The sequence below is a fragment of the Cetorhinus maximus genome, chromosome 8 (assembly GCF_964194155.1).
Source record: "Cetorhinus maximus chromosome 8, sCetMax3.hap1.1, whole genome shotgun sequence".
Taxonomy (NCBI): Eukaryota; Metazoa; Chordata; class Chondrichthyes; order Lamniformes; family Cetorhinidae; genus Cetorhinus; species Cetorhinus maximus.
In genome coordinates, this window is record NC_135886.1 from 14,845,523 (window position 1) to 14,917,611 (window position 72,089).

The following is a 72,089-nucleotide window of genomic DNA, read 5'->3' on the forward strand; positions in this document are numbered from 1 at the left end:
CTGGACTGCGCAGCTCAAGGGAATTCCAGCTGTCAAGTTATAAAAATAAGTGTGAATTCCCTGAAAGCCGGAATGGGAACTTCAAGCTGAATGGCTCCAATGCAACGTTTTTAAATGACAGCACAATGACAGATGGAAAGTGGTGGATGGATAGCAGTAGTGGGACTTCCCTTTGAAAGCAATGATTTGTATTTATTGAGTTGCTGTCCATACCTCAAGCTGGAGCAGACTGCCTTGTCAGTCACAGTCCAGTGACAATACCACTATGCCACTGCCTCCCTTTTACTGGACGAGTAATCCAGAGGCCCAGGGTAATGCTCTGGAGACCCGGGTTTGAATCCCCCACAGCAGGTGGTAAAATTTGAATTCAATAAAAATCTGGAATTAAAATCTTACAAAACCATTGTCAATTGTCATAAAAACCCATCTGGTTCACTAATGCCCTTTAGGGAAGGAAATCTGCCATCCTTACCTGGTCTGGCCTACATGTGACTCCAGACCCACAGCAATGTGGTTGACTCTTAAAATGCCCTCTGAACAAGGGCAATTAGGGATGGGCAATAAATGCTGGCCTAGCCAGTGACGCTCACGTCCCGTGAACAAATAAAAAAAACACAATTTCAGAAAGTAAATAAACCTGCAGGCTGGCCTTGTGTTGGATTATTATGGCCACTGTCAACAGGGAAAATGTTCCATCCAAATCCCACAAAATTTTTTCAAATGTTAAACAGTATTTAAATGTCCATACAGCATGATGGGTCACCACTCTGTTGCCCCTTCACCATCACACAGCTATCCCATCCACCCCCACTCTCCTGGTCTACCTCGTCAATATAACAATTCCTCTTGTTACAGTCTTGCCAATCAATGTTCATAGGTTATATAACAAGGCTGGGGATGTGCAGTCAAGAACAATTATGTCTTCACCCTTTGAGAGCATAGTTTGCAGCAGGGGTGACTGCATAGTAATCTGCAGTAACCTGTTTTGATTTTTGTATCTCTGGCCCCTGTTATGATCCCCAACCAAAGTTACCACTGGACAAAGCCTGATCCCAGGGTGGAACTCAGCTTGATAGATTCTAACTTTTATTTGTTTGTTTAGATACATGGAGAGTAGCTACTGAACAGAGTCACAGGAGTCAGCTGATGAACTTTTAACATAAGTATTAACCATTTATTCAACAAGAAAAGATGAACTACATTACAATAATCCTTCATACACAATTAGTACTTTACAGATATATACAGATTTGTAAGGATAGCACAAGTTACCAATTGGCTATCTTATACTCTAATGTTCACAGTAAGTACACAGCCTATATAAACCAATAGGCACCCTGTGGTCAGACACACTGCACTCTGAAAGTGACAGTGATGCCAGATGCCACCCAGATAGATGCTGTGGCTCTCTCCTTAACTGCTCCCAGACGCTTGTCATACCATGAGCCAACCAGTCTCACTGAACTCCACCAGTCACACCAGGGTTTCCAATCTCCACTCTCGAAGGACTCACTTTGGAATCTTCTCCCAAACCGATGCTTTCTCTCAGCCTTCCGCAGGGGTTCACCTCCAGGATTTCAAACTCTCCTTCTGATGTTCCTCTCCCTTGGGTCACCACATGCATTCAAGCTTTCTTCTACACACTCTCTCTCACTGACTCAGCTATCAACAGTACACCACTGCTTCACATGCCTATAGCAAAGAGTTACAGACCTTCAGCCATCTCTTTGGACTTTCTTGCCTCTTGCAAGCTGTTCTTGCTTTAAATCTACTTTCTGCAGCTTTTGTCTCTTTAAATCTGAAGCTTTGAGCCTTTCTCTCTGCCCCTCACTCTTAACTTCACTTAATAGCACTTTTTCCAGGTTCCTGTCCTTCTTTTGACTAGAAAGTCTGCTTGGGGCTTTTCCCTGTTTCTGTCTCAGTCCTTTGGCCTTGGGACCCTTTGGTTCTTTTGGGAAATCTGCTCTCACTCTGCAGTTCCCTCTCCCAGTGTCCAGACTCTCTGGAGTCCTGGCTTCAAACTGAACTCAAAAATTGATGTTTCTTTAGTTTTTCTGTGTGTCTGTGGGAGGGACCTGCCTCTCTGGAACCCTGTTGCTAGGGAACAGCACTGTCTTTTCTACTCTTGTTTGTTTAACTTAGCTGCAACAGTCGTAAACCTCTCATCAGAAATGCAGGCACCTTTTAAAGTGAAACGAAAACACAATTTGACCTTTCTAAATACACAGATACAGAAGTACAAATCAAACTTAAACATTAAAGCTAAAACGCATTCCCAACACCCACAAATACCAATATAGCTTGCTTAAACCAGCTCTATTTCCTAACACCCCTGGGTGCTGAGGCCCTCCATTACCCGGGGAGTGGGTGTGATCGGATCACTCTGATAGACTACAGACAGTAGAATCTGTAAGTTGTGTTGCTCAGTGCACCGAGCGATGCATTTATTTACATATTTTATAAACAGATGGATGTTACTGTCACCACTAAGCACTCAGTAATTTACAGCGCTCTTTAATAATTATGAGTGAATGACCCACTGTGTGCACTCAGATGCCACAGGCTACAACAGCATCATAACAATCACCAGGGGAAATAGTGAAGTGTAAATGAGCACATGCAGGCCAACTGAAGGTAATCACATAACAACTACTGTGAAACACGTTTGGACATAAATGGGGGTAATTATTTGTGTGCACCGCCCCAATTGTTTTCTGATTTAGAGCAGTTATGAATGTAAATTTAACACAGGCAGTACAGGTGCTTTTACATTGCTTTAATTCAGAGTCTGGGAAAGACACTTCTGCCATTCACACAGCTGAATCCAGGTGTCAAAGGTGTTCCAAAGAAGAATCATATTGGATTTGAAAGGTCAACTCTTTCTCTCTCCACAGATGCTGCCAGAACTGCTGAGTTTTTCCAGCACTTTCTGCTTCATCCGGGCAGCAGATTAATAGACCCAGTTTCCCAGGTCAATGAGTCAATGCCAGAATTAAGGAGCTGGATTTATTGGCGGTATAACTTTGTGACTTAAATTTAAGAATTCTTATTAATACATGGTAAAAGCAGCTAAAGTAAGACCGCAAACAAAAATGCAACTGGTTTAAGCAGCTTAACCTTTGATCAGTTAGTGGGTAGTACATAAGGACATAAGAAATAGGAGCAGGAGTAGGCCATTCAGCCCCTCAAGCCTGACTCACCATTCAATAAGATCATGGCTGATCTGCCCCAGGCCTCAACTCCTCTTTTGTGCCAGCTTCTCATAGCCCTCAACTCCCCGATATTTCAAAAATCTATCTACCTCCTCTTTAAATACTTTCAGTGATCTAGCCTCCACAACTTCCTGGCGCAGAGAATTCCAGACATTCACTACACTCTGAGAGAAGAAATTCCTTTGTATCTCAGTTTTAAATGAGTGTCCCCTTATTAACAACGTCCCCTAATTCGAGATTCCCCCACTAGTGGAAACATCTTCTTAACATCTACCCTGTCAAGCCCCCTCAGAATCTTGTACGTTTCAATAAGATCACCCCTCATTCTTCTAAACTCTAATGAATAAAGGCCTAACCTGTTTAGCCATTTTTGATAAGTCAACCCCTTCATTCCATGAATCAGCCTAGTGAATTTCTTTTAAACTGCCTCCAATGCCAGTATATCATTTCTTAAATACAGGAACCAAAACTGTACACAGTACTCCAGGTGCGGCCTCACCCACACCCTGTACAGTTGTAACAAGACTTACCTATTTTTAAACTCCAACCCCCTAGCAACACAGGCCAAAATTCCATTTGCCTTCTTAATTACTTGCTGTACCTGCATGCTAACTTTTTATGTTTCATGCACAAAAACTCCCAAACCCCTCTGTGCTGCACTTTTTTGGAGTTTCTCTCCATTTAAATAATAGTCTGCCTTTTGATTCTTCCTACCAAAGTGCATGGCCTCACACTTTCCTACATTAAACTCCATCTGCCAAGTTTTTGCCCACTCACTCAGCTAGAGTGTTGTGTGCAGTTCTGGAATCTGCATTATAGGAAGGATGTGATTGCACTAGAGAGAGTGCAGAGGAGATTTACCAGGGTGTTGCCTGGGCTGGAGAGTTTTAATTATGAGGAGAAATTGGATAGACAGGGTTATTTTCCCTGGAGCAGAGGAGATTGAGGGGGGACATGATTGAGGTGTATAAAATTATGAGGGGCATAGATAGGGTAGACAGGAAGGAACTTTTCCCCTTGGTGGAGAGATCAATAACCAGGGGGCATAGATTTAAGGTAAGGGACAGGAGGTTTAGAGGGGATGTGAGGAAGAATTTTTTCACCCAGAGGGTGGTGGGAATCTGGAACTCACTGCCTGAAAGGGCGGTAGAGGCAGAAACTCTCATAACATTTAAGAAGTATTTGGATGTGCACTTGCGATGCCAGGGCATACAAGGCTATGGGCCTAGTGCTGGAAAATGGGATTAGAATAGTTAGGTGCTTGTTTGACCGGTGCAGACTCGATGGGCTGAAGGACCTTTTTCTGTGCTGTAGACCTCCATGAGTCTATGACTGTCTATATCCCATTGCAGATTCCTTATGTCCTCATCAAGACATGCCCTCCTCCCTATTTTTGTATCATCAGCAAATTTAGATACATTAAACTCTGCCCCCTCCTCCAAGTCATTAATATAGATAGTGAATAATTGAGGCCCTGGGACCAATCCTTGTGGTATTCCACTAGTTACGTCTTTCCAACCCGAAAAAGACCCATTAATCCCTGTCTTGTGTGGCCAGATTTTTACCTTGTCGGGTGGGCCCGGGAGCGGTCGCGAAGCTGCCCGCGATTGAGCCCCGACATCGATTTCACGCTGGCTGGGCAATTAACAGCGTGAAATGCGCGCTGCAGCGCTGCTGGGATGGGGGCAGGAGGAAGGCGAGCGCAGAAGTTCGCGACTGTGCGCGAGTGCGCGCAATGAAATCTCTCTGAGGCACAGAGCTGTCTCAGGGAGCTAAAGATTTAAAAACACAGAAAAAGAAAATTTACCACTGTTAAAAACATGTCCCCTCATGCGACTCGGTCACATGAGCAGGGACATGTTAGGAATGAAATTTTAAAATTATTTAATTTTTAATTGCTGTTAGAAACCGCATCCATCTGCGGATGAGGCCTCCTAAATATCCAAAGGCCGCCTTTTAAAGTTGGACGGCAAAAAATTTCAGTCAATTATTACTTTAATGGCCTTAATAGGCCTGTTAATTGTTGGAGGGGGGAGCGTGCTGCCAACTCCCGCGTGTGCCCGCCGTCCGAAATATTGCGCAAGTGCACAATGATGTCGGGATGCTCGCGTCATTTTACACTTGAGCGGCTTGGGCGCACACCCGTCCGCTCAGCGCAAATTTCTGCCCTTTGTGTTAACCAACCAACCCTCAATCTATGCTAACACATTACCCCAATACCGTGAGCTCTTATGTTGTGCAATAACCTTTTATGTGGCACCTTATCAAATGCCTTCTGGAAATCCAAACACACTACATCTACCGGTTCCCCTTTATCAACTCTGCTTGTTGTAATCGCAAAGAGCTCTAGCACATTTGTCAAACATGATTTCCCTTTCACAAAACCATGTTGACTCTGTTTGATTGTGTTAAGCTTTTCTAAATGTCCTGCTATTTCTTCCTTAATAATGGACTCGGGCATTTTCCCAACGACAGATGTTAGGCTGACTGACCTATAGTTTCCTGCTTTTTGTCTCCCTTCCTTCTTGAACAGGGGTGTCACTAGCGGTTTTCCAATCTGCTGGGACCCTCACAGAATCGAGTGAGTTCTGGAATATTTTGATCAATGCCTCCACTATCTCTGCAGCCACTTCCTTAAAAACCCTTGGATGCAGGTTATCAGGTCCTGGTGACTTGTCTGCCTTTAGTCCCATTAGTTTGTCAAATACTTTGTCCCTCGTGATAAAGACTGTTACAAGATCTTTCCTCCCATTAGTTTCTTGCTTATCTGATATCTTTGGGATGATTATAGTGTCCTCCACCATGAAGACCGAGGCAAAGTATTGGTTTAAATTATCTGCCATTTCCCTGTTCCTCATTATTAATTCTCCAAGGATCCCACACTCACTTTAGCCACTCTCTTTTTGTATACCTGTAGAAGCTCTTGCTGTTTGTTTTGATATTTCTTGCTAATTTACTTTCATAATAAATTTTCTCCCTCTTTATTAACCTTTTAGTCATCTGCTGCTGGTTCCTAAAATCCTCTGGCCTACCACTAGTTTTCGCTGCTCTGTATGCCTGAGTTTTTGATTGGATAGACTCCTTGACCACCTTTGTTAACCACAGGGGGTTCATCCTTCTCATCGAGTCCTTCCTTTTTTTTACCAGGATAAACTTTTGCTGAGCGTTATGAAATGTCTGCTTAAATGTCTGCCACTGCTCATCCACTGACCTTCCCCTTAGCCTATTTTCCCAGCTCGAGTTGCTCGCCCTCAAATTGTATTTGAGATTCTCTCACCTCTGAATTAGAATGTTGTGGGTTCCACTTCAGAGACCTGAGAAGCACATTAAGGTTATCGGTCCAGTGGAGCACAGGAGGAATGCTGCGCAGTCGGAGGCACTGGCCGGGATTTTACGGCCCCATCGCGGGTGGGACCCGCCGCAGGTGAGGTGGCGCCCCAGACTTGTGACGGGACCGGACAATCCCGGAGGCGGGCGGGGTGCGGAAAATCCCACCTACAGTCTTTCAGGTGAAACATTAAATTGAGTCTGCCCTCTCAGGTGGATGTAAAAAATCCCATGGCACTATTTGAAGAAGAGCAAGAGAGTCCCCCACCCCCCCGGCCAATATGTATCTGTCAACCAATGTCACTAAAAACTGATAATCTGGTCATTATTTCATTGCTGTTTGTGGGATCTTGCTGTGCACAGATTGGCAAAAAAAGAAAAAAAAGCCTAGGCTAATAAGGGAAAAATTCCTCTGCGACTCCCTCAGATAATTGAAACTGGTCTAGGAGATCCCATGGGCCAAGTGATATTTGTCTTTTGGAACAGTGACTACATATCAAAAGTACTTGGGTGTAAAGCACCTTTGGATGCCCCGAGCTTGTGGAAAGTGCTGAATAATTGATTTCTTCAAAAAAATGCTCCCAAGATGCCTTAAGCAGATGGATAAGGGAATAGGTAAATGGGAAAAAAAGGAATTGGATATGAACCATGAAAGGAGAATTAGAAGAAGCGAATGAAGCTTGGTCAAAAGAAAGAGTTTTGAGAAGGTTTTACTGATGGGTATGGAAATTCAGAAGCAAACAGTATTGGAGGGAGCTTTAAAGAGTAGGCTCAAGGCAACTAGATGCTCTGTCACTAATGGTGGGTGAAAAGAGCAGGTGAAACCACACAGAGGTAACTGAATGATGAGTATTTTAGATTCAATTTATTTGTGGTGAGGAGTTAGTGTAGATCAGAGAGGACAGTGATGGTGAGTACCTAGCCAATTGTGTTCATTCCACAAGAAGTAGCTGAGAGCACTAAACACAATGGTGCATAGAAACATTTTATTGGCAGTGTTGAAAACCTACGTAGAGCTAGTCACTTCCTGAGTCAAGTTTTCCAGTAAAGCTTGGACACTTGTTTCTCCACATGACAGTGTGGAAGACTACCCAGTTATGTCCTATTCATAGAAAACAGGACAAATTTAACGTACCAATTACTATACCATCAGTCTCTTCCCAGGCACCAGTAAATTGATGGAAGGAGTCACCAGAAATGCCATCAAGCAACAGTTTCTCACCAATAACATACTTGTCAATGATCAGTCCAGAATCACTTGGCTCCAGATCTCATAATAAACTTGGTCTAAACATGGGCACAAAACTAAATGCCAGGAGAGAGGTGTGAGTTATTGTCGTTGATATTGAGGCTGGAATCAACCAACTGTGACACCAAGAAACCCTAAAGGAAACTGAAGGCAATCAGGATGAAAAGGAAAATCATTCAGTGGCTCATAGTTCATAGAATAGTTACACACAGAAGGCCATTCAGCCTGTTGTGTTAGTGCTGGCTTTCTGAAGGAGCAATTCACTAAGTGCCATTCCCTCACCTTCTCCCAATAGCTCTGCACATTCTTCCTTTTCAGGTAATAACCCAATTCCCTCTTGAATGCCTCAATTGAACCTGCTTCCACCACAAGGCCAGGCTGTGCATTCCACGTCCCAACCACTCGCTGCGTGAAATAGTTTTTCCCAATGTCTCCATTGCTTCTTTTTCCAATTGCCTTAAATCTAGGGCCTCTGGTTTTTGATCCTTCCAAAAATTGGAGCAGTTTTTCCCCCATCTACTCTGTTGAGAACCCTCGTGATTTTAAACATAAGAACATAAGAACTAGGAGCAGGAGTAGGCAATTCAGCCCCTCGAGCCTGCCCCGCCCTTCAATACGATCATGGCTGATCTCATTTCAGCCTCAACTCCAATTTCCCGCCCTCTCCTCATAACCTTTCAACCCGTTGCTAATTAAAAATCTGTCTATCTCCTCCTTAAATTTATTCAGTGTCCCGGCATCCACTGCACTCTGAGGCAGTGAATTCCACAGATTCACGACCCTTTGAGAAAAGTAATTCCTCCTCATCTCTGATTTAAATCTACCACCCCTTAACTGAAAACTATGGCCTCTTGTTCAAGAATGCCCCACAAGGGGAAACATCCGCTCCACGTCTGCTTTGTCTATCCCCTTTAGCATCTTCTATACCTCAACTGGATCTCCTCTCATCCTTCTAAACTCTAGCGAGTATAGGCCTAAACTGCTCAATCTCTCCTCATAAGACAAGCTCTGCATCTCTGGAATCAATCTAGTGAACCTCCTCTGATCCGCCTCCAGTGCAACTACATCCTTCCTCAAGGGGGCCAAAACTGTGCTCCAGGTCCGGTCTCACCAATGCCTTGTACAGTTGCAACAACACTTCCTTATTTTCATACTCTATTCCTTTCGCAATAAATGCCAAAATTCCATTTGCCTTCCTTATTACCTGCTGTACCAGCATACTAGCTTTCAGCGATTCATGCACGAGGACACCCAGATCCCTCTACACTGAAGCATTCTGAAGTTTCTCTCCATTTAAATAATAAGTTGCCTTTTTATTCTTCCGGCCAAAATGGATAACCTCACACTTATCCATGTTAAACTCCATCAGCCAAATTTTGGCCCATTCACCTAACCTGTCCATATCCATTTGTAAATGTCTTATTTCTTCATTGCAACTTACTTTCCTACTTATTTTGGTGTCATCTGCAAATTTAGCTATAGTACCTTCTATCCCTGAATCCAAGTCATTAATACAGATTGTAAATTGTAAACACCTCTATCAAATCTCCTCTCAGCCTTCTCTTCTCAAAGGAAAACAGTTGCAACTTCTCCAATCCATGCAAGTAACTGAAGTTCCTGATAGCTGGAACCACTCTCGCGAAACTTTTCTGCACTCTCCCTAATGTCTTCACCTCGTTCTTAAAGGGTGATGCCCAGAACTGGACGAATGCTCCATTTGAGGCCAAACCAGTGTTTTATACCAGTTTAACATAAATTCCATATGGGTCGCCTGTCATTACAACCCGGGACATTGCTGCACAAGTTTCTTTGGATCAACCACCTTCCTTTGGCTCGTTATTGACCTTCCCTCCATCAGAAAGTAAGCAGTGGGGCTGTTTGCTGATGATTCTACAGGATTGAGTTCCATTCACAACTCCTTTGATAATTGAGGAGCCCATAACCAGTCCAGAAGATCAGGATAACATCAATAATTGGGCTGACAAGTGGCAGGTAAGATTCTTTTTTTCATTTGTTCATGGGATGCGTATGTCACTGACAATTTGTTGTCCATCACCAGTTGAGAAGGTGGTGGAGAGCTGCTTTCTTGAGCCGCTGCAGTCCATGTGGTGAAGGTACAGTGCTGTGAGGCAGGAAATTCCAGGATTTCGACCCAGCGATGATAAAGTGAAGGTGATATATTTCAAGAAGGCCCACCACACCTTTCCAAGGCAACTCACGATGGACAATCAATGCTATCTTGTTTGTATCAGCCACATCCCAAGGACAAATAGAGAAAAATACCCAACACTCTGAGCACAAGGAAAATGATGTCCAAAAATTGGAACCTAGTCAGGAAAATATTAAGAGCTCATCTCATGGTGTTATATATTGATAATCCAATGTGGTCTCCTACCCTAGTGGCCAACTTTATGATGAAGAAAAATCATGAAATTAAATCAAAATTAAAGAAAAATCATTGTGCCTTAACTCTGTTTCACTCACCACAGATACTGCCAGTCCTGCTGAGTACGTCCAGCATTTTCTGCTTTTATTGATCTTGCTGTACCGCATACACTCCAAATAAGTCTTTTAATGTTGTAGTTTTTAGGTATTTTCTGGAGCAGATTCACAGAAGTGTTATAGGGCAAATGAAGTTACTTGCAGTTCCACAATTACCGGTGTGGAGGCGCAACTGAGCTCAATGCAGAGTAACCTCCCGTTGAGCCTGAGGGCACCGCTCTTGTCGTTTTCCTCGTCAGACCAAAAAAGGCAATGAGGACACGCCTATAGAATCAATGCGCCAATCAAAGAAGAGTAGGGATACCTTGGGCGGGATTATAGTTTGATTGACAACAAGATTAGCCATTCAAGTGGAGATTATTGGATGATTGGCGTGCTGACGGCCAATCATCTATTTAATTGGTCCCATTGCAATCGTTAGTAAATCTGGTCTAAGGGATCGGAAATATTTAATATTTTAAATTAACATTAAATTAGAATCAGTACGCGCAAAGAATCGTTTTAAAAATAGATTCCATGCTTGAATTTTATGAACTTTTGCTGTTTTATTTACTTTAACCTACAATTTGAGAATTGCATTGCAATGTGGAGGTCGCTGAGGCTCGATTCTCACTCCGTGCCTATTAACCGCCGCTGTTTAAACAGGTCATTGCATTTAAAAGACACCGCGTCAACCAATCGGGGCCGCCGCCCTGGCTCAGCCAATAAGAAGCGGGGTCGCGAATTTGAATGCGGGCGAACGTTCCAGCGTCAACGGTCAAAATGAAGGGGCGGGGCCAAGAGGAACTGCCAGTCAGTGTAAATCAATCAGTGTATACTGAGGGGTCAAGTGTATATAGGTCAGTGTACACTGAGAGGTCAGTTAGTGCATGTCAGTGTAAATCAGCCAGTGTATACTGAGGGATCAGCCAGTGTAAATCAGTCAGTGTATCCTGAGGGATCAGCCAGTGTAAATCAGTGTATCCTGAGGGATCAGCCAGTGTAAATCAGTCAGTGTATAGTCAGTGCACATCAATCAGTGTCCACTGAGGGGTTAGTCAGTGCATATCAATTTGTGTACACTGAGGGGTCAGTGAATGCATGTCAGTGTAAACCAGTCAGTGTAAATCAATCAGTGTACACAGGGATCAGTCAGTGTACACTGAGGGGTCAGTCAGTGCATAGCAATCAGTGTGCCCAGGTATAGAGAAGTCAGCCACTGTATAGTGAGGGAGATGGATGTAATACTGAGAGATGTATAGAGAGAAAGGGGCAAACGAAGGTTGAAGGGTAGGGTGCAGAGAGAGAGAGAGAGAGAGAGAAACAGATCCTGCAAACCTTCGGGGTTCTGGACAGATCCCTTGGTGGTGGGGCAGTGACGCTGTGGACACAGAAAGGGGTTAGAGGTTTAGCTCTTGCTGGAAAGGTCCGGGCAGGCACGCGTGATGAATGAGGGACAGGGAGACTTGTCAAACATGCATTAATGGTCAGAGCTACAAAAACCGGCAGCAGTGTGAGTGCAGTGGGTAGTCACCCTGGAGGGGCACAGTCAGGCTTTGAGAGCAGGGGAGGGGAAAGTTAGCTGCCTGACTCCTCATTTTAACTCGGAGTCAAAATTTGGTGTTGGAGAAGTGAAATGATGTCAAAGTAAAAGGGTGTTAATTTGCAAGTGGTGGTGGTGGTGGTGGTGGGGGCGCTTGGAGATCCACCTTGTTCCCCTGGGCTGGGGACCAGAGAGAGAGAGAGAGAGGGTGAGTGTGAATCTGTTTGGTGTTTCTATTTGCCATGTACCAGTCAGAGAGAATATTACAGTAAATCAGGGTTAATCATTTGGGGGCACAAGCAAAAGCAAATCCGCTTTTATCTTTTAAAGTAAGTTTATCAAGTCATTATCAAGTTTAGGAGCAGGACTGGGAGATGTCGGCGCTGACGTTTAAGAATAAGCTGGTTGCGCTGCTGTGCTGCAAGTTCTGCGATAATGTGCTGTGTGCCCGAGGCATGAAGGCAGTCCTCCTGGCTGACACAGAAGTGGAACTTTATTCCACTGATATCCCCCCAACAAGGTAAGGATCAGATGACATTGCTCACTCTCTCTCTCTCTCTCTCTCTGCTATTGTCCTATGCCATTTGTAGTCCGTGCCATTTTAATGATTCTTCACTCCTTTACCCGGAGACTTGGTGAGAAGGTGAAACTCGCTGCCACCACATTGGAACGATTGAGGTGAATCGTGTAAGACGTGTTTTAAAGGGAAGCGGGATAAACACACGAGGCAGACAGGAATAGAGGGATATGCTGAAGGGGGTGAGGCTCCTGTAGAGGCATGGACCAGTTGGGCTGAACTGGCCTGTTTCTGTGCCGCCAATACTATGGAATGACATGTTTACAATGGCACAATCTGTATCAGCTGTGAATCAGTGGGTAGCATTCTCCCCCCCCCCCCCCCCCATTGAGTCAGAAAGTTGTGGGTTCAAATCTCACTCCAGAGGCAACAAAAATCTAGGCTGGCACTCCCAAGTGCAATGCTGAGGGGATGCTGTACTGTCAGAAGTGCTGCCTTTTGGATGAGATGTTAAATCAAGGCCTTGCCTGCCTTCTGAGGTTGTTGTAAAATATCTAATCTCACTACTTGAAGAGCAGGGAGTTCTCCTATGTGCCCTGGCCAATAATTATTCCTCAACCAATTATTTGTCCATTATCATATGGCTGTTTTGTGGGAGCTCGCAGTGTGCAAATTGACTGCCACATTGCCCACATCATAACAGTGACCACACTTCAACAGTGTTTCATTGGCTGGAAGGAGCTTTAGGACATTCTGAGCTTGCAAAAGGGCTCTACATAAATGCTTTTTTTTTCAATTTTCTGCCAACTAACTTGATCAGAGCTGATTTAGAAATTTATAGATGGTGCATCTGATAGCTTAGAGATAAATGTTCTTTTCAGTGGCAATGCTAAGTTATATAAAACAGGAAGGCTGTGCTGAGTTACCTGATATCAGTCTCAGCATTCCTAGACAGGAGAGTGAAAGCTATCTGCCAGGATTCCCCCTCCTAATTGTTATCCATCAAATTCCTGCTGGAAAGTATGCACGTGGACAGAATCTGGCTAAATGTGGGGACAGTGGCATTGTTACTGGATTGGTAATCTGGGTTCAAATCCCACCATGATAGGTGGTGCAATTAAGATTAAAATGAAAATATTCTGGAATTAAAAGTCTAATGATGACAATGAAGCTATTGCTAATTGTCGTAAAAACCCACCTGGTTCACCAATGCCCTTTAGGGAAGGAAATCTGCCACCCTTACCTGGTCTGGCCCCACAGCAATGTGGTTGACTCTTAAATGTCCTCTAAACAAGGGCAATTAGGGATGGGCAATAAATGCTGGCCTAGCCAGCGATGCCCACAACCCAAGAATGAATTTTTTTAAAAATTGTGATTCCTGCCCCTCATGTGCCAACAGCCTTAGGCTTGCGATTGTAAAGATATCTGGGCAAGTTACTAGAAAGCTGTTGCTGCCTGTGAAATGATATCCCCAAAAAAGGTCACATCTTTTAAGGAGGAATAACATTGCTTTGAAAAAAATATGTATACAAGACATTTAACCATTATGATTAAACTGGTATGACAAGCAGAACAAACGGCAATACAATACAGAGTAAGAATGAAGAAAAAGCTTGCATTCAAATAATGCTTTTCCCAATCTGGGGATGTCCCAAAGGGCTTCACAGCTATTGAAATACCTTTGGAATGGGAGCCATTGTTCTGATGTTGAGAAGTGCAGGCCCAAGGTCCCACAGACATCGATGGGATGTCAGGTTTCCAGGTAATCTCGTTTACGATGTCAGCTGAGGGACAATTATTGATCAGAAGTCCCTGTCTTCCTCCTAACTGTGTTGTGGGATCTTTTACGTGAGAGACCAGTTTAACATGTTCCCCGAAAGCCAGCACCTCTGACGGTGCAGCACTCCCTCAGTACTGCACAGGAATGTAAGCCAGGATTATGCGCTCGAGTCTCTGGAGTGGAGCTATGTCACTAAGTGGACAGAGTGCTATTTCTGAGACAAGGTTGACACTAACAAGGACCTGTGTCAGCTGTAACTCTTGTAGAGTTAAAACAATTAACTAAATTAACAATAACAAGGGAGAAATCAAGCACAGCCCCTAATTCAGGTCAGCTGTAAAACCAAGGACAAAGTTTAAAGGAAACTTACAAACATTAAACCAAAATATGATTAAAGGGGTCAACAAAACACCCCAGTCCCCGCGGTGCCCACCGGGCACGGAAGGCCTCGATGGTGCCGGCGGACACCGCGTGCTCCCTTTCCAGGGACACCCGGCCGCGAACGTAGCCACGGAAGAGGGACAAACAATCGGGCGGGACTCCCCCCTCGATCGCCCGCTGCCTGGACCTGTTAATGGCCAACTTGGCCAAGCCCAGGAGCAGGTTCACAAGGAGGTCCTCCTCCTTCCCGACCCCCTTCCGCACCGGGTGTCCGTAGATCAGGAGCGTGGGGCTGAAGTGCAAACAAAATAGTAACAAAAGGTTTTTTAAATAACTAAAAAGGGAGTGCAGCCTACAACACCCTATGTAAACATGGTCCACGGACTCCTCCCAATAAAGGCAATCCTGTAACACAATTAACCTGGTATTAGTGCAGTCAGGCCCCTTTTGTGGTTGGGTTTTCTTTTAACCTTCTTGAAAGCAAAGATAATTAATTTGGGACATTGCGACATGGGGTTAACCATGTTGCTACTGTGAATGACATTTGTCCTAGGGGTGCCCAATGACTCCTTTTATGACTCCAAAGCAAACTATTGACTAGTTTTTTAAAAGGTAGGTTATTGCCCTGCAATTTGTAACAAAATAGTGGCTCATGCCTTCAATGTTCATTCCATTTGTGAAGGAAGCCTTATAACTAAGCAGAATAAATGTATTCAGTAATTTTCTGTGAAGTTTCCCATTCACATAAAATATCAGGTCCAGTTTTCTGTTATTTTGTTGAAGAGATGGAGTCATTTTAAGTCTTTAAATCAGAACTTCCTCTACATGTTGGCATGGTCTTAGCCTTGCTTTCTTATAATTCACAACAGAGCACCATTAGCTGGGCAGTTATGAGGCCTGAGCTGCTTTGAATCCAGCTGATTACACTTTGCCTGTTCTATTTTGGTTGAGTAGCATATCTCCAATATATGGAAACTACTTGCCACATCTGTCGACTCACATTGTGGCAATTCAGATAATATTTTTCCTCCTCTGCTTTTCAACCTGAGGGATAAAGAATGAAAGGAGTTTCCACAATTTGCATTATTAATGTTGGTGTACTGTATTAAACTTTTTAAAAATAAAGTATTTGAATTAGAGTGTACAGCCTTTATGCGAGCATTATCCTTCCCAGAGGTGGCCTATACGTGTGATATTAAGGCACATCACCCTGCTGACAACATTATTTTGCACAGTTTCTGATCCTTCTGAATTTCACAACAGCATCTTCATTGGTATAGTGCTTTTAATATAATAAAATATCCAAGATGCTTCCTCCCCCACCATCTCAGGCAATGCATTCCAGATCCTGACCACTCACTGCATAAAAAAAGTTTTTCTTCATATCAGCTTTGTTGCTTTTGCTAATCACTTTAAATTGCTATACTTTGGTTCTCAACTCTTCCACCAATGTAATAAATTTTTCTCTTTTGCTAAAAAGGGAGATATGTTGCCAGAGTTTTGCATTTTGTACTTATCATGACAAACACAAGAATGCCAAATTTCAAATGATCACAACAATTTATACTACAGGAGAAAAGGGTGTTGACTGGTTGGCAAGTCGACATCAAGGTGGTACTATGGAGAAAGCAACGGGCTCCCCAAGCTCCTGGGTGATTCAAAAAAGGCGCAAAGCTTGAGTATATTCCTTTTGTTTGCACAGAATGGGTTCCTGCATATGAATATAAATTGCTTCTAGCAAGTGTAAATGAGCCATGTTATGAGCTTGATGGATTTTCTCAAATTGGTTGATGAGTTTCACTGCTGGTGCGATGCCAGGTATGTTGGCCATATGTCCCAGCAATTGGCTGATCAAATCAAACAGCATGTTCCTTCAGTTGTTTGTAATAGACAGAGTACAGAATGTACTCAACCAGCCCTCGCTTGGAAAACCCAGAAAACAACGTCGACTGTTAGGTGTGATTCCACGATTGGGTAGCACTTGCTGAACAATCTGAGTGCACTAATAACCACACTAACAACCAATTTAAGATAACCAGTCGAGGTCATAACATTGTTCATTTACACTTGCTATAAGCGACTTACATTCATATGCAAGGACCCATTCTCTGCAAACAAAAGGAATATGATCAAGCCTTGTGCCTTTTTGAATCACTCGGGAGCCTATGGTTCCCTGTTGCTTTCTCCATGACAATGCCTTGGCAAATCAGAGTTAATTTGCCAACCAATCAGCATCCTTTGCTTCTGTAATGTAAATTGTGATCATTTGAAATTTGGCTTTCTTGCCTTTGTCCTGATGAATGCAAGATGAAAATGTTCATCAAAATGTCCCACTTTTTAGCAAGATTTAAGTTCTGTGCTACCAAATGACTGTTTTCTCTATCTACTCTGTCTAGAACCCTCATGATTTTGAACTATTCTATCAAATTTCCTCTCAACCTTCTCCAAGGATTAGAGTTAAGACAGTCAGCTTCAATGTTCCCTCTAAGCTGTACGGCTGCTCAGCAGCCTGATAGTGCCTGTGCAGGCTGGGCACAAGATGTCCCCTTTAAATTACCGCCACACAAAGAAATAGAAAGGGGCTTTGTACTCAAACAAATTGCACACTCTAGGAAAAAAAATTAGAGGATACATTGCCAGCTCCTCCAATCTATCCACGTAACTGAAGTCTCTCATCCCTGGAACCACTCTGCACCCTGTCTAAATCCCTCACCTTCTTCCATAATGTATAACATCAGATTGTGGTCCTGATTCTTTGATGCCCTAATCACAACTTGCCTGTCAGCAAGGTACTGAGTATCTTTCAACCAAGAAATCCCATGTACTATTGCCAAAATGCAAATAATTTCCAATTTTCTTTCTCTTCACCGGAGTGTGCTTCAGTTGGCAATTGCAGCCCTTTGGCACCTCTCCAAATTGCTTATTCTTTGTCTGGGTAATTTGATGAGGCTACTGCTGCTGAAGCTAGTCCTATTCAGATCCAATGTCACACCAGTACAAACTATAGTAAAGGTTGCTGGATGGCAATCAGAAACAGGAACCCTGCAGACTAAGTCAAGAAGGGCACATGTACTATGGCTGAGATTACCTACAGAAAAAAAATTATAGCTGATAATGGGTGCATTACTTTGGCTCTGAGATTGGTGTTAAAACTGGTGTGACAGACTATAGACATGTTGTTGGGCCAATTATTCTGGTTGGGAACATCCCACTAACTGATGCAGATTGCAGCTGTTACTTCACGCTGACTTGTTCTAAATTACAGGGCCGTGGACTTTGTTGGAAATTGCTACTCCACAGAAAGCTGCAAATGTAAAATAAAAGACATTGCATGTTTAAGATGGTAAGTATGTTCTCAGCTGTAATTGGGAGTCATAAATGAATGGCCGTGGAAGAATGAATGTCTGGATTTTGCGGTATCTCATGACAAGAATAGCTACAGCTAGCTAGAGTAACTCTTCCAGAGGGGTGTGAGGTGGGAAGACTACCAAAGTGCTGCAGGAAGGCAGAAGGTGGCATTCCTGCTGCCAGTCCATTTTGCCAGTGGCAACAAAAGTGGCAGACCGACCGCCGGCCGGAGCCAATTGTAACCACTTAAGTGGCCAAATTAAGGGCCTTTTCCCTCTTCCACTGACACTTTACTAGCTGCTGGGGGACCCTCCACTGCATGGGGAGAATGTCTGATGAACCCCAGCAGGCTCCGGAAAGTTGGGTGAGACCTTCTTTGTGGGCGTTCTTTGGCCCACGAAAGGGCCCTTGGCATCAATGGCTACTCCCATGGCCACAGAGCCTCCTGCTTTCAGCAACCACACCCCCCCCCCCCTTTCACTTGCTGGGGCCTTGGCACCTCCCAGACCCCACTTGCCAAACTTTGAGGATGCATGTCCATTGCTGCGCCATCATCCCCCAGATACAGTCCCAGCAGTGGCCACTGCTAGTGGGCCCAATACCATCGAGGTAAAATCCAAGCCATAGGAACAAAAGTAGGTCATTCAATGGTTTAAGCCTGTTTCACCATTCAGTTAGTTCATGGCTTAACTCCATCTACTCATCTTGGTTCCTTATCCCTTAATATGCTTGCCCAACAAAAATCTAGCAATGTCCCCTAACATCTCATATTTTCTTTCATGCTCTTTAGGTGCCATCTTGACTCAGAGTGTTGGCACTCTAATCCCTGTTAGAAGTTCGAGCGTTCAAATCTCACTATAGATTTGAGCACATAATCTGGGTTAACACTTAGTGCAGTGAAGGAGTGTTGCTCTGCTGGAGGTGCCATCTTTCAAATGAGATGTTAAACAAGTTCCTGCCTGCTGCTCAGGTGCTCATAAAGAAATCTGAAGCACTATTGGAAGAAGAGCAGGAACTTCAAATGGTGTCCTAGGTAACACAGCTAGTCATTCATTTAACTATTTGTGAGAGATTGCTGGGAGCAAATTGACTGCTTATGAGTGACTATCTTCAAAGAAACATACAGGATCAGAGATTTTATAAATGGGACATAGAGGTACAACAGCAAAGAAGTAATACTAAATCTATACAAATTAGTGGACAGATGGAAGTTCGAATATTATGCCCAGTTTTGGGTGCCAAACCTCAGGAAGTAAATCAACCCTTTGGGTTGCTAGGCTGGCACCACAACTGCTCATTCTATTCAAAAGCAAAATACTGCGGATGATAGAAATCTGAAATAGAAACAGAAAATGCTGGAAATGACAGCGGACTAGGCAGCATCTGTGGAGTGAGAAACAGCGTTAACATTTCAGGCTGATGATCTTTTTTCAAAACTTCTGATGTAAGGTCACTGACCTGAAACATTAACTCTGTTTCTAGTGTTCTCTAACTTTCTCCTTTCCAAATAATTTAATGTTTGTAGTGTGGGTTGTGTGCATCTCTCACGTTGACTTCTGCTATTGATTCCATGAGTATCCGTTTTCATATGCTGGCTTCTCATTTGATAAATGTGCTACTTATAGCTTCCATAAATAATCTATGTATTTTTTAAAAAAATGCTTCTCAGTCGCATTAATAACCTACTCTGTATGCTTACCATGAATAGTGCTTTATTGACTCCAGTTTTGCTAGGGTTCTTTGATGTAATTTGCCTGAGTGTGGCATCAAGGAGCCCTAGCAAATCTGGAGTCAATGGGAATCATAGGGAAAACTCTCAACTGGTTGCAGTCATACCTAGCACAAAGAAAGATGGTTGTGGTAATCGGAGGTCAATCATTTCAGTCCTGGGACATCGCTGCAGGAGTTCCTCAGGGTAGTGTCCTAGGCCCAACCATTTTCATCAACGCTGATTCATCAATGACCTTCCCTCCATCATAAGATCAGGAGTGGGGATGTTCGCAGATGATTGCACAATGCTCAGCACCATTCGCGACTCCTCAGATACTATGACGCCACACAAGGGCCAAGCAATGATCATCTCCAACAAGAGAGAATCTAACCATTTCCCCTTGACATTCAATGGCATTACCATTGCTGAATCCTCCACTATCAACATCCTGGGAGTTACTATTGACCAGAAACTGAACTGGACTAGCCATGTAAATACTGTGGCTACAAGAACAGGTCATAGTCTGGGAATTCTGTGGTGAGTAAGTCACCCCCTGATTCCCCAAAGCCTGTCCACCATCTACAAGGATCAAATCGGGTGTGGTGAAATATTTTCCACTTGCCTGGATGAGTACAGCTCCAACAACACTCAAGAAGCTTGACACCATCCAAGACAAAGCAGCCCACTTGATTGGTACCCCATTCACCACCTTCAACATTCAGTCCCTCTACCACCGACACACAATGACAACAATGTGCACCATCTACAAGATGCACTGCAACAATTCACCAAAGCTCCTTCGACAGCACCTTCCAAACCCGCAACCTCTATCACCTAGAAGGACAAAGGCAACAGATGCTCCACCACCTGCAAGTTTCCTTCCAAGTTACACACCATCCTGACTTGGAACAATAGTGCCATTCCTTCACTGTCGCTGGGTCAAAATCCTGGAATTCCCTTTCTTAATAGCACTGTGGTGTACCCACCCCACATGAGCCGCAGCAGTTCAAGAAAGCAGGTCACCGCTACCTTCTCAAGGGCACTGAGGGTCGGGCATAAATGCTGGCATAGCCAGCAACATCTACATTCCATGAAAGAATGAATGTTAAAAATTCCAGAATTTATGTCAACTCCCTTTGAAATCAAGAATATTGAGAAGTGAACAATAAGTTCATGTTTGGATGCCATTAGTTATCTTAATTATGATAAAATAAATAAATAAAAGTCTTGTATTTATATGGTCTTTAATGCCTTGCATAGTGAATTACTTTGAAATGCAGTGATATGTAGGCAAATGTGGTGCCCATTTTGTGCAAAGCAAGATCCCACAAGACCAATGAATGATTTTTTTTGACCCCACATCCTATCCATAACCAAGACTGTTACTTCAACCCATACTTCAGCTTCATAACCAATGAAACTCATGTGTTTTTATCCCTAGACTAAATTTTTCTAATGTCCTCTACACTTCATAAACCCAACTTGACCAGAATGCAGCTGCTCACAGTCCTTTTGTAGCTGTTCTCATTGACTTATGTTAGCTCTTTCCTGCAATGCATTGAATTTAAAATTCTCATCAAGTTTCCCAATGGCCTTGCCACATACTTCCTCCAACCCTAGGTCCTTCAGTTCTCTGATTGAAAAAATGTATGCTTTCTGACTTTCCCCCTACTCTTTAACCTCTGCCCCCCCGCCCCCACCCAGCCTAAACTCCTCACCCATCCCACACATTGGTGGCAGTCTTCACCTACCTGGTCCTGTTTGAATATCCTTCCTGAACCCTTGTAGCTCTTCACTTCTTTCTCCACCTAATCCTTCTTTACCTTTCAATCTGTTTCAGGCATTGGTCCCTCATGGATTTTTCTTTCCCCTTGTATAATTTGTCTTGGGATGTTTTCTATGTTGAATATTCTGTATAGATGAAAATTGTTAGAGGTAGCTTCAGTTCTGAGAGCTTCAGTTCTGAGCTTTGGAGAGCAAATGCTACTGTCCACTTTCATCCTCTCTTCTCCTAAGGATGCTGATTCCGTACTGGGGTGAGTTGGGGGTTTGTTTCCACAGGTACTGTCTACTGTGGCACTCCATCCATTTTTCATGTGTGAGGGTTAGCAGGCTATTCAGCTATGGAAAGCAGCTCAACTCAGTCGGATCCTGTTCACAGAACAAACTAGCAGAGTATAAAAGCAAAAAACTGTGGATGCTGGAAATCAAAAACAAAAACACCTGGAAAAACTCAGCAGGTCTGACAGCATCTGCGGAGAGGAACACAGTTAACATTTCGAGTCCGTGAAGAGTTATACGGACTTGAAACGTTAACTAGCAGAGTAATTTGTTATGGAACTGAAACCTTGGCTGACTTGACACAGACTTGGGACTGAAACCTGAAACCTTCTGGTCTGTGTGGCTTAGTACAATACAAAGCTGTGCCATATCCAATTGGACTTCTAGTCCCTCAGCACCTTTGAAGCTCACTTCCCAGTTTTCCTTAGTACTGATGTGTGCATTTCAGGACTCTTGTCAAATGTTCTACTTTAACTATATAGTAAATGTATACCATGGATTGGTTCTCAATTTTCTGTCACACAAGAAGTTCATGGCTGAGTTTTGTGCAAGGGAAATGGGCAAGTTGCGGTTTGTAAAGGATTCTATTGCAACAGCTGTGAATGTTGATCAGACACAATCATCACTTTCTCTCATTTTCAGTGGTAATGCTGTTGGCTACCATGTGGTTATCCCTTGCAAACCGTGTTTGCTTTCCTGTAACAATGGCCATTTCTGGATGTTTCACAGCCAGGTGATCTATGCTGTCAACAGACTGGATTCCTCTGGTAAGCACATTATCAAGCTGAGTGTGGAAAACCGCAGTATTGTGCCTCCATTGTCCAGATAGCTAGTGTTGTATACACGCAGGGAGCTGAGAGCTCAGTTATTATTGGCGTGTGAAAGGTTATTTTGTAAATGTTGTCCTTGAAACTCAAATGCTACAGTATTACAGACGTTTAAATTTTTGCATGCTGCACTTTACTACAGGTAGTAACACCTGTTATATATGAACAAGGAGCAAGAGTAGGCCATTCAGTCCCTCGAGCCTGCTCTGCCATTTAATGAGATCATGGCTGATCTGATAGTAACTTCAAATCTACATCCCGCCTACACCCAGTAACCTATCACCCCCTTGCTTATCAAGAATCTATCCACCTCTGCCTTAAAAATATTCAAAGATTCTGCTTTTCAGGAAGAGAGTTCCAAAGACTCATAACCCTCTGTGATAAAAAATTTCACCTCATCTCTGCTTTAAATGGACGACTCCTTATTCTTAAACAGTGACCCCTAGTTCTAGATTCTCCCACAAGAGGAAACATCCTCTCCACATCCACTCTGTCAAGGTCCCTCAGGATCTTATATGTTTCAATTAAATCGCCTCTTACTCTTCTAAACTCCAGCGGATACAAGCCTAGCCTGTCCAACCGTTCCTCATAAGACAACTCGCCCATTCCAGGTATTTGTCTGGTAAACCTTCTCTGAACTGCTTTCAATGCACTTACATCCTTCCTTAAATGAGGTGACCAATACTGTACACAGTACTCCAGTTGTGTTCTCACTAGTGCCCTGTATAACTGAAGCATAACCTCCCCACTTTTGTATTCAATTCCCCTTGCAATAAATGATAACATTCTATTATCTTTCCTAATTACTTGCTGTATGTGCATACTAGCCTTTTGTGATTCATGCACTAAGACACCCAGATCCCTCTGCATATCAGAGCTCTGCAATATCTCACCATTTGGATAATAAGCTTCTCTTTTTTCCTTTCTGCCAAAATGGACTATTTCACATTTTCCCACATTATACTCCATTTGCCACATCTTTGCCCACTCGCTTAACCTATCTATATCTTTTTGTAGCCTCCTTATGTGCTCTTCACAACTTACTTTCCTACCTATCTTTGCGTCATCAGCAAATTTGGCAACCATCCCATCCATCCCTTCAAACAAGTCATTTATGTAAATTGTAAACAGTTGAGGTCCCAGCACTGATCTCTATGGCACACCACTCGTTACATCTTGCCAACCTGAAAAGACCCACTTATGTCTACTCCCTGCTTCCTGTTAGCAAGCCAATCTTCTATCCATGCCATTTTGTTATCTCCTATACCATGAGCTTTTATTTTCTGCAATAACCTTTGATGTGGAACTTTATCAAATGCCTTCTGGAAATCTAAGTACAGTACATTCACTGGTTCCCCTTTATCCACAGCACATGTTACTTCCTCAAAGAACTCCAATAAGTTGGTTAAACATGATTTCCCTTTCACAAAACCATGTTGTCTCTGCCTGATTACCTTGAACCTTTCTAAGTGCCCTGCTATAACTTCTTTAATAATAGCTTCTAACATTTTCCCTATGACACATGTTAAGCTAACCGACCTGTAGTTTCCCACTTTCTGTCTCCCTTTTTGAATAATGGAGTTACATTTGCTATCTTCCAACCTAATGGGACCTTCCCTGAATCTAAGGAGTTTTGGAAAATTAAAACCAATGCATCAACTTTCTCATTAGCCACTTCTTTTAAGACCCTCGGATGAAGTCCATCAGGACCCGGGCACCACTTGTCAGCCCGCAGCTCCAACAATTTACTCAGTACCACTTCCCTGGTGATTGTAATTTTCCTGAGTTCCTCCTGACCTTCCATTTCCTGATTTACAGCTGCCTCTGGGATGTTACTTGTATCCTCTATAGTGAAGACTGATGCAAAATACTTGTTCAATCCATCTGCCATTTCCTTGTTTTCCATTATCAATTTTCCAGACTCACTTTCTATAGGACCAACACTCACTTTGTTAATTTGTTTCTTTTTAAAATATTTATACAAACTCATTATTTGTTTTTATATTTCTGGCTAGCTTTCTCTCATACTCTCATTTTTCCCACCTTATTAATCTTTTAGTCATCCTTTGCTGTTCCTTATATTCTGTCCAGTCTTCTGGCCTTCCACCTTTCTTTGCACAATTATGTGCTTTTTCTTTAAGTTTGATACTATTTTTAACCTTTCTAGTTCACCACGGATGGTGTGTCCATCCCTTGGACTTTTTCTTACTCGTTTCTTTCTATTCTCCTAGTAATCTTGAGGAACCATCTGTTTTAAGGATTATTACTTCTAATGGTGTAACATCAGATTGCTGAAACCTACATGAATCCTCACTCACAAAATTCTGTAGGTACTTACAAAATGTGATTTTATCACACCTCAGAAATTTTTAATTCTTGTGCCAATGTATTGCATGGAGTAATGGATTCCTGGCTGTCTATAAAGAATGTTCCTCATTCCTGGCTTTCAAAGGAAGGAGCAACTAGATATGGTTAGGAGACTACTCTGGGATTCCGCTGTTATCCACCTGACCTACTGGTTACCGATCAACACTATAGAAACCAGAGGGCAGGGTATTTGACCATGAGGGGCTGGTACATGTCACAGAGACCTAAAAAAAAATTCTGATACCTGATGTTTAAAATAGTCACAATTGTTCTATGGGATTAAATATTATCATTTAACTCCAGGATTCACCCCACCATACATAACTAATTCAAGACTATTTGATATTTTCACCAGTTTTAAAATATTTTATGGGGCAGATTTACAAATTTCCTGGTGACTTAATGTACCATATGGTATGGCACTGAGCCTTACAGATCAGGGAGACCCCTTGTTCAATCTGCATTTTACTGTTGGCTACCTTGATGTAGGAGAGCTATAAGGGTACTATAATTATCCACAGCACCCCAAGCTATTCAGGAAATAAATTACATTGCTTCCCATTCCTGATTACTACCGAGTTGTCGTCACCTGTCCCTCCATTCAAGGATGACTTCTACTCAGGGTCTTGAGTTTCTGCCATAGGTCTTCATGTGACTGAAAAGGCAGATTCTCAACCCACAGATCTTTGGGCAAATGGGGCAGAATGTCCCATTAGGTAGTGGGATCCAGAGTTCAGGATTTTCTTCTTTTTATTTCCTTCTGTATCGCCACTCTGCCTCATCATTAAGATGTTAAGACACAGTGTGATCCAGCTTGATGCACAAGTTGTCACCATTCTGAACGATTGGTAGCAAGCTCCTCCCAGTCATTAATGCCAATGCTGCCGCGCTTCAAGGAGACCTTCAGAGCATCTTTGAAGCATTTTCTTTGCACTGACCTGGAACGTGGGCCATTTGAAAGTAGAGAAAACAGGATCTGGCAGGCGAGACAGTTTTTTGTTATCTGAACACAATGTCCTGCCTATTGAAGTTGGTTTTTCAGGATAAAATCAAAATACTATGAATGCGGGAAACCTGAAATAAACACAGAAAATGCTGGAAAAGCTCAGCAAGTCTGGCAGCACCTGTGAAGAGACAAACAGAGTTAACGTTTCAAATCCATATGACTCTTCTTCAGAGCCCTGGACGTAGCTTCAAGAAGGGCACTCGTGTTTGTTCGACGGTCTTCCCATTGAATCCGGAGGAAGTGGCAGAGGAATTGCTGATGGAATTGCTCCATGTGTTGCTGATACACAGTCTAGGTCTCATTGCAGGCAACTGCTTTGTACACCAGGACTTTTGTTGATTTGCAAAGGTCTTTATTGTCAAACACTCGCTGCCATAGTTTGCAGAAAGCCGAAATGGTGCAATTGATGCAATGTTGGATCTCCTCGTCAATGAGAGAGGTGGCTGCCAAGATATGGGACGTGCTCAACATATTCCAAAGTAGTAATTTGGTAGTACAGAACTTAAATATTGCTGAACAAAGAGGCTTTTTTTGTCAAAGCTTTTCATCTTGCACTCATCCGGACAATTTGCAAGAAAATACCAGTGTCTGGGAAACAACATATTTATACTGTATGAGAAGAGAGTGCTGATTAGTTGGCAAGTGGACTCTGATTGGTAGAGGCGCTGCCATGGAGAATGCATCAGTTGACAGTGACTGACAGTTAACTGCCAAGCATTGTTTGAAATTTAAACCAGGCAGCTTGATTCTGGTTGGTCAAGACAATTACGCTGACAACCAATTTAGGATTGTCAGCCGGGCTTGCAGTGTGGCGCATTTGCGTGTACTGGAAGCTACATATATTAACACACAGGGTCCTATTCTTTGTAGACAGAAAGAACAAGTATACACATTGGGCAGAATTTCACTCGGCGGTGGACGGGGAGCCGAACTCCGCCGCCGAAACAGGGCCCACCGCCATTTTGAGTGAGCGGGCCAATTAAGGCCCGCCCAGCGGCCTGCCCAAAGCGCTTCCTGTGCCCGGGGGGGAGGGGGGGGGGAATCCCCATCTGTCAAAGTGCGCCCTATCACGCATGTGCACGAAAGAGCCGACTGCTCCCTGAGACCAAGTGCTGTCTCAGGGAGATTACTAACAGGTTAAAAAACTCCAAAAATAGAAAAATATTAAAATTATTAACATGTCCCCTTCATGTGACAATGTCACATGAAATGGGACATGTTAATAAGAAACACAAACTTTATGAAACTTTTTAAAAAAGGACATGAAACCTCATCCCGCCAGTGGATGAAGTTTCATGTATAATCTGGAGCCCGCTGGGGCTCCTGGTCTGCCCGCCAGCCTTAAGCTTGGACGGGCAGGTCTTTAACAATCTTAATTAGCCTGTCAATGGCCTTAATTGGAACTCCCGACATCATCCCGCGTCATTTTCCCCTCAGCGAATGGGCCCCACCCCCAAATCGCCGATGGAAAATTCCTGGCCATTGCATCTGTTTTAGCTAAACAAAATAAGTGACAGCCATTCACTGGTTCATTCCCCAGGGCAATGTCTTGACGAATTAGATATCCTGATGAATGCAACACAAAAAGCTTTGACAAAAAAAGTCTCTTTTTTCAGCAATATTTATATTCCAAAGTCTCTCCTTCAATAAATATGAGAGGTGGAATATTTGGCTGACCAGGTCTAGGTAGTTGTAAGTGACACCTGCTGGAAACTGCATATGTGGATATCCACTGTCAACAGAGTCAGGCTTAATTTTAATGTCCTTAACATTCTTGTAGTCTGTTAAAATCTGGATAAAGAGTAGTACCTAATGGCTGAAACAGTAGCCCAGAATGAATCAACATCTTCAGTCAGTGGAGGAAGGGAGCACTTAAAAATAACTCACAATTTTTTACATGCAGTTAAGGCATTGAATCATGAGATCAAAGACAAAGTTACGGATGAGTGACAGTGGGAGAAAGCAAGGGTTTTCTATCTGATACAATAAAAGCCTGAACCTACTGTTTTTAAAAAAAATGTGTGCGCACATTCGTGGGCGATCTAAAAAGATCAGGCTTGTTTGGAGAAAAAGGAAATGGTCTGAATCTTTCAAAAGATTAGTGTTTCCCTTGCAATCTGGATAAATTCCAGATAGATTTAATGATCTATAACATTTATATAACACATAACAGAGGTCAGCTCCACTTTTTTATAACAAAACAGCTTCAGGATTTTTTTTAAAATCATGTGGTTTTACAGCACTTTAGCTCCATAGTGCAATCTGTTCATGTTGATTCCAAATCCTTTTCCCAAAAAATTAATTCAAATGAAACATGATTCTTTTTTTTAAAAAAGGGCCTTTGTTTTTCCTTGAGGAAGATTTTGAATTAATGGGCATAACAAGGTGGAGGGAGAGAACTCCATGGAGCCCAGGTACAATGGTTGAAGACCTTGCCACCAATGATTCAGCACTGGGGAATGTGACAGAAGTTTGGGGCTGGATAATTTATAGGTAAGATGGAGGCAGGCCTATGAGGGACTTTCAGGTTAAGATTTTGAAGTCAGTGCCCTGGGAGGTGGTGACTCAGTGGTAAGCACAATTGGCAAGACTCTACGATAGTCATAGGACCATAGAATGGTTACAGCACCAAAGGTGAGATGAGAGTTACTGCCCTTAACATCAAGGCAGCATTTGCCCAAGTGTGGCATCAAGGTGCCCTGGCAAAACTGGAGTCACTGGGAATCGTTGTTGGGGAGTGGGGGGAACTCTCCACTGATTAGAGTCATATTTAGCACAAAGGAGGATGGTTGTGGTTGTTGGGGTTCAATCATCTCAGTTCCAAGACATCACTGCAGGAGTTCCTCAGGGTAGTGTCCTAAGCCCAACCATCTTCAGCTGCTTCATCAATGACCTTCCCTCCATCATAAGGTCAGAAGTGGAGATGTTCGCTGATGATTGCACAATGTTCAGCACCATTCGCGACTCCTCAGATACTGAAGCAGTCCATGTCCATATGCAGCAAGACCTGGATAACATTCGGGCTTAAGCTGATAAGTAGCAAGTAACATTTGCACCACACAAGTGCCAGCCAATGACCATCTCCAACAAGAGAGAATTTAACCATCTCCCCTTGAAATGCAATGACATTACCATTGCTGAAATCCCCCAATATCACATCCTGGGAGTTACTATCGACCAGAAACTGGACCAGCCATATAAATACTGTGGCTACGAGAACAGGTCAGAGGCTGGGAGTTCACCTCCTGACTCCCTAAAGCCTGTCTACCATCTACCAGGCTGAAGTCAGGAGTGTGATGGAATACTCTCCACCTGCCTGGATGAGTGCAGCTCCAACAACACTCAAGAAGCTTGACATCATCCAGGATAAAGCAGCCCACTTTATTGGCAACCCATCCACTACTTTCAACATCCACTCCTTCCACCACCGATGTACAGTAGCAGCAGTATGTACCATCTTCAAGATGCACTGCAGGAATTCACCAAGGTGCCTTCGACAGCTCCTTCCAAACCCACGACCACTACCACCTAGGAGGACAAGGGGAGTAGATGCGTGAGAACACCACCTGCAAGTTCCCCTCCAAGCCATACACCATCCTGAATTAGAACTATATTGCCATTCCTTCACTGTCGCTGGGTCAAAATCCTGGAAAATCCCTTCCTAACAGCACGATGGAAGTGCCTAAACCTCATGGACTACAGCATTTCAAGGAGGCAGCTGACCACCACCTTCTCAAGGGTAATTAGGGATGGGCAATAAAAATGCTGGCCCTGCCAGCGACGCTCGTGAAGGAATAAAAAAAAGAGGCCATTCAACCCACTGTCCTGCTGGCTCTCTGCATGTCATGTCATTCTACTCCTCCACCCTTTCCCTGTAACCCTGCAATTTTTTTTTTTTACGTTACTTATCCAATTTCCTTTTGAAAGCCTCGATTGAATCTGCTTCCACCACACTCTCAGGCAGTACATTGCAGACCCTAATCACTCGCTGCATGAAAAAATGCTTTTTCATCTCATTGGTTCTTTGGCTAATTACTTTAAATCTGATTGTCAACCCTTCCACCAATGGCAAGTTTCTCTCTATCTACCTTGTCTAATTCCCTCTTGATCTTGAGCACCACTATCAAATCTCCTCACAATTTTCTCTGAGGAGAACAACCCCAGCCTCTCAATCCATCCAGGTAATTGAAGTTCCTCATCCCTGGAACCACTCTTGTAAATCTTTTCTGCACCCTCTCTAATGCTTTAAAATCCTTCCACAGTACTCCAATAGAGGCTTGACCAGTGTTTAATAAAGGCTCCCCATAGCTTCCTTCTTTTTGTACTCTGCCTTTATTTTTAAAACCTAGGATCCCGCATGCCTTTTTAACTAAGTTTTCAATCTGCCCTTCCATTTCAATGATTAGTGCACATTTCCCTCCAGTTCTGTGCTGTGAAGAAGGGTCATACGGATTCGAAACGTTAACTCTGTTTCTCTCTCCACAGATGCTGTCAGACCTGCTGAGCTTTTCCAGCACTTTCTGTTTTTGTCTCCAGTTCTTTCTGTTCCTGCATCCACTTTAGAATTTAGAATTGTACCCTTTATTTTATAAAGAGTACACCACCAGCTGGAAGTTCTCCACCAAGTCACTCATCATCCTGACTTGGAAACATATCGCCGTTCCTTCACTGTCGCTGGGTTAAAATCCTGGAACTCCCTTCCTAACAGCACTGTGGGTGTACTTACACGACAGGGACTCCAGCAGTTCATGCACGCAGCTCACCACCACCTTCTCAAGGGCAACTAGGGATGGGCAATAAATGCTAACCCAGCCAGCGAAGCCCACATCTCGTGAATGAACATTAAAAAAAATTGCCTCTCTCCATTCCTCCTACCAAAATGTATCACTTCACACTTCTCTGCATTAAATTTCATCTGCCTGTCTATATCATATTGAAGTCTATCATTATCCTCTTTAAAGTTCACAACACTGCCAAGTTTTGCCTCCTCTGCAAATTTTAAAATTGCGGCTCCACACCCAAGTTTAGATCATTAATATACATCACAAAAAGCAGTGGTCCTCTGATCAATCCCAGATGTAGGCAGCAGAGTTATGGATCCTCTAGAATTTTTTTCTCACCTTGGATATGGTGTAAGTACTTAGGGGAAACTGACTGCTAATATTAACAGTGCAACTTATTTGATTTCAGGTATTGATTTGCTTCTGTGGGGGAATTTACCAGATACAGAAGATGAAGAGAATGTATATAACCTATCTGATGAGGAGTGTATCAGATGATGTAACAAAGAAATCAAGAACTTCAAATTTTGTGCTTTTTTCTTATGTAAATCTACTTTGTCATCATTTCAAAGTTTCTAAACATTTTAGAATCAGCCGCATGAGTTCACTGCAATTTGTGAACTGGAGTCAGCTTGTTTGAAGTTCTTGTCACCAGGAAAGGATGTAAACGTTTGCACCCTGGAAGTTGTCAAGTGAACACCAGGAAGGATTGGTGAGCAAGTGCCCAATTTTGTGCTTTGCAGCTTTCTAGACACTTATGGATGGCAGCGAAGTCCTTTGCCTATCGTTGAACATGAACATTGGTTTACCCTCACACTGGACAGGCTCTGCACAGCTAATAGCCAGATTTCACAACAGATGTGACATACAAGTGAAGATGGTGATTTGGCTGCATGTGATGTAACATTGGAGTTGGGAAGCTCTCTGCCTTCCCTCCAAATTCTGTTATCAATGATTAATCTGATGTGAAAGCTGCCTTTTTGGCAGGCATCTTATTTGCACTCAAATGAAGCCAAAAATAGAAAACTTGTTTTAATAGGGAAGCTGAGCAGGAATTTACATTTATTTTAAAGAGAAATTTCCTCTGGAAATTATGGTTAAATTGTCTGTCAGTGTTTCCTATCCAGGCTAATGTATATTACAAGAATGGCCAAGAGTGGCTGCTCTAAATGGAGCTGTTCCCCTTCAGGAGAGGAGAAACCTTCATTGCCGCATGAATAAATTTTGTTTGTACATAAAACACAGAGTTTCCGCTATTTGATAGGAAAACAATTTCTGGTTTGTTTGAAACCACAAAGGTCACATATCATTAGTACAGACGCCCATCATATATATTTTGCAGTCTATTTCAGAACTCTGAGCGTTGAGCTGTCAAATTAATTTGCTTCAGTTGTACTTTGCTTTGCTTTACAGTTTTCCAAAGTAATAGGGATTTGTACAAGCTTCCCAGCTGTGAGGACAGCCACCAAATACAATAGGAAACTAGATGTGCACCCTTAGGTTTTGCTTTGAAAAGCGGGTTTGACTGACTTCAGCACCTTGTGGGTTTCTGTGCATGTCAAGCAAACTTCTGCCCTCAGAACTACAGTGGGTTGGAGGAACAGTGCCAGCTTCTTGAATGTTCACAAGAATCAAAGTGACTTTCAATTCAGTTTAATTTTGAAAAAAATAGTTGAAATTTAAAGGCGGTACAAAATCCAAATGCTTTTTATCGGGTCCTATTCAACAGCACTTACTAATTTTCCCACGAATGTTGCATAAAGATGATAATCTGCAAGCTACAGTGATCAGAGGTGGGGGAGGTGGGGATGGGGCAGGGGGGCAGGGTGGTGGCATAGTGGGGTTGTCACTGGACTAGTATTCCAGAGACCCAGGGTAACCCCACCATGGCAGATAGTGAAATTTGAATCCAATAAAAATCTGGAATTAAAAGTCTAATGATGACCATGAAACCCCATTGCTGATTGCTGTAAAAACCTACCTGGTTCACTAATGTCCTTTAGGGAAGGAAATCTGCCATCCTTACCTGGTCTGGCCTACATGCGACCCTAGACCAAAAGCAATGTGGTGGTCTCTTAACAAGGGCAATTAGGGATGGGCAATAAATGCTGGCCTAGCCAGTGATGCTCCCATCCCATGAATTAATTAAGCCCAGGTTCCTTCTATTCATTATTACTCAGTAAGTGCATGTGTGTGAATGGGATAGAAGTACAGCATTGGGTTGCTGTGTTTCCCCTTTTTGCTTTTAGTAAAATAACCCATTGCCATTCATTGTCTGGTCTTATTTGAGAACAACAATAGGAGGATCACCACGGCTTTGGTACTGAATCCAGTTCGGTTGATGTTTCCAGGAGAGAGGTGGAGAAAATTGGTGCCAAAACACCTCTCTAGATTCAGAAATTGGAACTTGTTCAGTGTCTCATGGCCCCTTCAACCAAAGTGCAATGCTAAACAGAGTTGTAATTTGCACAAAAGTGACCCAGTATCTGAAAAGGGCTATATGTGCTAATGAATTCCTTCTGGCAATGTTCTGTCTGTTTTCTTTTATTGGCCCTTTTTATTTGAAAAGAAAGGAAATTCTAATATATTTTATATTTGTGTCAGGATTTTTTTGGATTGAGTTGGCGTGAGGGAAGAAAACCTTTGTATTGGGACTGCAGAGTGAGTGAATTGGAAGTGGTAGAGTGGGAATGAATAGAAGGTGTTTGATGATGTGATATTCTGTTTATTTGGTGTGAATAGATGTGTGTTTTTTATTTTCCCAGTTGGCCAGTATATTTGGAGCCAGGATCCCTCAAGAGTAGCATTATTCTGTTTGTACATTAGGCAATTTCAGACTTTTTTTCCTCCACACTTCCCTTTTTGTGGTTGCACTAAATATATAATAATAGATCCTAGAGACAATTACTCGTCTCCAACAGATTGAAGAGTGCACAGAATGCATTTATTGTGAATTGTTTTTAATAATATATTCTATATTGTGAATGCCTTGATTAGAGTCTAATGCATTGAATTTCAAGGACAGGTCCAAAACTGTAGAGCTTGAACATTTTCAAGAAGGCATTAAAACCCTTCCCAACATTCTTGCAGTTTTTTGCAGGAGGTTATAATGTGAGTGTTATTAGCTGGAATGGCCAATTCTGATACATTAAGAATTATGGTTTTCCACTGCAGGGATAATTTATTCTTCTAGAAGGTTTGTGCACTGACCTACTGTGATTAAATTCAGGAAATGTACAGCAGATCCACAGAGAGGTCAAGTTAACTGTTGGTGGAGACGTTTTGCTAGAATTCAGTTCTGATGAGAAGTCTCCATTTCTTAATCTGCTTTTTTTCCCCAATGCTGACATGTTTCCAGGGTTTTCTGCTTTTTTTTTGTTTTGATTTAAACAAAAATGTAATGTTCTACTGTGATTGCCTGTACTCTGGGCTTTGAGTCTCCTCTTAATTTTGCTGCGATTATATTCATTCTGGAGGAACTGTAGCATTTGGTACATGAACCCTTTTTTGTTTAAAATACATGACTTTTTGCTGTACATTTCAGTAAAACTTCTTTGCACTCCAACGACTGAGTATTGTGTATTTACTCAATTTCCCCCTCCCCCTCTTTCTTAACCCCCTCACACTCCTCAGTCATCCAATGGCCTAATATAACAATTCAGTGGCTCTCATGGTCCTGTTTTTGGTACTAGCACAAATGATCAGATTTATTGATTTCAGTTTCAGAACTTGCCGTAGTGTGACTTGAACCCGTAATCGTGGTTACTTGATCTAGACTCCTTGGGCTGAATTTTGCATTTGTTGGGCGGGCGGGCCCGACTGAATCAGCAGCGGGCGGGGAGCTGATCCCCGCCAGTGAAACGGGTCGCGCTGCCATTTTGCGCGGGTGGACCAATTAAGGCCTGCCCAGCGCGTTTCAGACTCCTGTGTTCAGCGGGAAATTCAAATCAGTGGCGGGCGTGTTCAGACTGCCGGTTCCAATGGGGAACCGGCAGTTTGTATACAGAACGGCCAGGCAGCCTCTTTTAGGCTGTTCACCATGGCCAGCGACCGGGCACCAGAAGAGGTGAGGGCAGAGGAGGAGGGAGGCAGGCTGCAGGGTAGGCCAGTGGGGGGCCAATGTGCCCCTCGGTTCTCCGATGCCTGCCTCGCTGCCCTCCTGGAAAAGGTGTCAAACCATCGGGAGGTGTTGTTTCTGGAGGATGGGAGGAGGAGGGCCCCCCACGTGACCAGGCAGGCATGGCAGGAGGTGGCAGAGGCTGTTCGATCTCATGATGATGTGCAGCGCACAGGAACCCAGTGCCGCAAGCACTTCAATAATTTGTTGTGCGCTGGAAGGGTGAGTACCATGTCAGCCTTGGCCATTTTACCCAGCAGGTAGCCTTAGCCTTTAAGGCCCCCCCCCCCACCCCACGTCTTAGTGTCGTTACTGCATTGGGAATTTGGCACACGCTGGGTGGGCAAACAGATAGTGACCATGCTTACATCAGCCTTAGTGGTTGAGGAGAAGATGGGTTCTCCCCGCATCATATGTTGGTGTTTGTCGCATTTGAGTAGTCTGAGGGCAACTTGCAGGGAGGCAGCTAGACACATACTCAGAACTCCAACACATGTCTTATTGATGATGATGAGATGGTGGAAGGGGAGCCTCAAGGTGTCGTGGCCAAGAGCCATCTGCTGGCCTCGGCGCCGCACCTATTTGCGCCTCCTTGCCATGGGCGCTAAGACCCGTGTGTTATTCAAAGTGATGGACGCCGAATGTGTCCAAGGTGGCCTTTGGGGGAGGGGGTTGGGAGCAGCCGTACTATCTTCTGGGGACTGATCACCAGTAGTGTGGACAGGAGCCGCTGGAGGCCTCAGATGGGCCACTGTGGTTGGGGTGCGGCGTGCGCTTGCAGAGTACATGAGCGATCAGCCCCAATAAATGCTCTTCCCTGTTCTGCAGGCAAAAACAGAGAACAATAGCTGGGAGCGTTTGAGGACTGGTGGTGGGCATGCCGTGCTTCAGCGCCTAACCACATACGAGGAGCAGGCCATGGAGCTGGGGAGGAGGCAGGCGGCCAGGTCAGCAGGTGTCGGCGAAGCTGGGGTGTAGTGGCCAGGTATTTGATGGCCACAGTCCTATCCACTCTGTCTCCCCACCATCCAAAGCACTGATGATTGCTGCAATCGTTAATGCAGCAACACTGCTCATTCACAGACTGATACAGTCAGACGTGTGGGTCATTCACAAAGATCCCTTGGCCCCTTGAGGATGTGCGTCTCCAGCACCTTCCAAAGTCACCTTATCCCATTTGTGACCACTATCCCCATGGCCGAACATGCCATGGCATCACTGCTGCACATCCAAAGACTTATATAATATTAGGAGGGTTTGTATCTCCACCACCCTTTCAGCCAGTGCGTCCCACATTACTCTGTCCAAAAGGTCCTCAGCACCTCACCTGTCAAACTCATGGCACTCAACTTAAAGAAATGCCACCAAATTAGTCATCCCTGCGCCAAGGGGAAATGTTGCCTTCTGTCCACCCGTTCTATGCCCCTCATAATGGTATGAAGGTCAATAATGTGACCTGTCAATCTCCTGTGCTCCACGGCAAATGTCACAAGTGTATGCAATGTTTCCTCATCACTCCAACTCTCCAGGCCAGTGTGCATCCAGGTCAGGAACCTCTGCACTCTCCCCACTCCAATGCCATCCCTCCCATGAAGCGCAGGTCACAATTGAACGCAGAAGTGTAGATGTGGCCTCGACAGCGTTTTCTGCACTTGCAACATGACCTCCCTTTTCCTACATTCTAGTCCTTGGCTAATAAAGGCAATTTTGGCTTTGACCTTGTTAAACGCCTTATGTTCCTGTTCTGCTACCTTAACGGGTCTGCCCAGCAAAGTCCCTGTAATCGTAGTGACTTCCCACGGTCCTACCATTACTCATGTATTCCCGTACCTTGCCTGTCTTGCCCAAGTGCTCAACCGCACATTTATCCACAAAACGTTCCATGTGGCATTCCTTAGGCCATCTGACCAGCCTGTCTGTATATGCGTGTAATGTTTGGGCCTCCTCTTGACTTTTTACCACCCCACCAATGTTCGTCTCCTCAGGTTCTTGAAGGGTGAGAGCATTATGAGGCTAGGGAGGAAAGAGATGAATGGTGTTACTGACTGAACGCTAACTGATCCACTGTCCTTGTTGTTAATTTCAGCATCACCACCTCATGGCTGCCACCAACAAGTCCAGAGCCCCCACTCCACACCTGAGGGCCAACACTTGCAACTTGCATCACATCATTTCAGCGAGCCAGGCACCAGCACAGCGACTACCACATCGGTGGGGATTATGACGTCGGCTAGTGTCCCGGGGCACAGTGGAGAGGGCACTTCACAATCGCTGGACAAGATGGCACGGACAGAGAGTGCCGATGGCCCCAGCGGACGGAGGACTGCAGGGGACCAGGCACATGCTGAGTCGGGCAGTGATGATGTACCTCTGGAGATGTCAGCCATGCAGCAGCTGCAGGACAAGCGGCAGGATGCACAAGAGCATCTGGCAAGGTTGCATGAGGGTGTGCTTCACTTGGTCTCTGTGGTGGCGGAATCCAGGCAGAGTGTCAGTGATGGCATGAACCTCAGGACAGAGCTTCAGGCTTCCTCCATTGAGAGATTGGCGACTCTCATGGAGAGGGGCTTCCATCAGATTGAGAATCTTCTGATTGGGTTACGCTCTGACCTGCAAGCCCTCACAGCGCTAATGGCCACAGGTGGTCATTGGCAATGTGGGAGATGTTCTGGGCACCAAGTGTCGCAGCTCGGTGCCCATCCATCTGCGGTGAGCAGGGAGGTCCAATGTGACCCCACGTCAGTGCAGCAGCTGCCTATCGTTGCTGTGAGCCCCTCTCAGGGCGCTCCGGATGAGGGCAGCAGCTCCTCCGCCCCTCTGCCAGTGACCGTTGGATCCATTGAGGCTGCGACAACTGGGGAGGTACCAATTCATGAACTGGCCGCTCCCTCCCAGACGGGGCCAGCACAGGCTCCACGGGCCAGAGGACGGCCGCCAAGGTCATCGAGGCCAACAGGACAGCAGAGTCAGCAGGCTGTCTCATAAGCCACTCCGAGCGATGGGGCGGCACCTAGACGTAGCACCCCCAAACGTAAGCATGAGGCACATTAGGCACTCCACAGGTTTGTCACTGGCAATTTTGTGTTGGCCCTAGATTAGGGAATATATCATTATGTACATCACAGCGACGTTTGTGCTTTATTTTGGTGGCAATAAAGTCCACTTTTCTGACCATGGCTGAGGGTGTTTCCTTTGTGCTGCATTTGTATGTTTCACAGACATATCATGAGTGTTTGAGTGGACATTGATGTTTCTGTACTAAGCCCTTAGTTGCTACTGATGAGGTGGAAGATGTAGCACCTAAGTGCCATGTGTGGAAGACCCAGGCAATGCTGGTCCTGCAGATCCATGTGTGTGGAGCTGAAGGTTCGTTGGATTAAAGTGTCCCGGGTGTCCCTGCCTCCTTGGTGTAGTAGCGGGTCGGAATGCTGCCCCTTATCATTGCCCTGTGCTTCCCCATCCTCTGAGCCACTGCTGGATTCATCATGTGCAGTCTCATCCACTGCGTCAAGGTCTTCATCGTCAACTGCATCCCCCCTTTCCAGCGCAAGATTGTGCAGAGCACAGCATGCTACCACTATCACAGAGACACGATCTGGGGAGTACTGGAGTGCGCGCCCTGAGCGGTCCAGGCAACGGAAACGCATCTTGAGAAGACCGATGGCTCTCTCCACCACAGCCCTTGTGGTGCCCTGGCTCCCATTGTAGCGCTCCTCAGCTTCTGTTCTTGGTTGGCAGAGAGGCATCATGAGCCACCTTCTGAGGGGATAGCCCTTATCACCCACCAGCCAACCATCCAGCCAAGCCAGAGCACTGAAGAGCCCCGGCACCTGGGAGTGTCTGAGGATGTAGGCGTCATGGGAACTGCCTGGGTACCTTGCACAGACTTGCAGAATCTGCATCCTGTGATCACACACTATCTGCACGTTCATGGAGTGGAAACCCTTCCTGTTGACGAAGGCACCGGGCTCACCTGCTGGCGCCTTGATGGCCACATGTGCACAGTCTATTGCACCCTGGACACGGGGGAAACCAGCAATGGCCGCGAAGCCTCTGGCTCACTGTGCCTGACTTGCCTGGTCACAGCGGAAGTGGATGAAGGTCAATGAACAGAGCGTCTGTAACCTGCTTGACACAAGTGTGGACAGCTGATTGAGAGACACCGCGAAGATCACCCACCGAGCCCTGGAAGGAGCCGGATGCATAGAAGTGGAGGTCAACTGTGACCTTCAGAGCCGCTGGCATGGCGTGTCCACCCACACAGTTAGGGGAGATCTCAGGGCCAATCATCTGACAGATATAGTTCACTGTCCACCTTGACAGTCAGAGCCTCCTTCGGCACTGCACCTCAGTCATATTGAGGTAGCTGCTTCGCCGCCTGTATACCCTGGCAGCAGGATAGTGGCGTCTTCTGCGGCCCCTTCCACCTTGGACAACCTCTTGGCCCTGCACCCCTTGTGCCTGCGCCTGGCCTCCCAAAGGTGGCTCCCCTGGAGGCTGATTGTCCACTCCTGGCCTCCTCCTTATTCTATCCCTCCCTTCCTCCTCAGAGGAGCTGCCTCCAGTGGAGATGTCAGAACCCATACCCCCAGGCTAAAGGGAGGCCTCCAGAAAGCTGCAGGCCCGATAAAGATTACTGTCTGCAGACTGCTGAGCTGAAGCTTCAAAGTACAGAGAAAGCTGTTGGAAATCGATCTGAACTGCTAACAATCACACAGGCAAGTTTAAAACACTTTCTGCATTAACTACTTCAGATAAAACATTGACAACCCCTCTGAGCCCACATATCCCGCCCGTGGATGAGATTTGTTAAAAAATCAGTTACCCGCCTGCCCGTTGGGCCTGTGCGCTGAGGCGAAGATCGCACGAGCTAAGGTCTTTAATTAATGGCAGGTGTGCGCCGCACTTCATAGCGCGCCCGCCCAGCTAAATATCGTGATGCCGCACACTGACATCGGGACGCTCGCCCAACATCAGCGCACGATATTTTAAGTGCTGACGCACCACCCGCACGTCAGCCATAAAATTCTGTCTCTTGTATTTATTAGTGGGTGTTACGGCAGAATGACCATTAAATATATTCTCTGCTACTGATTTGTTCATACTGAAGAACTAATGACTGGTACAATCATTGGAACCTTTGTTCGAAGGCTTCATGACAAACACATTGATTTGTAAAATGTAGGTTAAAAAATATGCCTGGAAACGATAACTCTTTAATCAAGTACACCTCTAAACAGATTGCACACATTGAGCAGCTTGGACTAGCCAATGATATATTGCGTGAAGCTGTTTTTCAATTCCTTGCATACTGTAGCAGAGTTTTTAAAAAACCAACACCACGTTAGGTTTCAGATGAAAAATGTTTCATTTTCCATATTACCATTTGTTTGGATGAAAGATTAAACTGAGATTTAATTTGCTTGACCCAGTGGTACCCATTAGTAATCCCATGTCTTTATCTAAGAGCAGCGAGGGTTTCTCTTTTCTTCTCTTTCTTTGGTTTGTTATTTGAATTCCATGATCCTGGAAATTTGTAAAGGGCTGATCTTAGTTTGTTGGTGAATAAATCAAAATCGCAACTCTGAGTATAAGGCTTGATGCATATGCATATCAATAAAAGCATGGACTTAAAACTTTATACAGGGCACTAAGGTTCCAGAATACTCACTTTAGCAGCTATGTAGAAAAGAGCTCAGGTACTGTCTTGATGTTAATTTGACTGCTTCGCATTTATACTGTTCCTGGTGGGAATTTCGCCTTGCCTCCCCTATACATTCCCACTTACATTCCACATTCTTCTGTTATGTCTTCTCTGCAGCTGCACCTCTTTCTCCTAGACACAGTGGTTTAAGATTTACATGAAACTGCAGCACAGAAACAAGCTGTTTGGCCCAGTTGGTCTATACAGGCTTTTACATTCGACTGAAAACTCCTCGCCCCTCCCGCTCCCGACCCTTCTTCATCTTACGCTTATAAGCATATTGTTAACTCATTAATGGCTAGAAACAAAGGAATAGGAGAAGGCTGTTTAACCCCTCAAGCCTGTTCTGCCATTCATTGAGGTTTTGGCTAATCTGCTAATCCCATATCCTGCCTTGGCCCCTTATATCCCTTGTTTATTATCTTTGGATAACAAAAATTGATAATTTATCAATCCATGATCTATCTCAGATTTAAAATGAACAATTCAACTGACACCAATTGCCATTGACAGCAGGCACATGGGAACACCACACCTGGAAGTTCCCCTCCAAGCCACTCACCATCCTGACTTGGAAATATATCGCCGTTCCTTCACTGTCACTGGGTCAAAATCCTGGAATTCCTTCCCTAACAGCACTGTGGGTGTACCTACACCACATGGACTGCGGCGGTTCAAGAAGGCAGCTCACCACCACCTTTCAAGGGCAATTAGGGATGGGCAATAAATGCTGGCCTAGTCAGCAACACTCACATCCTGTAAATTAATTTTAAAAAAATAGTGGCCAGGAAACTTGAGAAAGCTCCCATGCTTTCCTTCAAAATTGTGCCATGGGGATATTTACGTCCAGCTGAGAGGACAGGTGATGCTTCAGTTTAACATATGATCTAACCGTGCAGCACTCCTGCAGTTACATTGCATATAGCAGTCTGGATTTTATGCACGAGCCTGTGGAGTGGGACTGCAGAATCAGAATTTCATGGACTCGGAGCCACGAGTACTACCGACTGAAACACAGCTGGTACTGTGAAGCTATTGAGAAAAAATATGTGTTACAACCGGGATGGGAGGAGTGCACTGTCTCTAGTTTCACTACTCCACGGGTCACAACATACATTTAATGATTTCTCCAGCTAGCTTTATGGCCAAATATGTGCTTTATCTATTAATCTCAGAATGACCACTCAATGTCCTGGTTTCTTTAATAAACAACAAAATTATTAGTTTGTTATAAAACCAGACTTGTCAAGCAGAAAGGCAAACATACAGCAGGAAAATGTAAGTATAATAATTACTCTTTCTAAATACCCTAACTCTCACACACACATACACAAACACACCAACCAAAAAAATAATAAAATAAAATAGAGGAATTCTGCCAAATGGTTAAAAGCCAATGGTTCAAGGGTAAAGGATAGATGGTGGAGTCCTTGAAATGGTGTCCAGGTTATATGGTTGATGTCTTGGCACTACTTCTCAGGTGGACTTTGAGGAAAACTTGTCATCAGTCAATTTCAGAACAAGAGCATCTTTGGAGCAACTTCCATTCACTTTTTGCTTTGGACTGGGTCAGAAGCTTCAGGAGCTGTTGCCTTCTTTACCCAAACGGTTGACTCTTCTTGTTTCATCCAAAGCAAAAAAGCCTGCCAGCTTTTAAAACACAGTTTCCCAAAGCCATAAACCACCTTGTAAACAGTCCACCAGGGTCAAGAGGTTTCCAGCTTCTTTAAAACTGCTTAATTCTTGTAAAATGCCGTCTTTTCCAGGAACAGTGGCAGCCAGAGTCCTCGCATTAACCCTTGAAGGCACAGTGTCTTTTAAAAAACACAAATTCTTCCAAAATATTCTTAATCCTTGAAGATGAACCATTTTCTGTGATTAAAGTGTTTTTGGCGTACCTAAGTGTTGAACCTGGATCTCACAAATGCTCATGCTGAATTTTAGCACAATGCATTGCAAAGGAGAAAAGTTTGTTTTACATTTTTGATGTGTGCTCTGTGTTGGAAACTGAGGTTAGGCTATTAGTCCCATCTAGTGGACATTCTCAGCCAGAGCATTTAAACAAACCTGTTCATTCCTTCTATGTGGTGAAATAAAGGATTTGGATGTGCTGCTGCCAGGGTTGAGTGTCCAGTGAGTAGTGCAGCAAATGCCCGTCCCTGGAGTCTTGCCTTCCCCCAGCTCACAATGATTTGGACAAGAATCAAATTCCTGGTTTCTGATTGCGTTGATGAGAAAAGAGAACAAATACTGGGTAGAATTTTCCCCCCGTTGTGGGGGCAGGGGAGGGGTGGTTGTGTGGGGGCGGGGGCAGGTGGGGACCCAATCGGCGCCCCCAATCAGGTCCACGCCACCATTTTACGTGGGCAGGCCAATTAAGGCCTGCCCAGCGTGATGCACGCCCAGAAGCGCTGAGTGCTCCCTGTGCAGTGGGGAGGGGGGTTGGGGGTGTGTTCCCTGAATTGGGGCCTGTGCTCTTTCGTGCACGCGCGCGAAAGATCGCACAAATCTCCCTGAGGCACAGAGCTGCCTCAGGGAGATTAGTTTAAGTTCCAAAAATTTAATAAAGGAAAGAAAAAAATTTAAGACATGTGCCCTGATGTGACAGTGTCACATGAGCTGGGACATGTCAATGAACTTTAATGAAAAAATTTATTTAATTTATAAACCTTTCATGAAACCCCATTCCGCCCGTGGATGAAGTTCCATGAAAAATGTGAAGGCTGCCTGGGCTCTTCGCCTGCCCCCCAACCTTAAGGTTGGACGGGCAGCTTTCTCAATAGGCTTAATTAGATCATTAATGGCCTTAACAGGCCTTTGACAGTTCTGTGGGCACGCAGCCAACTCGCAGAACTGAAAATCTAAATGACACGCGGTGACATCGGGACGCACGCCCAACGTCACCCCGCGTCATTTTATGCCTTGGCGAGCGGGCCCTGCCCCCGCTCGCAGAGCCGAAGATTCAGCCCGCTGTTTCAGTGGAGATTATGATGGTCTCTTCATCTCTTATCTTTTTCCCCTTTCCTTTGTATGCAGTGTGACTCGGTTTCCTCACTGAGCAAGGAGATTTTCGGTTCGAACACTACATTAGAACTCAAAGACCTGATCTAGGCTGAAGCTCATTGCTGTACTGAGGCAGTGCTGCATTGCCAGAGGTATCGCTGTCCCTTAAGTGAATCCCTGTCTACCTGTCCTAGTGTTTCAGTTGGACTTAAGAGCCCTCAAAGGCCGTGTTTACCCTGGCCACCATTCCTCCTATGATCAATGCCACCAATAAAACCAAATTCCTCCCTGGTCTCACCCTTCCCTAACTCTAACATCCTGCAGCCCCCCCACAATATCTGGGCTTTTACAATTCTGGATCTTGGCATGTATGATTTTTTAATCACTCTACCATTGGTGGCCATGCCTTAGCTGCCTGGGCCCTAAGGTCTGAAATTCTCTCGCTAAACCTCTACATCTCTCTACCTCTCTCTGCTCTTTTAAGACCCTCCTTAAAACCTATCTCTTTAACCAAACTTTGGGCCATCTGCCCTAATATCTGTTCTAATATCTCGTAGCTCAATGTGAAATTGTGCCTGGTATACGCTCCTGTGCAGTGCCGTGGGATGTTTTACTCCAATAAAGGTGCTATATAAATGCGTGTTGTTAACGTATCATTCACTTAATTCTTGTATGTGGGATTGTGCTGCTGTGTATATCTAAATCACCGCACATTAAAGCAACACATATGTGAAGCACTTTAAGATATAATGGACTGGTCAGGTCAGCAGAAAAATGGTAAATGGAATTCAACCCAGAGAAGTGTGAGGTGATGCATTTGGGGAGGTCAAATAAGGCAAAAGATTACGCAATAAATGGGATGATACTGAGAGGTATAGAGGAAGTGAGAGACCTTGGAGTGAATGTCAACAGATCCATGCAGGTAGCAGGACAGGTTGAAAAGGTGGCTAAGAAGACATATGGAATCATTTTGTTTATTAGCTGAGGCATAGGATATAAGAGCAGGGAGGTTATGCTGGAACTATATAAAACATTAGTTAGGCCACAACTTGATTGTTGTGTGCAGTAATGGTCACCACTACAGAAATAATGTAATTGCTCTAGAGAGGGTGCAGAGGAGATTTACGAGGATGTTGTTAGGACCGGAAAATTGCAGCGATGAGGAAAGATTGGATAGGCTGGGGTTGTTCTCCTTGGAACAGAGGAGACTGAGGGGAGATTTGATTGAGATGTACAGAATAGTGAGGGGCCTGGATAGAGTGGATGGGAAGGACCTATTTACTTTAAAGGTCGGTGACTAGGGGGCATAGATTTAAAGTAACTGGTAGAAGGATTAGAGGGGAGGTGAGGAAATTTTTTTTCACCCAGAGGGCTGTAGGGGTCTAGAACTCACTGCCTGAAAGGGTAGTAGAGGCAGAAACCCTCTCAGCTCATTGAAAAGGTGTCTGGATATGCGCCTTAAGCACTGTAACCTGCCAGGCTACAGGCTAAATGCTGGGAAGTGGGATTTGGCTGGGTGGCTCATTTCTCAGCTGGTGCAGACATGATGGGCCAAGTGGCCTCTTTCTGTGCTGTAAATTTTCTATGATTCTATGTGTCTAAGAGACATGATCATTTCTTCTACAAATCAAATACTTCTCTTTTAATTTATTGAGGAGTTAATACGATGCTTTTGCTAGAGCTATGAATGCTGGGAGAACCTTTTCTCCAGGTTACTTCCTTGTGTGTTGCCTGTGGCTGAGCTTGGTAGCACATTTACTTCTGAATTACAAGGTTCTGGGTTCAAGCAACACTCATGGGCTTGAACATAAAAACCAAGGCTGCTACCCTGGCAAAGTGATGACGGTGACCTAGTAATTTAGAGGCCCAGCCTAATACTCTGTGGACATGGGTTCAAATCCCATTATGGAAGCTGATGAAGTTTAAATTTAATTAATAAATCTGGAATTAAAGCTTGCCTCAGTACAGGTGACCATGAAACCATTGTCATAAAAACCCACCTGGTTTACTAATGTCCCTTTAGGGAAGGAAACCTGGCCTACGTGTGAGTCCAATCCACGACAATGTGGTTGACTCTCCACTGAATTGGCCTAGCAAGGCATTCACTTGAAGGGCAGTTAGGGATGGGCAACACATTCTGGCTTTGCCAGCGACACCCACGTCCCATCAAAGAATTTTTAAAAACCCATTGGAGTACCAAGGGTGCACTGCACAGCCTTTTGGATGAGATGTTAAACTGAAGTCCTGCTCATATGGATGTAAATGATCCCATATAACACTATTTTGAAAAAGAAGAGGGGATTTGTTCCTGGTGCCTTGGCCAATAATTATCCTTCAATCAATATCACATTAAACAGATTACCTGGCTATTATCAATTGCTGTCTGTAGGAGCTTGCTATGCACACACTGGCTGCCACGTTTCCTACATTAAAATAGTGACTACACTTCAAAAGTACTTAATTGGCTAAGCACTTTGAGACATCCAGCGGTTGTGAATCAATATTTAAATGCCTTTCTGTTTCTTGCTTTCTCTCATGCTCGAGTGTGAGAAACTGTGACACTATGATTTACTAGCAGAGTTGAGGCATTGCAATCGTCAGACAGGAGGCTAGGAGATCACAGTTAGATGTGTGGTATGGTCCTTCATGATAAGAGAGAATTGCTGGACTTGCTCACCATTGGCATGATTCAGTACACTGAAAACAGAGGAAGAATTGCACGAGGAACAGACAATGGATAGAAAACCAAACCAAGATTGATAAGTAACCAGTCAAACCTAAGCACAGCACTGCAGCAGCAAGCAGACTGAACTGGAATTTCTGTCTGGTGAAGAGTCAGCTTTCAAAGAGTTAACACAATGAGAAAATAAATCAAGCAGAAAATAGAACACATTTCCAATCGCACTGTATTCACTAATGTTAATGGGAGTGAAACATATGCTCGTGAATCTATTTGCATTCAGAAAATATGCCGCCCCCACGGGCAACTCCTGTGCAATTTAAATACAATTTCAATAACTGATTAACTACATCCGGAAGATGATATACATGCTGGCTACAGACTGAACACAAGATGCACAGGCACATATTTAGTGTGAAAGAGTGTGAGAGTCAAATTAGATGCAGTGAATCAGTCCTGAGGATCTTGTCTTGATCTCATCCCTCCCTAGCTCTGTAATGATTCCCACCCCTGTAATGCTCTGAGATCTCTGCACTCCTCCAATTCCAGCCTCTTAAGATTCCTGTTTTTAATCGCTCCACCATTGGCAGCCATGCCTTCAGCTGTGTCCGCCCTAAGCTCTGGAATTTGCTGCCTAAACCTCTCCATTCCTCACATACAAACATACAAATATACGGGCAGAATATTGCGCTCGTCTGGCGCGCGCACGCCCAACCCGAGCAAGTGTAAAATGACGTGCGATGACATCGGGGGAGCACTCACGCAATATTTCGATCGCCGGGCATTTGCAGGAGTCGGCAGTGTGCCGGCCGACAATTAAACGGTCTTTTAAGGCTCTTAAGAAACTAATTGACTTGAATTTTTCGCTGCCTGTCCCACCGTTTGGTTGGTGGGCGGGCAAAAAGGCCAAGCGGCCTTTGCATTTTTGGAGAACCCTCAACCACGGGTGGGAAGAGGTTTTGTCTAGCGATTTAAAAAAAACTTTTTGCACTCATATTTTACATGTCCCTGCTCATGTGATAGAGTCACATGAGGGAACATGTTTTCATTATTTTAAAATTCTTTAATGATATTGTTAAGAATCTTCAGCTCCCTGAGGCAGCTTTGTGCCTCAGGGAGCCTTTACTGCACGCACCCGCATGCATACACGAATATCAGCACTCGCGCTCCTCTGGCCCCCACTCTAGCAGCGCTGCAGCGTGTGTTTCACGCTGGTGCCCGCTCGACAAGGGCAAAATTCAGTCCTATAAATTAAGATCAAGAGTAGGCCATTCGGCCTCTTGAGCCTGCTCCGCCATTCAATAAGATCATGGCTGATCTGATTGTGGCCTCAACTCCACTTTCCTTCCTAACCCCGATATCCTTTGACTCCCTTGTCAATCAAGAAGCTATCTAATTCAGCTTTAAGAATATTCATCAACTCTGCCTCTACCGCTCTCTGGGGAAGAGAGTTTCACAGACCAATGACCCTCTGAGAGAAGAAATTTCTCCTCATCTCCATCTTAAATAGGAGACCCTTTATTATTAAATCATGTCCCCTAGTTCTAGTCTCTCCCACAAGGGGAAACATCCTTACAGCCTCCAAATTATATGTTTTAATATCGTCTCTCATTCTTCTAAACTCCAATGGATACAAGCCCAACCTGTCCTTGAAAGAACTATACCCTTTCTTAAATAAGGAGACCAAAACTATACACAATACTCTAGATGTGGCCTTACCAATACCCTAACCAACTGTAGCAAAACCTCCCTACTTTTATTTTCCATTCCTCTTGCAATAAATGACAACATTCCATTTGCTTTCCTAATCACTCGCTGTACCTGCATACTAACTTTTTGTGATCCATGTATCAGGACATCCAGATCCCTCTGTACCTCAGAGTTCTGCAATCTCTCCACATTTAAATAATATTTTGCTTTTTTATTCTCCCTGCCAAAGTGGACAAGTTCACATTTTCCCATATTATATTCTATCTGCCAAATCTTTGCCCACTCACTTAATCTATCTATATCCCTTTTCATCAGTGAATTTAGCAAACATACATTTAATCCCGTCATCCAAGTCATTAATATAGATTATAAATGGTTAATGCCCCAGAACTGACCCCTGTGGCATTTCACTTGCTATATCATGCCAACTCAAAAATGACCCATTTATGCCTACTCTCTGTTTCCCCGATCTCTCTCTCCCCACTTTCTCTTCTTCTTAGGCAGCCCCTCTAGATCAAGGATGATCCCACAACCAATAGATCAGACCTAAGCTCTGCATTCCTGTCACATCCAGTCGTGAATGGTGATGGACAATTAAACAACTCACTGGTGGAGGACGCTCCACAAACATTAGTGTAAAAGACAAGGCTGAAGCATTTTCAGTCATCTCCAGCCAGAAGTGACGAGTGGATGATCCATCTCGGCCTCCTCCGGAGGTCCCCAGCATCACAGATGCCAGTCTTCAGCCAATTTGATTCACTGTACCTAATATCAAGAAATGGTTGAAGGCACTGTATACTGCAAAGGCTATGGGCCCTGAGAATATTCCGGCAATAGTACTGAAGATTTGTGCTCCAGAAGTTTCTGAGTCCCTAGCCAAGTTGTTCCAGTACAGCAACAACACTGGCATCTACCAGCGATGTGGAAAATTGCCCAGTTATGTCCTGTCCACAAAAAGCAGGACAAATCCAACCCGCCAAACTACCGCCCCATCAGTCTACTCTCGATCATCAGTAAAGTGACGGAAGAGGTCGTTTACAGTGCTATCAAGCGGCACTTCCTCAGCAATAACCTGCTCACTGAGTTTGGGTTACACCAGGGCCACACAGCTCCTGACCTCATTACAGTCTTTGTCCAAACATGGACAAAAGAGCTGAACTCCAGAGATGAGGTGAGAGTGACTGCCCTTGACACCAAGGCAGCATTTGGCCGAGTGTGGCATCAAGGAGCCCTAGCAAAACTGGGCCATATTTGGCCAGTAACCCCTGAGATCCCTAATGTTGGATTTGGGGGGTACACCAAAGATGGGCTGAGGAATCTCTCTGGGAAGTTCCTGGGTAAGGGTTTGCACAGCAACTGCCCAGAAGTGCACACTTCCTCTGGACAATTGCACTGCGCTGGGAACCACCTGAAAATGAGGTTTGAATCGCAAACTTTGGATGGTTCCGCCAAGATTATACCAATAGTCACTGCCAGACTCCCCCCACAGCGTCAAACCACCCCCCCCACCTCCCGCCCACCCCCACCGCCCCCAACTCCTCCCAGGGGACTCTCCCATCCCTGACTAAACGCAACACACCCGCACAGTATTCCCCATCTGCTGACCTGCCCATGGGAATCCACCACCCGCACTGGACTCCTCACACGACATCCCTCTCCCACGGGCCTGACTCTTACCCTCCGACCTGATCCCCCAACCCCGCCATGTCCGACCCACACTCCCCAAAATTACAAACCCCCATCCCCCCAAATGTCCGACCCCCCCACTCCCCCCCCCCCCCACCGATGTCTGACCCCCCCCCCGAATGTCTGGCCCGCTCCACCCCCTCCCGATGCCCGGTGCCCCACCGATGTCTAACACCCACCCCACTCGCTCCAAATGTCCGCCCCTCAGCCCCCCACCCCCCGAATGTCCGGCCTGTTCCACCCCCTCCTGATGTCTGACCATCCCACCAGCCTTCCCGATGTCTGACCCACCCCCCTCCCCAACCCCACGAATGTCCCGTCCGCTGCACCCCCTCCTGATGTCCGACTCCCCCACACCACCCTTGATGTCCAACCCCCTCACCCCATCCCCACCCGACCTCCGAACACCCCCCACCCCCAAAATCGTTTTCACTTACCTTAGGCACTTACCTTCTCCCCGGCCCATCAATTTCAATGGGACTTTAAACTTAACAGCTTTACAGCAGCTAGTGCACGGAAGAAATTTGGCATAGGTGAGTGGGCACGGAGTGGCAATCCGACGCTGATTGCCATTCCGAGGAAGCTACGACCCAATGGGAATCAGGTGGAAAGCTCTCCGCTGGTTGGAGTCGTACCTGGCAGAAAGGAAGGTGTTTGTGGTTGTTGGAAGTCAATCATCTCAGTCCCGGGACATCGCTGTAGGCATTCCGCAGGGGCCATGGTGGCAGTGGGACAACAGCAGGTTCCCCTCCCGACACCTTCTCCGTTACATTGCCAGCCTTGCTGCCTCTCAGCGAGTCTCCAAAGGGCTGGGAAAATTCAGCCCTATGTTACCAGGGAGGGAGTGGTGTGTGGTGAGTGTGGTCCACTTAAAATAACTTGACTTCCTTTAGTCCAGAAAGACTTTTATTTAAAGTTAGAAGAACGAATGCAAGCGCTTCACCCACATTTCTGTGACACAAAAGATCAACTACCTCTCATCAAGCTCAACAGTTTGGAGAAAAATTCAGTCACTGTCTTTTTTGGTTGATAACTATCCATGTCAAAGTGCAATATACTTCACATTGTCTGGAGCTGACAACTATCATAATTCCTTTTTATACAGATTTATTGCAGGTTCTCAACCTTTGGGAAGCTCTTTATTCAAATGAATTCTGAGCTGTGAGTTGTTTACAGCAGCAAATGGTGAAGTATGAAGAAGTTTCATCAAAAAATAGATGTGACTTATTTACCTGTGATTGTGTGATTATTTTAATCTGCCGGCTAGCGTTTGATTCTGCCTGGGTCACAGTTCTGATCTTGTGTTTACAATTCTGTTGAAAATAACTAGAGGCTGTTTCATCCCTCAAATCTATCACAACCAAATCCTGCATTGTTCTACTCAGTTTATGAATTATTTTCTCCTCTACAACAACATTTATATTGCATTTATATAACACTTTTAACACAGTAAAATGTCTCAAAAACAACAGCTTATATTTTATTGCACTTTTAAAGTAATTGAATGCCCTAAACACTTCACAGGAGTGTTATTAGCTGAGTGACAAGAAACAGAGAGTAGTGGTTAATAGATGTTTTTCGGGCTGAAGGCAGGTTTGTAGTCGAGGTCCCTAGGGGTCAGTGTTGGGATTCCTGCTTTTCCTGATGTATATTAATGACCCAGATCTTGGTGTACTGGGCACAATTTCAAAATTTGCAGATGATACAAAACTTGGAAACATCGTGAACTCTGAGGAGGGTAGTGCAGAACTTCAAAAGGTGAACAGGTGGCAGATAAAGTTCAATGCAGAGAAATGTGAAGTGTTTCACTTTGGTAAGAAGAACATGGAGGGACAATACAAAACAGTGTACAGCTGTTAACAGGGTTCAGGAGCAGAGGAACCTGGGCATGTATGTGCATAAGTCATAAAAAGCGGCAGGTTCAGAGAGTGGCTAATAAAGAATACAGTATTCTGGAATTATTAATAGGGGCATAGAGTATACGATCAAGGAGGTTATGTTGAGCTTGCATAAGACACTAGTTCAGCCTCAGCAAGTATCAGGTTTAGGGCCCAGGCCACTGAAGGCACGGCCACCAATAGTGGAATATTATCAGATTAAATAATGCCAAGAGTTGCTGATCCTTGCTGAGGTACATTCCCAAGTCTGCCCTCTGGTATCTCCCCCCAGTATCCATTGTTCATTCGTAAGCCTAAATGGTGAAGATGTTAATGGTTCTACTATCTTTACCCCTGGCACGATAAGCCTACCCACTTGAACTTACTGTTAGTTTAAAACCTTAACTAAAAGAAATTTCAGATCATTAAAGGAACTTAGTCAGTTTGACCAGCTATAGAAATGACCAGCTAGCCGTTTCCATACCAGCAAAGTTATCTCAGGGTATATTATATTGACAGGTGTATTATTGCAGAATAAACTCTTTTTAAGTTTGCCAATATCAGCACTTAGAATCTTAATTTAGAATTCTAGGATATTGCTATCTATATGTGAGCTCATGAGGATATAAGTATGAGACTACAGCTCTTTTATACTTGTTTATGAATATTTATTGTAAGGACCAATTATAGTTTACATTACAGTAATGAAAACTATGTCACAGAATAGATGGTAGTTAAAGCTAGTTGTAACATGACAATTTTACTTAAGGTGACTTACAATTTTTGAATCCACCTTAATAAACAATTTGGATATGCAAACAAATGTTGATTAAAGAAGATTATACTTACAATCCAGTATAATTTCTTAATAGTTTGAACTGTCTATGTTTCAAACCTATAGGGGAATTCTAATTTAGAACCACTTGTGTCTTAAAATGGCTGACTTATACCCTTCCAGGCTGTGTTGGCTTTTTAAGAAAATTCAGCTGTTACCAGACAAGCTTGTACTGTCCATTGTTTTACAGAAAAACAAATTTTTAAATAATTCTTATCAAACTTAAGAATTCTCGAGGGTCATGTCAGTTGTTAACTTGTCTGGAGTTTGTAGGTGGCTGGCTAGTTGGCTGCTCTCCAACAATAGGGAAATCCAAGGCCCTTGTATGAATTCCTGCACTTTTTCTGTTGATTAGCTATTTTGCAATGATTCAAATGCTGCATTGTGTATTTTAATTCCTTAATCCAATTAACACCTCAATTTCTTCATTAAATGTGTTACTCCTTTTACAAAGGTTGTCAAGTTTTTCAACTATGGGTGGCATCACAGCTGAATCAGTTCCAGTTCCAGTCCTGACCTGACATAAGGTGACATCAGTAGGTCCACAGCCATCCTGCACACCTCCTCCTTGGCATCTCAGCCCTGCTTCCATTTCCCTTTCCTGGCTGCTTGTTCATGTTGTATCCAATGATGTGCCACCATCCTGGTGCCCCAGTTAACCCTAAATTGAGTTTCTAATCTCTGGTTCATTCCCTGCAAAATCACCTCCCCCAGCTTCCCAAAGGTACCTTTACCTTCTGCTGCTGAAAACCTCATCTGGTCCTTTGTCACTGCCAGCATTGCCCCTCCATTTCTCTCAAGTGATGTGCGTGCTTCCTCCTACACCAAAGTCAAACCCACCTAGGCCCCCGTTGTGCCTGTTCCCTGCTCTCAGCCTCACCCTTCACTTGGCGTAGGGCCTGTACTGTTCAGGTGCTGATCTGTAAATCTGTATAATTTTTCCCCCCCACCAATGGTAACCCTGTTCCTGCATCTTTGTATAACCTCTGAACCTGGTTCTCTGTCTCCAGTGGCTCGGGGTCAGCCTGACGCAAAATGTGAGGCAATTTCTAATACCAAAACTGATGGTGCCCTCTACTGATTGATCATGAAGTTTGCAAACAGTCAAGGTAACGAATCTCAATTTCTTGCTGAATAATTTTCTGCAGTATTCTGTGAATTGATGGTGCTTCCCTATTGAAAAGGATTTGGATGATGTTTGTCCTGCTTAATCAGAAAGAAAAGATCGGAGCTCAGTCACTGGTACAGCACTCAACTGTCATTAAGACATCCCGCAGCCTAAAACAATGTGGAGCGTGACGGTCCGTTATTTAAAGAGTGGGGAGAAGGAAAGAGAGAAAGACATGCATTTATATAACAGCCTAACTTGTCTCTCAGAGAAGCACTTCACATACAACAACAACTTGCATTTATACGGCACCCATAACGTAGTAAAGTATTCCAAAAAAGAGTTTCAATGGAGCGTTATCTGGCAAAAATTTGAAATGAGCCGCATAAAGGCCAGGATTTTGCCCTGGTCAGGCAGGCTCGGCAGGGGAGGGGGGCAGTGGTTGGGAAGCCGACCGATCGGAGCTCAGCCACTTGTACATCACTCAGCTCATTAAGACATCCCACAGCCTAAAACAATGTGGAGTGTGACGGTCTGTTATTTACCGTGACCGTGGTTTCACACTGGCGCTCAGCGCTGCCTCTGTGGGGGCGGTGGGGGGGGGGGCGGGAGGGTGAGCGGGGAACTTCACACAGAGCTGCCTCAGGAAGCTGAAGATATAAAAAAAATCAAAAATAAAGAATGCAAAAATGTTTTAAAAAAAAGTCCCCTCTGTCACATGAGCAGGGACATGTTATCCATGAAAAGCTAAAATTTTTATTTCATTTTTATTTGCTTATGGAAAGCTCATCCTGCCCAAGGATGAGGTTTCCTAAAGAGTGCAAAGGCCACTTGGCCTTTTCGCCTGCCCGCCAGCCATAAGGTTGGACGGACAGCGGAAAGTTACATTTAATTGGGGCTTAATAGGCCTGTTAATTGTCGGTGGGTGTGCTGCTGACTCCTGCGCGTGCCCGCCGACCGAAATATCGCGCAAGTGCGCGATGATGACGAGATGCTCGCCTGATGCCATCGCGCGTCATTGGATGCTCATTCGGGTCGGGTGCGCGCCCGCCCGACGAGCGAAAGATTCTGGCCAAAGAAATATTAGCACAAGTGGCCAAAATCTTGGTCACAGTGGGGTAAGGGAGTGAGGTCGCGAGGTGGAGAAGTTTCGGGAGGGAATTCAGAGCGTTAGGGTTCAGGCAACTGAAGGCATGACTGCCAATGCTGTTGGGGTGATTAAAGTTGGAGATGCTCACGAGACTGGAATTGGAGGGGTGCAGAGATCTCGGAAGGTTGTGGGTCTGGAGGAGGTTAGAGAAATAGGGAGGGGCGAGGTCGTGGAGGGATTTGAGAAACAACGATGAGGGTTTTAAATCTGAGGCGTTTCTAGACCATGAGCCACTGTGTGTCAGTGAGCACAAGAGTGATGGCTGAATGGGGCTTCGTGCAAGTTAGGGTGTGGGCACCAGAGTTTCAGATGAGCTCAAGTTTTATGTTAATGCAGGGAAGATAAGTGTTGAAAGGGAACTGGACTGCCCCATCTTCCTCAGGTTGTCCCAGCCACACTTTCTCTGGAATGTTCCAATCCATTCTCAAGGTCACATGACATTGGCCCATTTGATTTCGTCCTTTCAGTATACTAGCTCTAATAACTCCCTACTATAGGGCCAAGCTGTTTCTTAAATGAGTTAATCAATTAGGCAAATATTCTTCCCTTTTCACCTTAATGTAGGTGTCCTGTCATCAAGACCTTTTTAAAGAGAGTGAGGCCTTGACTCTATCATCCTGGTGTTTTGTAGAACTGGATTTCCATGGCAAAAACAGAGTTTTGTCATTATTCTGAGCCACATCACAACAGATTGGATTGGGCCTTTAATAACTGGATTATAGGATGTACTGGCAGAGATTGTCTCCATCAATGGAGAGAAACTGGCAGAGAGGGACGCTGGCAGAGACACTGGCAGACAGTGTATTGGCAGAGAGACACTGACACAGAATGTACTGACAGAGAGACACTGGCAGAGAGTGTACTGGCAGAAAGACACTGGCAGAGGGACACTGTCAGGGAATGTACTGGCAGAGAGACACTGGCAGAGAATGTACTGGGAGAGAGTGAACTGGTAGAGAGTGTCTCTCTCAATGGAGAGACACTGGCAGAGAATGTACTGGGAGAGAGTGAACTGGTAGAGAGTGTCTCCGTCAATGGAGAGACACTGGCCGAGAATTTACTGGCAGAGAGACTCTGGCAGACAGACACTGGCAACGAGTGTATTGGCAGAGACTCACAGGCAGAGTGTACTGGTAGAGAGTGTATCTGTCAAAGGAGGGACACTGGCAAAGAGTGTACTGGCAGAGATTGTACTGATAGAAAGTTTCTCTCTCAATGGAGAGACACTGGCAGTGAGTGTCTCCATTAATGGAGAGACACTGGCAGAGAGACATTGGCAGAAAGACACTGGCAGAGACACTGGCAGACTGTATTGTCAGAGAGACACTGGCAGAGAGTGTACTGGCAGAGAGACACTGGCAGAGAGTGCACTGGCAGAGAGACACTGGCACAGAATGTACTGGCAGAGTGTGCACTGGCAGAAAGACACTTGCAGAGAGACACTGTCAGGGAGCGTACTGGCAGAGAGACACTGGCAGAGAATGCACTGGCAGAGAGTGTGCTGGCAGAAGGTGTCTCCGTCAATGGAGAGACATTGACAGAGAGTACACTGGCAGAGAGACACTGGCAGGGAGACACTGGCAGAGAGTGTACAACACAGAGACACTGGCAGAGAGTGTCTTCATCAATGGAGAGATACTGGCAGAGAGTGTACTGGCAGTGAGACACTGACAGAGAATGTACTGGTAGATAGACACTGGCAGGGAGTGTACTGGCAGTGAGACACTGGCAGAGAGATACTGGCAGAGAGTGTCTCTATCAATTTTTTGTCAATGAAGTCAAGCAATTTGACCCCAAATTTTGAAAAGATTGCCAAATTTACTGGCAGAGAATGGCTCTCTGTCTCATCAGTGTTGGTGAAGCATGGAAACCAACTAGTCAATAATTTCATCCCAAAATGACCCAAAGATTTAAGGAGAACGAGAAGATTGGGGGAAGAGTTTTTATTGAAAATTGAACCTTCTCCTGTCCATTGGAATTTTTGTGTATCTTTTATCAATAAGGACGGAGGGATTGATAAAAAATGCCACCTCAAACATTCCTTCCACTTTGCCCAGCAATTCAATCAGTGGCAGAATGAAATGATTTCTATCGTCAATCCATTAACTTACTTTTCACACAGGAAGGAAGAAGCTATAATAAGATAATAATCATAATCATCTCTGGTTTGTCCAAATTGAGAAGACTGTTAAAAGAACACATGAGATCCTTTATAAATAGACACATAGACAAGCTGAGTGAGTGTACATACGAACATATGAACAAGGAGCAGGAGTAGGCCATTCGGCCCCTCGAGCCTGCTCCGCCATTTAATAAGATCATGGCTGATCTGATTGTAACCTCAAATCTACATCTTTTGCCTACCCCCGATAACCTATTGCCTCCTTGCTTATCAAGAATCTATCCACATCTGCCTTAAAAATATTCAAAGACTCTGCTTCCACCGCCTTTTCAGGGAGAGAGTTCCAAAGACTCATGACTCTCTGAGAGAAAAAATTTCACCTCATCTCAATTTTAAACGGGCGACCCCTTATTTTTAAACAGTGACCTCTAGTTCTAGATTCTCCCACAAGAGGAAACATCCTCTCCACATCCATCCTGTCAAGTCCCTTCAGGATCTTGTACGTTTCAATCTTTTACTCTTCTAAACTCCAGCGGATACAAGCCTAGCCTGTCCAACCTTTCCTCATAAGCCAACCTGCCCGTTCCAGGTATTAGTTTGGTAAACTTGTCTGAACTGCTTCCAACACATTTGCATCCTTCCTTAAATAAGGTGGCCAATACTGTACACAGTACTCCAGATGTGGTCCAACTAGTGCTGTGTATATCTGAAGCATAACCTTTCTACTTTTGTATCACACAGTATCTTTATGATGCAGAAGGAGGCCATTCGGCCCATCAAGTCTGCACTGGCTCTCTGAAAGAGCATTCCACCTAGTCCCACTCCCCAGCCTTATCCCCTGTAGCCTTGCACATTCTCTCTTTTCAGGTAGCAATCCAATTCCCTTTTGAATACCTCAATACCTCCACGGACAAATGCATGGCAGATGCAGTATAATGTGGATAAATGTGAGGTTATCCACTTTGGTAGCAAAAACAGGAAGGCAGATTATTATCTGAATGGCTATAAATTGAGAGAGGGGATAGTGCAACGAGACCTGGGTGTCCTCGTACACCAGTCGCTGAAAGTAAGCATGCAGGTGCAGCAGGCGGTAAAGAAGGCAAATGGTATGTTGGCCTTCATAGCCAGAGGATTCGAGTACAGGAACAGGGTTTCTTGCTGCAATTGTACAGGGCCTTGGTGAGACGACACCTGGAATATTGTGTGCAGTTTTGGTCTCCTTATCTGAGGAAGAATGTACTTGCTATAGAGGGAGTGCAGCGAAGGTTTGCCCGACTGATTCCTGGGATGGCGGGACTGACATATGAGGAGAGATTGAGTCGGTTAGGATTATATTCCCTGGAGTTCAGAAGAATGAGTGGGGATCTCACAGAAACCTATAAAATTCTAACAGGACTAGACAGGGTAGATGCAGGAAGGATGTTCCCGATGGTGGGGGAGTCCAGAACCAGGGGCCACAGTCTTGAGGATTTGGGGTAGACCATTTAGGACTGAGATGAGGAGAAATTTTTTCACCCAGAGAGTGGTGAGTCTGTGGAATTCGTTACCACAGAAAGTAGTCAAGGCCAAAACATTGTATGTTTTCAAGAAGGAGTTAGATATAGCTCTTGGGGCGAAAGGGATGAAAGAATATGGGGAGATAGCGGGAGCAGGCTATTGATTTGAATGATCAGCCATGGTCATAGTGATTGGCGGAGCAGGCTCGAAGGGCCGAATGGACTTCTCTTGCTCCTAGTTTCAATGTTTTTATGTTTCTATAGAGTTCAAAAGTAAGGAACTTATGCTAAACCTATATAAATTACTGGTGAGATCTCAGCTGGAGTATTATGTTAAACTCTGAGCACTACACTTTAGGATGGATGTCAAGCCCTGGGTGATGGTGCAAAGAAGGTTTATCAAATTAACACCAAGATGAGGCACTTCACTATTGTGGAGAGGCTGGAGAAATTTGGATAGTTCTGAGTAATGCAGTGAAGATTAAGGGGATTAATAGAGTTGGTCAAAATTGTGAGGGTTTTGATAGAGCAGGTACAGGGAAGTAGGAGGGTAGATAATCAGAGAGCACAGATTCAAGATAAGTGGCAAAGCAGCCGGAGGAAATGAGGAGAATTTTTTTCATGCTTGGAGTTGCTTATGATCTGGAACCTACTGCCTGAAAGGGCGGTGGAAGCAGATCCAATAATAACTTTCAAAAGGGAATTGGATAAGTACTTGAAAAATTTGAATGGCTAAGAGGGATGGAGTCTGATACTTTGTTGATCCCATGTGAATAAGTTTCCCATTAAAAGGACTGCTTAAACATTTGAACTGTTTTCTGATTGCATATAATCATATACTCTGGAGTAACTTGCTCCTCAGGCTCCTGCTGCCCTGCTTTGGCTTTAGGGGTTATTTATGTGATCATTTTTCTTGAATTATCTAACATAAACTAACTCAGATATAATGACTCATTAAACTTTCAGATCACCTTAAAGGTATCAAAGAGTGAGTAATGTGCAGTTTGTTGTATAACCAATAATTACTTTAACACAGATTATTCACGGTTGGAGATAAGATGCTTGCCAATTTAATTGCATGGTTTTAGAGCTGCCATTATACTGCAATAATTGGGCTCCATAACTCCATTCAAAATTACAGCCTTATCAGAGCTCAATACTTTATGGATCTTTTTATAATTCAAATTTGAATCTCTCTCTAATCTGTTGTTTGTATTGTACTTTGCGATACGAGGAGGCGTTATCAGGATTATGTTTTTGCAGTTTATACAGTGGGGTAGACAGTTCTTTTTGTTCAACTCTGCAAACATTTCTGTGGCAAAAAGCCAGCACAGGTACAATGGGATGAATGGCTTCATTCTGTAGAACGTGCCTCTGTATTTCTCAGACTGAATAACTGGTGCTAGGGTATGTTTTCAACAAACTGCTTATAACCTTCTTTTCTAGTAATGGTAAATTCAACACTCACATGCCTGGCTTGCATTCCTCAGAATCTAGGAGACCGAGGGGTGATCAGATCAAGGTGTTTAAAATGATTAAAGGATTTGATAGGGTGGATATGGAGAACTATTTTCTCTGGTGGGGGAATCGAGAATTAAGGGATATAATCTTAAAACTGGAGCTAGGCCATTCATTAGTGAAATCAGGAAGCATTTCTTCACACAAAGGGCAGTAGAGATTTGGAACTCTTTCCCTCAAAAAGCTGTGAATGACTGGGTCACTTGGAACTTTCAAGAATGAGATTGTTAGATTTTTGTTGGAGAGGTGATCGAGAGATAGGTGGTAAAATGGAGTTGAGATGCAGATCAGCCACGACCTAACTGAATGGTGTCGCAGGAGCGAGAGACTGAATGGTCTAATGCTGTTCAAAACTAACAGGCTATTGGCACTGAATGGCCCCCTCCTGTTCATAATGTTCCTATGTTGCAACCTTCAGAAGGCAGCCATGCCCAAAGGCAATCAATGTTACACTGCTGCGCTCCAGCCACTGATCCTTACTCCTGTTGAGTGAGGCTCACTTCTGGGTTCAGCAACACTGGGTTTACCCTGCCCTGGTTTACTTTGGTTCCTTTAACTGTTAGACTCCTGAAGGAAATAGTACCGGACACAATCTAACATTCTTATTTATACGTTGCCTTTGACCTTCAAGCTGCTCTTTAATTCAGTTATTAGTTTCCAAAAACTGAATCTTCTCTCTTTATCTTATCAAGATTAAACCATTATGACAAGCAACCTGACCCATCAATCACTCTGTACCAACTTTGATGTTTTTCCTAAAATTATGCAAACTTGTGTAAGTAACGTGAGCAGAAAATGATCACCTGGTGGGTTATGTGTCCGCTGAGTTCATTTAGAAAGAACTCTTGCCTTTAAGCCCCAAAGTGAGATCTGAGCTGAGATTCCCAGGGCCATTACTGAGGTAGTGCTACACTGTCAGAAGCATGTCTTTTGGATGGCACTATATATCGGGCCCTGCATGTCTCTTCAGGCAATGAAGGTTGAATGTTAAAGTTCCCCATGATGCCATTGGAAGAAGAGCAGGGCAGCTCCTGACCAATATCTTTCCCTCATGCTAAAACTAATGAAGTGGTCATTTATTGTTGCTGCTTCTGGACTGTCACTGGTACAGAATGGCTGCTGAGTTTGCCATTGCAGTAAGAGCAGCATTGTGTGGAACACAACTATGATATAAATGGGTATATTAGTTTTGTTTTATTCTTTCATGGGATGTGGGTGTTGCTGGCTAGGCCTACATTTGTTGCCCATCCTTAATTGCTCTTGAGAAGGTGGTGGTGAGCCACCTTCTTGAACTGCTGCAGTCCATGTGGTGCAGGTACACCCACAGTGCTGTTAGGGAGGGAGTTCCAGGATTTTGACTCAGTGACAGTGAAGGAATGGCGAGATATTTCCAAATCAGGGTGGTGTGTGGCTTGGTGTTCCCATGTATCTGCTGCCCTTGTCCTTCTAGGTGGTAGAGGTTGTGGGTTTGGAAGGTGTTGTGTAAGGAGCCTTGATGAGTTGCTGCAGTACATCTTGTAGATGGTACGCACTGCTGCCACTGTGCATCGATGGTGGAGGGAGTGAATGTTGAAGGTGGTGGATGGGGTGCTGATCAAGCAGGCCCTTTGTCCTGGATGGTGTCAGGCTTCTTGAATGTTGTTGGAGCTGCACTCATCCAGGTCAGTGCAACGGTCAACAGTCAACAGTCAGCAGCATAGAATCTGGCCATTATGCCCAATTGGTCTGTACCTGTATTCATGCTCAACACAAGCCTCTTCCCACTCTGCTTCCTCTTACCCCTAACATCAGAACTTTTTATTGTTTTCTTCCTCCTGTGCTTGTCCAGCTCCCCCTTAAATGCTTTGTTGGTATTTGCTTCAACCACTCCCTGTGGTAATGAGTTCCACGTTCTTACCTATCTCTGGGTAAAGATGTTTGCCCTGAGTTCCCTATGGGATTTATTAGTGACTGTCTTATATTTATTGACTTAGTTCTGATCTCGCCCACAAGTGAAACATATTCTCCACATCTTTCCAGTCAAACATATTCATAATTTTAAAGACCTTTACTAGATCACCCCTCAGTCTTCTTTGCTCAGGAGAAGAGTTCCAGCTGGTTCAGTCTTTCCTGATAATTATAAACTTTCAAATAAATTATAAACTGTAAAACCTTTTTGCACCTTCCTCAGTGTTTCTATATCTTATAATGGAGTACTGTGTGCAGTTCTGGTCGCCACATTATAGGAAGGATGTGATTGCACTGGAGGGGGTGCAGAGGATGTTGCCTGGGATGAAACATTTAAGTTATGAAGAGAGGTTGGATAGACTTGGGTTCTTTTTGTTGGAGCAGAGAAGACTGAGGGGGGCGACCTGATCGAGATTATGAGGGGCATGGACAGGGTGGATAGGGAGCAGCTGCTCCCCTTAGTTGAAGGGTCAGTCACGAGGGGACACAGTTCAAGGTGAGAGGCAGGAGGTTTAGGGGGGATGTGAGGAAAAACTTTTTTACCCAGAGGGTGGTGACGGTCTGGTATGCGCTGCCTGGGATGATGGTGGAGGCGGGTTGCCTCACATCCTTTAGAAAGTACCTGGATGAGCACTTGGCACGTCATAACATTCAAGGCTATGGGCCAAGTGCTGGTAAATGGGATTAGGTAGGTCGGTCAGGTGTTTCTCACATGTTGGTGCAGACTCGATGGGCCAAAGGGCCTCTTCTGTACTGTGTGATTCTGTGAATATGGAGAACTGTACACATTACTCCAAGTGTGGTCTGTCCAAGGTTTTATACAAGTTTAATGTAACCTCTCTGCTTACAAATCCTATCCCTGAAGAAATGTAGCCCCCAGTGCCCTGATTGTGTTTCTATAGCCTGCGTTGCTACTTCTAATTTTTTCGCAGGATGTGTGGAGATGACGTGCAGTCTTGGAGTTCACTGGTTGTGTTTCCTAGTGCATTCCCAGCTCGTGTTTAACTCCACATATTTACACATCAGTCCCGATTAGAATGGCCTAGTTATATTTCTTTAGTAAGAGGTGCTCATGTGTTAAATGGAAAGGTGCTGATGTTCTTCTGATACTTTACAGCAAACTGCACGCATCAGTCAACCTATTGTAACGGAAGCTTGCTGTTAGACTGAGATTGCTTCTGGTGTAACTGATAGCAGGCAAATTTCAGGAGATTATCTGACTTTCATTTTGACTGTTTAACAATCAGGAGGAATGTGCATGACTCTTTCAGAAATCTTTTGTTCTTCCTTCTCTTTCTTTCTCCACTCTCCCCTGCTCCCCTGGACAGCAGTGGGGTAATATCCCATTGCCTAAGTAGCCTTTCCTCATTTGAGAAGCTAGAATATTAGGCTATGGGAGGCTTCACAATTCCCTCCCCAACTCATATCCAATCATAAGCACCGTTTCCAAAGGGAGTCATCGATTAGAGATCAGGAGCAGAATTCCTGGCTGATTTATCTCCCCCCCAACCCCAATCCCTGCCTCACTGCACCAACCACCCCCCCCTCCCCCCACCGCACCCCCCCAACTACCTCACCCCAACCCAGTCCGTGGCACTGAGGCCATTGTCCTGCTTATACCACTTCTGGCTTTGCCTGGGATCAGCCTGAGTGAAGATAGAATGTGGGAATTTCCTGGTCTGCTTGGCTCAGTAAATGTACAGCAGCCAATGTGCATCAAGGTGATTCATTGTTTAGAATGTGCTTTGGGCCGTTTCTGACTGATGTGATAGGGTTCTGTAATAATGCTTGCTTATGCAAGCAGACAATACATTTAACCGAGGGCACAGAAGGAATAGTGTTACAGATTGCATTTGGACTGTCTTTATGTGGATGGATCACTTGACTGTGACTCCGGCATCAAATCAGAACGTGACAAAGGCAAACACAGCCCAGTCGACTGTGCAAACTCCTCCTCATTAACATCTGGGCCCTGCTGCCCAAGCTGGGAACGCTGTACCACAGCCCAATCCAGTAACAGCCTGACACGGTGGCCTGAACTTTCAAACAGGGGTCAGGAAAATTCCAACCCCTCCGCCTCAGGTATAAGTGCCCGCAAAGGCAAGGGTCTTCATTGCTGGCGGGGGGGGGGGCAGGTGTGGGCTGGAGTCAGGCCAGCTGACCCGGGAAGAAGTTTGGAGGCAGCCACAAAGACTGCTGGGTGCCAAGTTAGTTAGGCTGTTTAAAAGACCAGCCTTGGTGCTCTGGGAATTTGTCTCAGTTAGAATAAAAACACAGGCTTTCCAGTCCTTACCCCTCATCCCCCACATACTACCCATGCCCCATCCATGCCACCCCATGCCCCCATGTCAGGCTATGCCACCCACCATGTCCCCTCATGCCTCCCATGCCAAACTATAGCACTTCCATGTCCATCGACCCACCATACACTATATAGAACCAATGAACCTTATAATGGCGGTAGGATGTATAAAAAAAAATGCCTTACAAAAAGTAATTCATTTATTACTTTCCACTATGTTAAAAAAAAAGTAATTTCACTACAAGGCAATAAAAGTGTCAATCATTCAGATCCTTTAAAGTATCAAAAACAAAAACCACAAAGCTTTGAAACCACTTACCCTTGTGTAAACAAACATTGTGAAACTGACAGCAGAAATCAGCGAGCCTGATCTGTCAATCAAGAAATGTTTTCCCTGGGATGCAGCCCCAGTCAGCCTGACCCGGTGAAAGTTCAGCCCAGTCATACAGATTCAAGGCTTCTTAGACAGAACTTCCCAAACCTACGACCTCTACCACCCAGGACAAGGGCAGCAGATGCATGGGAACGCCACCACCTGCAAGTTCCCCTCCAAGTTACTCACCATCCTGACTTGGAACTATATTGACATTCCATCACTGTCGCTGGGTCAAAACCCTGGAACTACGTCTCTAATAGCACATGGGCTGCAGCGGTTCAAGAAGGCAGTTCACCACCACCTACTTATGGGCAATTAGGGTTGAGCAATAAATGGCCTAGCCAGAGATGTTCACATCTGAAAGTAAATAATAGAAACAAGAAGTTTTCATACAGGCCTATGTAATAAAGGAGCGAGGTGTTTCAGTCAGGCTGTGTGTTGCTGCCCTCTACTGGCAGAGGACTGTATAGCTGTGATTATCTCTCGATTTCACTGAACATTTAATGATTCACATTCTCTCTCCTTTGTCCTATTGTTACATCTTACTTAATAGTCTTGACAGCAGCTGATTAAAGAAAGTGCTTAGCAATTTCTCTTGAATGTGTGCTTTTCGGGATGCATTTGCTGCAGTTTGTTTACCTCAGCATTCTCCCTCGAGCACCTAGACTGGGTGTGTTGGATGGCAGAGGAGAACAATGGCTACGAGCTTTCCACGTACAGTTCCTCACACGACTGATACCTTTACTCCATCATTGGGGTTGGAACCTGACAGAAAGTGCACACATGGAGGGGGGATCAGGAGCCGGGGCTGATTTGAGGTCAGTTGAACAGTTCTTCATGTCACCTTGGCCGTGGGAACAGGAAAGGATTTTCAAATCCCTTCGCAGCCTTGCCCCACTCTCGCTGAATGAACTCTTGTAGCCGTATGGCTCAGCACCTTACTAACCACTCGCCTGGACCCTGGATTATTGCCCACTCCCTGCTCCTTCCATCAAACCATCCATGTTGATAGCTCCAGTGCAGTATGAGGGAGTGCTGCACTGCTAGATGTGCCATCTTTCGTGTGAGATGTTAAATTGAGACCCTGTCTGCCCCTTCAGGTGACTGTTAAAGATCCCATGGCACTATTTTGAAGAGCAGGGGTGATCTCCTGGTATCCTGGCCAATATTTATGCCTGAACCAACATCACATAAACAGATTACCTGGTAGTTATCACATTGCACTTTGCGCAATCTTGCTCTTTGAAAATTGACTGTTGTGTTTTTGACATTACAACAGTGATTACCTTCCACAAAGTACTTCATTGGCTGTAAAAAAGCCTTGTGATCATGAGGTTGTGAAAGACACTCTATAAATATAAACCTTTATTTTTCTAGCTCACTAATCTGCACAGTTTCTTCTTTTCCGATCCGTCCAATTGCCCCATTATTGTCAACAATACCTTTTATACACTCAACACAACAAGCAGCCTCTATTAAACATGAGCTCATACATGAACACATGTCTTAACTTGCACCAAGTACTATTCATCTATCACCCACTGTGCACACTGACCTACACTGACACCCTGTCTGGCAATGCCTCAATGTTAAAATTCTCATCCTTGTTTTCAAATCCCCCCATTGGCTCACCCTTCTCTATCTTGGTAACCTCTTCCGGCCCCACTTACAGGAACCCTATATTCCTTGAATTCTGGCCTCTTGTGCATCCTCAGTTTTCATCGCTCCACCATTGATGGACCTGCCTTCGACTGCCTAGGCCCTAAACTTTGGAATTCCCTCCCTAAACCTCTCCGCCTCTCTATCTCATTTTACTCCTTTCAGGGATTCCTTAAAACTTTATTTTATGACTAAGCATTTCATCACATGCCATAATATCTACTAATGTATCTTGGTGCTAATAATCACTCCTGTAAAGCACTTTGGGACATTTCACTACATTAAAGGTGCTATACAAATGCAGCTATGGAAATGGTTGGATGTACACATTCTACAGAAACTAATCCCATTTATGTTTTATTTTAGTTCACTCATGGGATGTGGGCATTGCTGGCTAGGCCAGCATTTATTGCCCATCCCTAATTACCCTGTTCAGAAGGCATTTAACAGTCAACCACATTGCTGTGGGTCTGGAGTCACATGTGGGCCAGACCAGGGAAGGGCAGCAGATTTCCTTCCCTAAAGGGCATTAGTGAACCAGATGGGTTCAATCGGCAATGGTTTCATGGTCATCATCAGACTTTTACTGTCTTACTGCCAAAATAATTTTCGATTGTGTCTAAACTGTGATAATTCTGTCAGTCCACTTTATGTTTGAGTGTGCGAGGACCTCGAGTGGCATTGCTCACACAAAAAGGTTGAAAAGAAATTAGGATCCAACTGGATAGAAGAGAAACATCCTTAAATACGATAAAATGCAAATTCTAGTGGGTGAGACTTTCCTGTGACACTGCACCGCTAGAGATTTCTAGCCATCCCCGTGGTCCTGTCCTGGGTCTAAATTTGGAGCAGAAATCAGGAGCAGTCTGAAGATCTGTCTCAGGCCTGGGGAAGATGATCAGTGTAGCACCTTCCTGCAGAGTCCATGGGGCTGAGATTCCAACCCAACATTTAAATGGAATGTTAATGCAATGATTTTTTCATCCCCGCAATTGTGCAATTTTTACTTAAGTCAGTAAACTAGGTCACAACCTTTGACCCCTCTGACATGTACATTTGTCCTTCTCCCGGGGAAGAGGGAAGGGCAAGTGCACAGTGGTCTGGGACTGGATCTTTTGGGAGCTGATGGCTAAATGAGGGGGGCAATTGTGTAGTGGTGTTGTCACTGACTAGTATTCTAGAGAGCCAGGGTAATGCTCTGGGGAGCAGGGTTCAAATCCCACCATGGCAGATGGTGAAATTTGAATTCAATTAAAAGTCTGATAATGACCATGAAACCATTGCCAACTAACCCCCTTTAGGGAAGGAAATCTGCTGTCCTTGTCTGGTCTGCTGGCCTACATGTGACTCCAGACTCTTAAATGCCCCCTGAATAAGGGTAATCAGGGGTAGGCAGTAAATGCTGGCTTTGCCAGTGATGCCCACATCCAATGAATTAAAAAAAAACACTTGTAGTACCAGGCCAAGCAATGAGCCTCACCAACATCCAGATGACATTGGCTTGGCACACAAAACCCCAGGGGTCAATATAATTTATAGATATAATATTGTGCCTTGTGTTTGATAAGGAAGGGAATGACATAGTGATAGTACAATGTAGGGAATATCAATTAAAAAATAAAGAACCACAAATTGTAATTGTGTCAATTCATATATACAGCCTAAAACAATGCCACTAAATTTACATTTGTACAGTTTACAATTGTCACTATGTGTTTATAACCCTGTATTTATAAGTGTATGTTGTGGTAATCTGAGATGCAATACACTTTTAGAGAATGTAAGCAGATTGACCACGTGATTGTATTGCCCAATTGCTGTGTGTCGCGGGCTACATTGTTAATCAGTAGTTTTAGAATGGGTTTGGTTTTGAGAAGCACACATGTTAGTTCTCCATCACTTATGTAAATAAACAGCATGTGCTTCATTTCAAAAATGGGCTCTTTGTTTAAATCGTTTTGATTACCAACTCATTTATCAGTAGATAGGCGTGCAACCGTGCTCACTGAACAAGCGACCGGACAGGAGGAACACAACAACAGGCAACGAGGCCAAACGTGACCAGTCAATGACGCCAGGGAAAGCCGCAGGAATTAAACAGAAGCAAATCGGCCGTACCCAGCAGGTGATTGTAAGTACAGCCTTCATCATAGTCGCTCGAGTTATCTCTCTCCAGTATGCCACAGTTTGGCCGTATCGAACCTTTTGATCGGACCACCGATGACTAGTCAGGTTATATTGAACGCCTCGTGTTTTTCTTTTTGGTCAATGACATATCAGGGGAGGAGGGGAGGAGAAGAGGTGAGCGATCCTCTTATTCGTGTGTGGCAATCAAACATATGGCCTAATTCGTCGTCTAACAGCATCCAACATCCCAGATTCCAAGAGCTTTGATGAGTTGGTAAAGCTTGTGAAAAGCCACTTTCAGCTGAAACTCTTGGTAACAACACAGCTTTTTAAATTTAATTCGAGGTGTCGCGCCACTGGAGAGACGGTCGCCTGCTATATAGCAGCCTTAAAACAACTGACAGAGCACTGTGAGTTCGGGACATCGATTAACAATATGCTAGTATATATTAGTATGTGAGATTAGTGAAGACGCCATTCAAAAAAGGTTGTTGTCAGAAATGAATTTAGACTTCAGCACGGCGCTGGAGTTGGTGCTCACATTGGAGACGCAGCCAGGGACTCAGAAGCAATCAAGGGAGCACCAAAATGGCGCCGTCCTTCACATCAGGAGGGAGGCACCGGTTAGAAATGGCGCAAAAGTGCAGGGCTCCAGGGAAAGGCAGGAAACAACCATCATTAACAGACCAGCAAAAAGCAATGGTTTAACAGAGAAAACTTACAATTGTAATGACAGAGATGGAGCCAGACAGCCTATAAATGAACGACAATTTAAAAGAATTGAATGTTTCTTCTGCCATCGTAATGGACACATTATGCGACATTGTAGACTCATAGACTCATAGACGTTTACAGCATAGAAAGAGGCCATTTGGCCCATCGTGTCCGCACCAGTCAACAAAGACCTGACTACACTAATCCCATTTTACAGCGCTTGGCCCATAGCCCTGGAGGCTATGGCAACGCAAGTGAATATCTAAATTCACCTTAAATGTTATGAGAGCTTCTGACTCAACCACTCTTTCAGGCAGTGAGTTCCAGACTCCCGCCACCCCCTGGGTGAAAAAATTTCCCCTCAACTCCCCTCTTAGCCTTCTACCTCTTACCTTAAATCTATGCCCCCTGGTAATTGGCCCCTCTACTAATGGAAAAAGTGCCTTCTTATCCACCCTATCTATGCCCCTTATAATCTTATACACCTCTATCAGGTCCCCTCTCAACTTTCACTGCTCCAAGGGAAACAACCCCAGCCTATCCAATCTTTCCTCATATCTCAGACTCTCCATCCCAGGCAACATCTTGGTAAATCTCCTCTGCACCCTCTCCAGTGCAATCACATTCTTCCTATAATGTGGTGACCAGAACTGCACACAGTACTCCAGGTGTGGCCTAACCAATGTTTTATACAGTTCCTGCATAAGCTCCCTGCTCTTGTATTCTATGCCTCAGCTAATAAAGGCAAGTACCCTATTTGCCGTCTTAACCACCTTATCTACCTGCCCTGTTACCTTCAGGGATCTGTGGATATATGCACCAAGGTCCCTCTGATATTCAGTATTTTCCAGGGTCCTACCAATCATAATGTAATCCCTTGCCTTGTTAGCCCTTCCCAAGTGTGTTACCTCACACTTTTCTGGGTTGAATTCCATTTGCCACTGCTCTGCCCACCTGACCAATCCATTGATATCCTCCTGCAGTTTACGACTATCCTCCTTACTATTTACCACTCTACCAATTTTCGTGTCATCTGTGAACTTCTTTATCACACCCCCTACATTGAAGTCCAAATCATTTATGTGCACCACAAATAGCAAGGGCCCCAGCACTGAGTCCTGTGGAACCCCACTGGAAACAGACTTCCAGTCACGGAAACATCCCTCTACCATCACCCTCTGCTTCCTGCCTCTCAGCCAATTTTGGATCCAATGTGCCACTTTGCCTTGGATCCCATGGGCTCTTACTTTCTTGACTAACCTGCAATGAGGGACCTTATCAAAAGCCTTGCCAAAGTCCCTGTAGGCCACATCAAATGCATTACCCTCATCAACACTCCTGGTTACCTCTTCAAAAAATTCGAACAAGTTTGTCAAACATGGCCTTCCTGTAACAAATCCATGCTGATTCTCCCTGATTAATCCATATCTCTCCAAGTGCAGATATATTCTGTCCCTCAGAATTCTTTTTAGTAACTTCCCCACCACTGAGATTAGACTGACTGGCCTGTAATTTCCTGGTCTATCCCTTCACCCCTTTTTTAATAACGGGACAACATTAGCAATCCTCCAGTCCTCTGGCACCTCACCTGTGACCAGAGAGGATTTGAAAATTACTGCCAGGGCCCCTGATATCTCTTCCTTTGCCTCCCTCAACAGCCTGGGATACATCTCATCCGGGCCTGCGGATTTATCCACTTTTAAAACCGCTAAACCCGTTAGTATCTCCTCTCTCTCTATGTTAATTTCCTCTAACATTTCACAGTTCTCCACCCTGATGTCTATATCTGCGTCGTCCTTTTCCATTGTGAAGACCGATGCAAAGTATTCATTGAGGACTGTACCCATGTCTTCCAGGTCCACACGCAGATTACCTCTATGGTCCCTAATTGGCCCTAATCCTTCCCTAGTTATTCTCTTGCCCTTTATATATTTAAAAAACCCCTTTGGCTTTTCCTTTATTCTACCCAGCAATGCTTTCTCATGCACTCTCTTAGCTTTCCTAATTTCCTTTTTAAGTTCCCCACTGTACTTTTTATACTCCTCTAAGGACTCTTCCATATTGAGCCCTTGGTATCTGCCATAATCTTCTCTTTTTTTCTTAATCCTAACCTTTATGTCACTTGACATCCAGGGTTCTCTGGACTTGGTCCCCCCCACTTTGTCTTTACAGGAACATATTTGCCCTGCACACTCATTATTTTCTCCTTGAATGCCCCCCACTGCTCTGACACTGTTTTATCTGCCAGTAGCTGCTCCCAGTCCACTTGGGCCAAATTGTATCTCATCTTAGTAAAATTAGTCTTTCCCTAGTTTAGAACTTTTATTTCCAGCCCAACCTTATCCTTTTCCATAACTATCCTAAATCTAACTGAGCTATGGTCACTATCTCCAAAATGCTCCCCTACTTCCACCTGCCCGGCTCATTTCCGAATATTCGATACAGAACTGCCCCCTCCCTTATTGGGTTTTCTATGTACTGGCTAAAAAAGTTCTCCTGGATGCAACTTAAGAATTTTGCTCCCTCTCTACCTTGCACATTAAAACCATCCCAGTTAATATTTGGGTAGTTAAAATCCCCTATTATTACTACCTTATTATTCTTACACTTCCCTGAAATTTGATTATATACTTGACCCGCTATCTCTCCCTAACTGTTTGGGGGCCTATAGTACACACCCAACAGCGTGTTTGCCCCTTTTGTGTTTTACTTCTACCCATATGGCCTCATTTGATGATCTCTCAAGATATCATCTCTCCTCATTGATATAATTGATTCCTTGATCAATATTGTGACCCCCCCTCCTCTCCTATCCCCCCCCCATATCTCGTCTGAATACCCTATAATCAGGAATGTTGAGCTGCCAATCCTGCCCTTTTAGCCAAGTCTCGGTCATAGCTATGATATCATACTCCCATGTGCCTACCTGTGCCCTCAGCTCATCTATCTTATTCCTCAGGCTCCTTGCATTAAAATATATTCCATTTAGCTTTGTTAAACTCACTTCTTTCTTATCTAGCCTTTGTTTCCTCTGCCTTCCAGACTCATCAGTGTTTTAACTTCTAATTCCATCTCAGCTTCTCTTCCCTCTGAACTACTTTTCAGGATCCCATCCCTGTGCCAATTTAGTTTCAATCCGCCCCAACAGCATTAACAAACCTCCCCGCGAGGATGTTGGTCCCGTTCCTCACTGCTGTGTGGCCGTGGGAGTAATCCGGAGATTACTACCTTTGAAGTCCTGCTTTTCAATTTCCTACCTAACTCCCTAAAATCTGCTTACAGGGCCGCATTTCTCTCTCTTCCTATGTCATTGGTCCCAACATGGATCATGATCTCTGGCTGTGCACCCTCCCCCTTCAGAAAGCCC

The 72,089-nt window shown here is 44.4% G+C and overlaps 1 protein-coding gene across 1 annotated transcript; it reads left to right on the forward strand.

Moving 5' to 3' along the window:
• The first annotated feature begins 12,167 nt into the window (after positions 1 to 12,167).
• Positions 12,168 to 31,971, forward strand: LOC144683245 (protein FAM72A). Its single transcript, XM_078546203.1, has 4 exons — positions 12,168 to 12,332; positions 17,756 to 17,833; positions 22,253 to 22,377; positions 31,001 to 31,971. Exons 1-4 carry the CDS (start codon positions 12,187 to 12,189, stop codon positions 31,087 to 31,089), a joined length of 438 nt encoding a protein of 145 aa, XP_078402329.1. The 5' UTR covers positions 12,168 to 12,186; the 3' UTR covers positions 31,090 to 31,971.
• The last annotated feature ends 40,118 nt before the right edge of the window (positions 31,972 to 72,089 follow it).

Excerpts from the sequence above, each read along its gene's own strand:
- LOC144683245 (XM_078546203.1), top strand. The coding sequence starts at position 12,187 with ATGTCGGCGCTGACGTTTAAGAATAAGCTGGTTGCGCTGCTGTGCTGC. Across the intron at positions 12,333-17,755 it reads ACTGATATCCCCCCAACAAG|GGCCGTGGACTTTGTTGGAA; the intron begins GTAAGGATCAGA and ends TCTAAATTACAG. Across the intron at positions 17,834-22,252 it reads GACATTGCATGTTTAAGATG|TGGTAATGCTGTTGGCTACC; the intron begins GTAAGTATGTTC and ends TCTCATTTTCAG.